The following is a 72,089-nucleotide window of genomic DNA, read 5'->3' as shown; positions in this document are numbered from 1 at the left end:
AAACAGAGCCGCTCCGCGTGTCGGTCTATACCTTGCCCCAAATGAATCTGAATTCCGCATTTTATGAGACGAGTGACGACGCACTGATGCAACCGTCATCCTCCTTTACACTGATTTTGAACGCCAAGAAAACTTTCCTCTCCGTTTTCGCTTCCCAGATGCCCGGAATTTGTGTTTTATACGGCAAAGAATCACACAAACATTTATCACAGTGGATTCCAAAGTTCCCCGAACAATACCGCTTTACAGAAAGTTGGTGTCTTATGTATGATCGGGTCGTGCACGAAAGTACCCGATGTCAAAAGCCCCGTGTAAAATGCTCCACGACTGACACCCCACCCTGTTGCCATGCCTTCAAAAGGCGAGTTTTATGAGAAGCCTATGACGCGAATCCCTAGATCAGGTGGCCGGGGCCTCACCATGACGGTTTCGTCCTCTTGCTGTAGATTTATCATATCTAAGCAATCTCTACCACATTGGTGTTTGGAAACCCGGATAGCAAATACCAGCAGAAACAAACGAAAGAATTTGAGAGAGGGAAGTGTACAGGCGAGGGTCGCGCCGACGGCCTCGGAACGGGTTTGGAAGGGCGAGTAGAGCGATAAGAGAACAGTTCCCATCCCGTTTTCCCCACGCCGTCACTAATCTCGCCAAATCTCCCCTTTGTGAGCGAAGAGGACTCGGCGTCCTTGAGGGAGGAGGACACTGTTCGTTCCTAAGCTGACAGTGCCGGGGGAGCTACGCGCCGGCCGGACCAGTCATCACCTGCACCGCTCTCTGTGCGTGGTTACGAGAGAGAGCGTGATCACCTGATTAAAGATAGATCTGTGATTGGCTCACCAAGCTTCTCAGCTTCCTCTACACTTTCAGCTTAGGGGTGATGGAGTCCAGCCTGCGAAACACACGCACACACACGCACACAGAAAGTGGGATTGCGTGTACCAAGGCCAGAGGATAAGGTAGTGACTGGAAGACGGCAGGGACGGTGTCCTCAATTTCCAACATGTGCATCCGCGAACTGCAAATGGCCAGATGCGCTTCCCGATTTGTGCAAGTTTTTTTGTTTTTTTTTTTTGGCAGAAAGAGTTTTTTTTTCAAGGAACAAGAACGGTACGATATTAATGCACATACAAGGACAGCCTGGTGTCAGTTTCTAGGTTGTCTGGGTGCATTCGATTGCTTAGCGGACTGTTTTTATCAGGCGAAGCGGCTCGGCATGTCCGCCATCCACGCTACCCCATGCTGGAACCGGCAAGAACGGTGGTTCTAGAGTTCCGATAACCACCAGCGCATTTCGTCTTAGTGACAAGTGCAATCTTCAGACTTCAACATGCGGATTGTCAAGGCCATGGATATTCTGTCGGCAGTGCCTATACACTGGTGATCTTCCTTTGTTGTGGGCATACATGTGACGACTAGCTTCGACGGACCGCCTTCTCTTCCATGTGAGTGACACGGAGAGGTTCTCTTGACCATTGGGGACAGGTGTTATTGCTACGCAATGTACGTTTTTTCACTATCCAATGCGTTTAAACCGTGTCGAACTATGTGCCAGGATTCTGTGACGAGTTCACTGTGTATTCCTCAGCGATTGGCCAGAAAGGCTCTGAACAACACTATTTGTAGCTGCTTTTTATTCTAATAGACCGGGAGAGATGTTCTGATTGGTTATTCCCCACTGAAAAAATTACATAAATTTATTTCTGATATGTTTATTAGACACCTTTTTATATCAGAACTTATTATTTTATATCAGTTTCATATGCCGCATGGCAGTTACACTAGGCCAGGTGGCGCTAGGTACCGCCCAATTCACGTGCTATAAAAATATCATTATTTACTCACGCCACCATGTAGATACATTACGCATACTACTAGAATCAACTGAACATATACATTGAGCGCATACACATACACGGCACAACAAACATGAATACCACAGCACACCGAATAAATACCGAGCTCTGCGTTTCCGCTTTGTATACAAGCCGTTTTGTAAGTACGGAGTTTTGGGGTGACCACCTAAGCAATAAATAATATTCTCAGCATGTTGGATTTTTTCAGTAATTTGATACCTATGAGAGTATTTTAAACGGCTCAGGGGATGAATCTCTAATTAAAAAGTAAACGCTCATGCCGCAATATTTGAAAACCAGTAAATCAAGCCGCTCCACTGCGGTTCCAAGCCACGTGTTTGCTTTCCCGCGCGGCACGTCGTATACTGCAAAGAAAAATATATGAATTTATTTCTGATATGTTTATTGGACACATTCATATCAGTTGGCAAATGTTGCATATCAGTTCTTGAATGTCGTATATCAGTTTTTGGATATTTCATATCAGTTCTTATAGAGATTCATTTATTATTTTTCAGTAGGGTTTTTGTGTTCGAAGTCATTTTATTTCATTTTTTCTTGTTAAAATATGGCTGTCTTCTTGGCTGTAGATGTGTGCTGTAGTAAAAACTCCTCCCGGTATGTCTAAAGCCAAATACCACAGAGCGTTGAGTAGTCCTTATTTGGAAAGGTTCGGCTTGTTGGGTGCGAGTGGAGTGTCAGTTATGTCACCGCGCTCTTTGAGTGTACTTGCCAGTAATTGTATTTACACGACAAGCTATTTTATGTGCGTGAGTCATTTTAAATTCTTGATTTATTCAAGCTTCAAGTTTTGTTCAACTCTTATGTTCCTACGTATAACGAAGTACTTATTGAACTGTTAGTTTAGTTGTGCGTTTGCCACTGGTGAGCTTAAGAGGGAGGCCAGCGGTTGGATTTATAAATTGTAAATATTATGGAGGCCATATGGGTACATTTATAACTACATATTTCCATGCCGCGAACACCGTAAGTCTTAAAACCGTTTTTTTTTTTTTCAAATCAACGTATAAATATTGGTGTGAACTTAAATGCCGAGATTGTAATTCTTAAGACTTCTTAAGGCTAGATAAAGGGTTGAGGGATGCTATGATGTTGCAAGAGTAGAGCTAAGCAATTTATGAATTAACCTTCCTACTATTTGATTAATTTTTGAAATCACTATAAATATTTCAATCTAGATCGATCGAGCTCTGAGTAAGGACAAGTCCGACGAAATAAACAATAGTAAACGCCTGGGCCGTCTTGCTAGAAGCAGCGTTTCAGCTGAGACGGGGGAAAGAAAGCACTGTCAAAGCCAGCGTACGAGCTGAACGGGACTCAAACCTCGACTCAAGACGATCGCGCGCCCCAGCCTTTACAGCGCTCTCTTTCACCCAGTCTCAGTTGAGACAATGATTCCAGCAAGCCGGCCCAGGTGTCTTACCTGCGCATTTAATTATTTTAGAAGGCAGTACTAAATTTATTATATACAAAATAACGAAAAATAATTCATTGGAAACAATAGTTTATAATATGGAAAACGAAACATAAAAAAGTTGGTAGGCCTTTCCGAGATTTTATACTTGAAGAGCAACTGAGCCGATTAATCGAATAGTTAATTAAAGGGCGGCAATCGATGAAGCTATGTTTTATTTTGATATCCATTTTTGACAAGCGTAAGAGAACTGAAACCCTTCACCTGAATCCAAACCCCCGCTTCTGTCTCTTTAAGAATCCTGTGACCAGGCCCCTACGTGGAATCCCATCAAGTTCCTGCCCTGTTCACAGCTTGCAGTGATGGACCCCGACACTCATTGTTGTTTTAATTTTCCTTCATACGAAAGTTTTAATAAATATATTGACGGTACACTTTGCATTGCAGACATTTATTGCATGTAATATTGACTTAATATTTTTCACAGTGAATGTGGCTTGTCTACACCAACTTTTTTTTTAGATATATATATATACTGTTCTACTGAACACTATAAATATATCTGGAAAGAAAGCTGCAAGCCCGCTAAAATGGCTGCCGAAAATAGTGCAGCCCGAACCTAAATCGGATGCCGAAATTGAAATATCCAGAGCATAAGGTTGGGAGCAAATAATAGATAAGCCAATACTTAAACTTGGATGCCAATATTGGTGGTAAGACCCACAACCAATAATGGTCCAATGATGGCTTAGGTGTTGGTTAAATTGTGGCCCAACGTTGGCTTAAATGTTGGTTAAAAGGCGATCCTATGATGGCACGAATGACGGTCCAATATTTGTTCAAATATTGGTCGAATCTTGGTCCGACATTGGCATTAGTGAATGGTCCATGACCGGATTATGGACCATTCACTAATGCCAAGCGCTTTCGAGAGAAACCAACGTTAGGCCAATATTGGAGCCAAGTTTTGCCAGTGGCGGGCCCATGTTGGCCCAACAGTGGTGTGCTGCTTGGGTACATTTGGTTTCAGCTAACATCTCAGTCCAAAAGTCGGCATTTTAGGTCGCCCACCCTCACCCTCACAGCCACACTCACCTAAGCCCCTCACTCACCCTCACAGCTATACTCACCTTCAGCCCCTCACTCACCCTCATCCTCACAGTCCCACTCACCCTCAACCCTTCACTGAACCTCACGGCACTCACGCCCGTCACGCACTCATGGCCCTCACGCCCCTCACGCACTCACCGCCCTCACGCCCTTCACGCACTCCATGGCCCTCACGCCCCTCACTCACTCATGGCCCTCACGACCCTCACGCAGACACCGCCCTCACGGCCCCCACGCACTCCACTCACCGCCCTCACGCCCCTCACGCACTCACCGCCCTCACGCCACTCACCGTTCTCACGGCACTCACGCCCTTCACGCACTCATGGCCCTCACGCCACTTAGGCAAGCTTCGGATGGCGCAATTTCGCCAAGAAACTTGACGTCGCAACACCAGCAACACGGGCCGCCCGCGTTCACACGCAGCAACCCATTGCTGCAATTTGCCATCATCATAATCAATTTTTTTTGCACTATTTAGACACAATCACGCGCTGTGAACGTGTTTTTATGCATTTAAATCTCGTTAAGAATACTAATGCACGTTTCTGAAACAGTTTATTTTCAAAAACGATCAATTTCAAACCAGTACCAAGTCTTTCATTGTCATCATCACCGGCATGAGGTATCACGCGAAAATATCGCGTCCCTGATTGGATGCAGCCGCTTCAAACGCCTTCGAATTGCTCCGAGTTGCTCGCGTATTTCGAGCCGGACCCGATCTCAGCAATTCGTGTCGATCTAGGAAAAGCTAAAGAACAATCCGCCATCAACACCAAAATTGCTGAGAAAGTTGCTCCGTCTGAATGGGGCCTCACGCACTCACTGCCCTCACGCACTCATGGCCCTCACACTACTTATGCACTCACCGCCCCCTCGGTCCTCACACCCCTCACGCACTCATGCCACTCACCGCCCTAACGCATTCATGGCCCTCACACCCCTCAGGCACTCATGACCCTCATACCCCTCACGCACTCATGGCCCTCACGCCACTCACCCCTCACTCACTCATGGCCCTCACACCCCTCACACCCCTCACGCCCCTTACGCACTCACCGCCCTCATGCACTCACGGTCCTCACAGCCCTCACGGCCCTCACTCACCCTCACACTAATGAATTTTCCTGGTTCAGAAACTCACTCACCCTCACCTCACCCGTGAAGATGAGGGTGAGAGATGGCCGTATTCTTAAACGGGCCTCGACTCGACACTCCACCTCGACTCACTGGAGTGGAGGAAAGTAGCTCGCCTCCACTCGAAGAGCCATCGGGCTTCACACACGCGCCTCGGCGTTTCCTCGGCTGAGGAGCTCCTCGAGAAGACTCCGTCCACTCGAGGAAACTCGAGGAGACGTAAAAGGCGTCTGGTTACGAGGTTGTAGTAAAAAACGAAGTTGAAAACAATATTGTGGTGTGAATTATGAACATATTAGTTCATTTTATTTGAAGGGACACATTTTACTAACATTGAATTGGGAGTCTGCAAGATTTCTGCTTCGCAGCGCGCATGTTTTATGCGTTGCGGCCGGTTTTCGGACAAACAGTCACAAGCGTTCTACAGTCTGGCAACGGTGGCGGCCGCTGTCCAGCTTTTCCGTCGTAGAGGCAGCTGTAGCTCGCTACCGTCGTTCGTCTCTGCGTCTCGCCCGTTCTTCGCCGTCTCACCTCGTCTCACCGCTTATCTGCCTCGCTGTCACCGTATAGAACGAGCATTTTCACCCTTCCTCTTTCTTCAGAGTCCTACTAGAGTGCCTTGCCCTACAACGATGTCGTTCAACGAAGGTGACAAGAAGGGGCGAGTGGTTCCACGAAGAAGGGGAGCTTCTTCGTCGTTCTACTAACAACTCCCCGAAAGAAGCTAAAATTGACGCGTAGAAGAGTCTGCACACAGTATAAGCGCCAGCCGCATGTCCGCCCACGATTGTTGGGACAACGGTAAACCCAAGTGGAAGAAAACAGACTCCGAGAAAAATCAGGGCATCCACGCAACAGGTGTGTAAGCAATTTCTATATTCGAGCAGAATGACGCAACGGGTTCGCAAAATCACATGACAGGACGTGTGTACTAAATAACTCTGCAAGGGACTTTGCTGTGGCCACCTGCAGCTAATCAAGCACGTTACTGTCGAGGCCGTAGGTGGGCAGTGACGGTGAATTGTCGCTATCTTTGGGAATTCTTGTGCTGACATCGACAACTTACTTTGCGTGTTGTGCTATATCCAAACGAAAATTACGCTGCGAACATTCTGGTTGCGCAACACTACCTTAGGCTCCGGCCCCTTCCTTGAGATTAGAGAGGCAACCTGGACGTATAAAGAAAAACTCGACGCACGAAACTGACACTAGTGCAAGTAAAAGTTACGCTAAGTAGGAGTTCCGACTATGTCAATTAGACCTAGCACCTCATCTCCTTGTGTGCTAATCTTTTGAAGAAAAAAAAATCTTGTGCAGGTTTAATTGACTACCAGCTCTCATTTCTTAATTGTAACCTTTTAAGGAATGCCATTATGTGAACGTGAGGCGTGCTGGAGTCCAGTTGTTGACAGGTGCCTTTTTTCAGGTGTCCATGATAGTGTAAAACCATTGTCATTTGTTCGCGAGGTTAACCAGCGCATTGTACTGGCATGATTAAGCTGGCACAAATTTAATATGGGTAGAAGTATACATTATTGATTTGAAACGTTGTGTGTCTACAATATGACTGTTGTCGATGATCACATTAAGCTACTCCAGTATTTTCCATGCATATCAAGAAACAGCACAGGTATGACATCACTTGTTTCGCATTTATTTCTTGCAGTTAAGTGTCGAACAACAAATTGTACCGCATAAGTTGTAGTATCATTTGTTTTTCTTTCTGCGTTGTGCTCAGTACATCTCAACTCATGGATGCTGTCACAGAATATTCTTCGGCCTTACATTGCAGGAGGGGGCACTGGTGTCGCACCCGCTGAACAATGAGCCCGACCCTCCATCTTGTGGGGGCACTGGTGTCCCACATGGCAATGTGGCTGCCAAGCCCGTACAACAGTGGCAGCGCCCGCGCTGGTTGGCCGGTGCTCTCAATGCTGCCAGCCGCCATTCCCGAAGCCACAGTGAACGAGCATGACGACTGGCATGATGCCTGGTAAAAGTTTTCGATTGCATTTGCTACGTACCCATGATGGCTAGTTGCTACTTGATCACACAGCTTCCAATGTTTATTTATAAAAAAATCTGTCTACGCTCTTCCGTTTATTATTTTGGTTTTGGCATACTGTCTCGTAGGAACGCTACAAACTGTGACAATGAGCCACATTTTCATGAATGCGACTTGTTAGGGGTGCCACGTAGGAACACATTAAATTCCTTGGGTCTGGATAATGACATGTTTATTGACGAATACACCACACGTGGGCCCAATGACATGTTTATGGACGAATACACCACACGTGGGCCCGAGGGCCAACAAGGTCCGAGATAACAGCGCTGTTTCTTTTGACGGTATCTACTACTGCTACTGACAGTATCACGGAAAGGAAAGGGTCAGAACAAGGAAGGAAATCTTTCATGTTTACCAACAGTTGGCGATTAACATTTCTGTAATGAGGTCGTTGTGAGAGTTTCTACAAGTTCTCCGGTGTCTTTACCGTGCCTGTAACACTCGGCGTCAATGCGTTGCGCTTGCCTAGATTCACCTGCCTCACCGCTGCTGGACTGGGTGGCATCATGGAGGTTGCGGTTGCTGCGCCACCAACCAAGCCCCCCCCTCCTCTACCTCCTCAGCCGCCACGTGTGGTTGTCCGAGTGAAGACAACTAAAGGCCGCACCAACTGGAGGAGCTGCACCTGCTGCAGGTGGAGCTACGTCAGTGTCAGGTTGCCTATTAACAGACGCAGGCCTAGGTTCTCAATCAGCAGCAGCGTAACAAGCTGGTTCGAGCTTGAGCTGCTTCAGCTCAACAAACTAATCGCGCTGCAACAACTGCTTGTTCTCGGGGCCCAGCCACAACAGTAGGCTGATTTATTCGATTTGTTTCATCTTTATCTTTAGTAATTACAATGTTTTACATTCTCTTTTGTGTTTAAGAATGCTTTATTAAAGTCTGTAACTTGCTTCATTTCATCCCTGACATGAAGTTGTTACAAGTATTGACCGTATCTCGTTCGTTAAAGCCTAGCATTTTTTTTAACTTGTTTCTCGATTTGCTATTTGTAGTGAACATTTTATGCAAAAGAGCAGTTACGTCAGCTTTAAATCTATTCTTTTAAAACTTAAAAAGTAACCGAGTATCTTTTTCCTTCCTAATTACATTGTTTGTATGTTTAGACAACGGGAAGTTAGTCAGCCAAAGTGAGCAACGTATCTCCACTGTAGACGAGATATTCAGTCAGTGTCGTAACACAGCTATCCTGGGGTCTTTAACTTAAATCACAGTAGTGATACACAACCGCATGCTGTTACAATGTTCATCCACATCGATACAGGCAGAGGCAGAGACTGAACTTAAGATTACTATGTTCAGCTGCGCGGGCTTTCACTCCACGTGCTCCAAGCTGTGATCCGTTAATGCAGTCGACCACCGATCCCCTTGAAGGAAATTAGGAATCTGTTTGAATGTACAGCCAGGTGTTTCCTAAACATTGCCACTGTTATTTATGTAATGTCTCTTTTATTATTGTGTAGTCCATGTGCAGCCTCGCTCATTAAATGCTGTTGTCACAGAGTTTTGCCATAGTTTTCATTGAGTTAAGACGTCTCATTTCCTGTCCAGGGGTTTGTGCCTCGCAATCCTCTATGAACTTGCACCGCCTACCAGAGTAAAGTCGACACCACATTGACGAGGCTTGCCCGCTGCCTTTTCATTGCGGAGGTGGCGCCGTGTCACAGAGCTTCTGGTTGCTTGTCCAAAGATCCCCAGGTGGTCAAAATTAATCCTCAGTTCTCTGCTGGGGCGTGCCAGATGCCTGTCGTTGGTTCGGCACGTAAACCCCCCAAATTTGACTTCACTGTCTTTTCACTGCACACTACTACAGTGCCGACGTAGCAATTGGGCCCAAGTTTGCAGCTGACCACACAGTGATACAGTAATTGAGCAGCGGTTCCAGCTAAACCCTGGTACGGTGCTCACCTCATTCATGCTCGCATTCAGTAATGCGTAGTGTGATGCCATCAGTTTGAGTGCATGGGTCCTGCATGCTTGTGTAAGTAACTGTTAGGTAGGACACCCTTGACTGCCTAACATCCGAAGGTGTCCTCACAAGGAATTTCTGCGCTATTGTAATATTTATTCTAACCGAAAACTCTTCATGTGGGGTCACAGCTGCAAGACATCATTTCAGACATTCTCATGTATAAGTTTATTTCGAACAAATGTGCACTGAACAACTCGCTGAAAAGTTTCGAGTCTGAACACGGCAAAATTTTGAGTTATTTTAATGTAATTACCTGAAGCTTCTCACTTTCTTTGTATCCTGCTACCCCCTGCTTTGTGTGATGACAAATATTGAATTGTTGTCGAGCAAAATGTTTCCACAACAAAGAGGGCAAGTTGGTCTTGCTTCTTTTGGAAGATTGATAAAACAGCAACCACCAGCATAGTTTCAAACACTGTCGTCCAGCGGGAACCTGAGTATAACAAAGACATTGCAACAATCTTCGGTGACCAACTAGCTGAGAAACCGGCGGATTTGTTTCGGTTCAAATTACAAAGTGTGTGGCCATAGTATAAGGTTGATTTGCTTCTGGCCCGATTGCATTTTGAGCTTTATCATGGCCAGTGACTTGATTTTTCGGTGACCTAAGCTAAAAAGGACATGCTCTGCATTCAGTTCCTACTGGAAACACCACACAACGAGTTGAGCCCGCACCCATGCCCCGTTGAATGTGTCCACGGGGTCTGGAGTCGATGGGAGATGAGACTGCCTTCAGCATCGTCAGTGGGGTGTGGGACTGGTAGAGCGGGAAGTGACTCGTTCTGCAGATGGGCCAAGTTTTGCAGTGCAAGTCCACCAGTGATCATCACAGCTGACCATTCAGGCTTGTGCTGCTAGCACATGTCGAGGCACGGAAAGTGCCTAGGCCCGCTGCACTGAGTTCCTAGTCCAGAAGTGGGCCTTTTGGTACCTACATAACACAAAAATGAAGAACAATACAGCACAATTATTGCTTGACTAGAAAATGTGGGACTAGTTTGTGGAGTAGTGTATGTCCGATTAATGCTCAGACTACTGTTTTCGATAGAAAGTGCTGTGTATGATAACACTCTTCTTTAGATGTACACACACAGCTTTTTGTCGTGAGTGAATAATGTTCCTTCGCACACATCTTAAGCTTCAGAAACCCTCTTTTAGATGGCTGCAGGCATCAGTCCGGTTCGGGTGGCATGCTATATGGACTTTGGTACTAGTTGTATTTTCAGTACACTCTGCTGCTTTCCGAAGGATGTCAACCTGCGAATGCTGTGGTATCGGCGTATAGTTCCTACATTATTGTATATTTCTGTGGACTCGTAAGCCGCGGTCTCATTTAAGGAACAAATGCCAAGAACCAACAAACAACCAACCTCAATGAACAACAAATGTTATTGAGCAGTGGGTGTTCGCCGTGCAGTTTGGTTTACACGACACAAGCACACGCAGACACAAAAACTGTTTACATATGGGACTGTTGTAGTTAACAATTGCACAGACAGCTTAGTGAATGCCACCAAATGAATGCTTTCATGTGTATGTAGAAAGTAAACATTCCCTCATCATTTTCAATTTTAATTTAATTTTCGCAGTGTCTAGCGTTACGTCCGACGGAACTCCAAATTAAAATTAAAGTTACGTCCGACGGAACTCCAAATAAAAATTAAAGTTACGTCCAACGTAACTTTACCCTAGAAACCACTTCTTCCTATCCTCCGTTTCACCTTATGTTGTACCGCAGCGAAAGCTCGAAGCGCGAGCTCATAGCGTTGGCAGCGGCGCTTGGTGCACGAGAGCTTGGGCCGCCGAGATGTGCCCTAGAGCAAGGAGCTCGCGCTTGTAGCCTTTCTTGCGGTACAACACAAGGTGAAACAGAGTATAGACGCGACATTAAACATGGAAACCGCAGCACGCGTGCTGCGAGCCTGAAGGCCGGTTCAGACACTTGCGTTCGGGTGCGTTTGATCCAGTTTGATCTGCGTTGCGTCGAGAACCGAAAGCGAGTCACCGGCACATCTGTGCTTCGTATGAAGCGTGGAATCCAATTCACAGAATCATCTTGGCACGCGATATAAGCAGCAGAGATGTCCCGGTGTCTAGCAGCCGCAACGCAGTCAAACGCAGTGAAACGCAACTGTCTGAACCAAGATTTAGGAGCTGTAGATGAGAAAGTTAGCCAGTGCAGTACAACCGCTAACCAGTGGTAATTACACGAGCGCGTGCCGGTACCACGACCTACGCCAGTACGAAACTCATCCAGGTCGAAACGGGGAGAGGGTGGGGGTAACTTTATTTTTTATTTCGAGTTCCATCGAACGTAATTTTAATTTTCACATTGAGACGTCGGACGTAACTCGAAACCTTGGGGCAAAATTACGTCGGACGTAACTTTAATATTTATTTGGAGTTCCGTCGGACGTAACTTTAATTTATATATTAGGTTACGTCGGACGTAACTCGAATCATTACGTGAAGTTAAGTCGGACGTAAATTTAATTTTTATTTCGGGTTCCGTCGGACGTAACCCTAGACACTGCGTTTAATAATAATAATAATAATAATAATATTTATTTTGGTTCAGGAGAACCGCGGTGCCGCAGAAAGGCCAGTAGCCCATACCAGGAAGGCCTGCGGCGCCGCATCTAAGGACGATGGGATGAGATTGTGTACTGTACAGATGACAGAGATGTGCTGACGATGTTGAAATGGAGCTTGTCGGCGAGGGTGGCGGGATGATGTTACGGGTGATGTGGGTCGTACCCTCTCATCGAATTTCTGCGGCTCTGGTCCTCCTGCCTCGCCGAAAGTTGGTCTTGTGAAGTCACCGGTGCGGCGGGTGGACTTATCATCGTCAGGCCGAGCAGACGGCCGCCTCCGGGATGGAACCGGCTCGCGGCGCGCCGGGCTTCTGTTAGGCTTAACGCGGCTGCAACGAAAAATATTCGTAAGTCCAGTGAACTTGCACTCACCAACGCGAAACCGGTACCGTTGAGCTCTAAATCATCTAAGGGGAGGCCATGCTGTCGGTGACCGCCGGCAGTGGAGACCTAGGGTCACCAGAGCCGGTGGAAAAAACCGTACCCAACGGAGCCGATAGAAATTGCGTCCGCTCCGTTTAATTTTATTTTAAGGTTTCTGAGAATCTGACGATCAAAAAGGTTCACCTGGGATGAGACTGTGTTGCAACATACATTGCCTCATCCCAGATTCACTGGAAATGTGCTTTGGTCATGATCATTCTTGCAAGGAGAGGAGTTCGTTTTATCTTAACGTATTTCTGTGCTCTCACAAGAGTCGACAACCATTTAATGACATTTTTTTTTCTTCATAAGAACGGGAGCACGTTCACGCTCGGTCGTGCAAACTGTCGCCGAATACAGATTTGTTTTAAAGTTTTGATTAATATCTTTACGTCAGAGTTTAGACCTACGATATCGCATCTCAGCGTACAGTTTGATTAATTAAGTTTGGCACTCCTAACGCAAACAACAGGGGTGAAGTTACCTGCACGTTGATGGAGAAGTATCCATTTCTGTTTCGAGAACACTTCCACATCGGGACCGCCGGGTCCTCTTATCAATGCACCCAGTCGCCCCTGGGAACTTCATTTCGCAGCAGCCCCGCAAGAACGCATTAAAGTTTGCTGCGCCCTGCGGCAGCTTCACCGAGCGGGTGAAAATGGTCCGTGCGAGGAGCCGCGAAACTCGCTCCGCAATCCGGCACACAGTCGGCTGCGGCATGTTCACATTGTTCCCGTAACAACTTGGAACGTCCTGGCACCATAAAAGCTCAAAACAACGAGGAGCTGCAGCATCGTTGAGGGTGGCAGGCCCTGAGTACTCGCGCTCCTGGCAGAGACAGCAAAGTGCTCGCCGGTCGCCTTCGTGAAGCGGCACCGCACAGGAAATCCGCGGTCACTGAAGTGTTCCAGCGGGTTCAGGCGTTCTCTGAAACTTCGTCTCGTCACATGTCTCGATTCGCTGTCACCTACGTCATCGTAGAGGATTTTATTCCTAATAAAAGTAAATATGTACGCCGCAAAAACGCCTGGATGACACGCGAAATAATTAATCTAGTACGGAAAGTAAAAAGAAACCGTAGAAGTCGAGTTCACAGTTCCTCCCTCCCCTGCCTTAAGCGAGCACTAGCAGCTAAAATTAGCACAAGTAAACAGTTCTATCATTCCAATACACTCACACGTTTCCTTAAGACAGATCCAGCGAAGTTCTGGCGACACCTCAGCTCAAATCAACAAAAAAACTGTCGATTATGTCAAAATTGGGGAAATGTTGGTTCACGACAAACAACAAATAGCTACGGAGTTTAATCTTTTCTTTCAGTCAGTGTTCTCGAAGTCTTGCACTAGACATTCCTCCTTTAACGAAGAAACTGAAATAAGCTCAGAGTTCATCACGTTTGAAGGTATCTTTTCTATGCTACTTAACCTCAAACCTAAATCGTCAAATCGTCCTGATGATATACCAAATGCTTTTCTTTGTCGTTACGCTGAGTGGATTTCTAGATTCCTTGTTGTTATATTACAGATGTCATTTTCATGTGGCGTTGTTCCCTCAGATTGGCGAATTGCTCGGGTTGTACCCGTTTTTAAAAAAAAGGAGACCGTACAATGTTAACGAATTATCGCCCAATTTCACTCACCAGCTCTTCGTGTAAACTACTGGAACATATAATTTCTAATTACATCAATGATTTCCTTGATAAACATGAAATAACCTCGCCTTTTCAGCATGGTTTCCGAAAGGGACTTTCTACTACTACTCAGCTCATTTCAACTATTCATTCCTTTGCTTCTATAGTAGATAGGCCTGGTCAAGTCGACGTCATCTTCCTTGATTTTAGCAAAGCCTTCGACAAAGTTCCTCATTCCGGTCTTATATACAAACTAAATGAGATTGGCTTTCCCATCACAGTTGTTCAATGGATTTCAGCTTATCTTCAAATGCGAAAACAATTCGGCGATGTAGACGGTCACCATTTTGATACTCTTCCTGTAATTTCGGGTGCTCCGCAAGAGAGTGTCCTCGGCCCTTTTCTTTTTTCAATTTTTATTAATGACCTCACTTTTTGTATAGGTGAAAGCGTGAGTATTCGTTTATTTGCGGACGACTGTCTATTGTTCAAGGATATTAAATCTACTAAGGACCAAGTTGTTCTGAACGAAAGTCTTAATGCAGTTTCTAGCTGGTGCGATCGTTGGGAGATGAAGCTTAGCCAAGAAAAGTCCTTGCACATGCGCATCACTAACAAAAAGTCCTCTCATCAGTATGAATACTTTATTGGGATAACTACATCTCTCGGACGATGAGCTTTAAATATCTTGGTATAACAATTTCTAGCAACTTATCTTGGTCCTCACACATTGAACACGTTTGTGCAGCTGCCCGTCGAAAACTAGGTATGATAAGGCACAAGCTTAAGCACGTGCCTTCTCATGTGAAACTTTTAGCCTATAACACATTGATAAAAACGAAGTTAGAATACGCCTGTACAGTCTGGGATCCATTCACAAAAAAAGATATCAAGATACTGGAAGATGTTCAAAAGCAAGCAGCTCGTTTTATATTTAATCGCTACCACCTGCATGACTCACCTGCTGCCTTAATTCAAAGTAACAACATCATCTCTCTTGAATCACGAAGGAAGCTAGGTAGACTAAAATTTCTTTATCAACTCTGGTTTAAAAAACTCCAGCTTGAATCGTCGTCCTTTCTTCACCCATCCTCGACTAGGCGCACAAGGCATGACAATCCGCATAAAATAACTCCAGTATTCGCTCGAACAAATGCATTTAAATACTCCTTCTTTCCCAGAACCATAACTGAATGGAACAACCTACCTCATCACATATTTATATCTGACAATGTTTTGGAGTCGATTGAGCGTTTGTTTGATGTGTAACTCTTTGCATTGTGTTTTATTTTCCTGTTCCCCACTACCGCCACCCCTCCCAACTTAGTTGTGAGCTATTACATTTTTTTACGCACTTGTTTTTGTGCTTTATTACAATTTTTGCATAATTTTCCCCTGTTCCCCTCTTCCATTTTACGGATTACCTGGTGTTGTGCTTTTTTGACTCCACTTTTGTAACCCCCAATCCTGCTTGGGCCGCAATTGGCATGCAGTATTCCTAAATAAATAAATAAATAAATAAATAAATAAAATAAATAAATAAAAGGTTCATGCGGTTGAGGTGACTCTTTGAGCAAAGCTCGCGTTTACAGCCTAGTAAAAGGGTAAAAAAGGGTTTGAGAAAATGCAAGTCGTTTCCAAATCTCTGTAATGCGAAATTGGCTTGAGGAAGAGGAGGGGAGGATACAGAGGGGAGGATATGCATCTCCTGCTCCTCCGTACCCTCCCCTCGTCCTTTCCTCATTCTCTTACCGTCTTCCTCTTCGCCTTCTCTCTCACTCCTGTCGTCCTCCCCTCGTTCTCTGCTCCTCCTCCTCCCCTCCTTTTCTTCTCATCCTTTCCCCGTTTCCTTTCCTCTTCCTCCTTCTTTTCCTCCACCTCTCCCCTAATCCTCCCCCTTCTCCTCCCCTCCTCCTCCTCCTACCTCCTCTTTCTACCCTCCTCCTCACTCACTCAAGGCTCTATTTAGCCATAAGTGCAAGTGAAGCCGAAGGCACGAGCCCGGTGGTTTCATGGCCTGCACTGACGTCACACCAGCCGCCATTGTGGTGGCCATGGCATATTTTGCAGCGGAAACAGTATACTATCGCTTTCTAGAGGTCCTTATTTGTCAATCCCACGCCGGGATCCAGCATCGGGAGTCAAAGTCGAGCTGGTCGGATTTCGATCACATTATCCGGTCGAGGCGGGCAAGCTTTCCTTACGGGTCTTCGCCGCCAGCACCTTCTCTTGCACACCCGACCTCAAAATCTTCGCGTCATCGCAAATGTGCGAATCTTGCTAACGTTGTCGTGATCCTCGGTTATGCGTGTTGCCATTGTGGAGGGCGGCGTCGGCGTGAAGCGCGTGTCATCTGAGGATCTGCCGCGGTGCAAAGCGAGTCGGTTGCGAAGCGGTGAAATCGGTGTCGACCCCTGGTTGTTCGTGAAAAAACTTGAGATGTGCGGCAACTTCGCAGCAATTCGGTGTGCCTTACAGGGTAGACCCGGAAATGTCGGAAGTTTTCTTGTCTACGTTGCTGATGACTAAAATGACAACGTATGGTCTGTGAGAAAGCGGGCCAAGTTTCTATGTACGAATACCGTTCGTGTACCGTACGCTTTCCCCGACGCTGTATGAAGCTGGTCGACATTTTCGATTGTAGAAACGCTTCATGCCGTGAAGGTAGTCAGCGAGGTTCGCGTTTGCAGTGTCGCGGTTCGCGTGTACGTCGCCGACCTGGTCGGAAAGCGGGTAAAATGCATTGCCCACTGGTCGACGTGGGGCAGAGTTGAAGGGGAGTTCTAACGGTCATATTGAGGTCCGGCGAACGGCTGCTAATTCACCTGAAAGATGATTGCCATGAGATAGTCGGTCCAATGGTCGATGTCGCCGTTGACGTTCTTTCGCTGACATGGAAAAAGTTTTCCGCTGGCGCGTTCGACAAAGCCGTTAGTTTCGGGAGCGTAAGGTACTGTAAGGATGTTCTGAATTGGCCTGTCCACGGAGTACCGTGTAGGCAAACGTCAGGTTGGGACCCTGTCGTCGATGATGACGGCTTGCGGTGTACCGAATAAGAGTACGAGTTCTTTTAGAAATCGAAGGACGTGCTCGGTCGACTTGCCAGGCACGGTGCGCACGACAAGAGCATGGTGGGGTCGAAGGCGGTGATGAAGTACTTGTTGTCGTCAGTTCTCCTCTTGCAGAGGATTTGCGCGGGGGCTGCGGCCGGCGGCATATTGTCTACAAAAGAGAATGAACAAGACGCCGGAGTATCTGATTTTTCCAACGGACGCACTCTTCACAGCAAAAGCAATGTAACTCCCCAGAAAAAAAAAATCGTACTGTTCATATGGTATTTGTATTTTGTTTTATAAATTCAAACGACTCCTCTCTCCCGTTCGCTCTCTAATTTACCCCCCCCCCCCCCCTCTCTTTCTTCCAGACCACGCCGCCGCCGATCCGTTGACCCCCGCGCCGTCAACAGGCCGCCACCGGCGATTTCTGACCGGAGCCCAGGTCTAGCCTTAAGTAAAATCGGCGGCGATGCTAATGGGAAGCGCGAGTTGCGATGCAAAAAACAAAACAGTAGGCGCGCTCTCAAGGTTCGCGAGTCGTAACACTTTCTGCTCGAGTCGGGCTTGGGGCACTAAACTCGTCGAACACCAAACTGGAGCAGAAAGTTCGCAGAGCGCGCCGATTGGACGTCGGCGGAAAAAGCACGAAGTCATCGTCGTGATATGCCAAATGGTGCGTTCTGTCAACTTTGGCCCCAACTTTGTGATTGACGAGATTAGAGGCCCTGGTGGTGCATATCTGACCTACCATCTGTTTGTTCATTCTGGATGTATGTCATGTGACAGGACGTTCACGCCTCGTAGCAATCGATACCGATCCCCATCCCTTTCTCTCCCGTTTTTCTGAACGTAATGAACGTGTCCTACTACTGGTTGTGTAGTGGGGAAATTGACTTCATATGGGGGCACGTCGTGTTACCTCACGTCACTTGACGTCAATTTCTGCGAGGTGGTAGTTTACCTAACCAGTCTTGTATGCGTTAGTGAAAAATAGTAACCGACTACAATTACTAATACTTCACTGAAAAATGCCTCTGATTGCACAAATCAATTATTGAATCTCAGAAGTAATTGAAAAATTAGCAGGAAATAATTTATTACTTTTCACGTTACGTTTCACATCACCAGATAAGGTCAGTGCAGAAAACCGCCTATGCCGCGGGAAGCCAGGATCGTGACAACCCGTATAGAGGAACCGAGGCACTCTCGACAGCTCGACAGTAAAAACATTGCTGAGCGCGTTGACATTCGAATCCTTCTGGTACCTTGTATCTTTTTTTAGTTTCTCAGTGGTCCAAGAAGAGTCCAACGTTGGTGCAGCCTAGACGAGTGACGCGCTGGCTGACAGGGTGATTTCTTTACGTAAAACAAAAATCAACTCAATAGTTGTAGCTGTTTTGTAAACATCGAATTCATTACTCGCAATTGATTACAAAAAATAGTGATTTAGTTACCGCAAACGTTACCGCAGAAAACAAATTGGGTTGTTGAAAAGGTACAATAAGATGTATCTGATTGCAATTAATTAGCTACAGGGAAGTCGTTACGTACAAGTCTGCTTTGAACACATTTTGTGCTCCCTGGTTTTACTCAGCATAATCGAATTCGCGTCTTTTCTTATTTTTAGTTTGCATTTTGTCGGGTCGTTTGGGCGCTCAGTTATTACTCTAGGGGTGGAGGCGTTATGAAGGGCTTTGGTCGTCTTGTAGTTGTGGGCTTCGCTCGTTCGAACCTCCTTAACTCGTATACGAAGACCCTGGAGTCGTGGGTGGCGATCTGCCTGAAGACGCCTGAGGCCTCAAAGGTGACTGTGAGACTATCAACGACGGTCAGGTTGTTATCTATCAAGGCCAAGGCGGATACACGGGCGAACCAGAGATGGTGACCATCTACTCGGCGATCGAGCCAGAAGGCAAACCATCCTCTTACAGTCACTGTGGCAGTCCAAGGAAAATCCTGCAAGAAGAATCGATGTGGAGGTTAGGCTGACTAGGGTTTTCTGTTTTTAGAGTATGTACAGTTATGTCTATACCTCAACAAGGCCGTAGTCGACTTACGGCACAGTTAGGGGGGCAGTCCGCAACACGGATACCCTCCTGACAAAGAGCCTTTTGAAGACCCTGAACCAAGGCTTTCAAAAAGCTGCCATAGCTACCAGCATCAACGGGACATTCTTACCATCCTTTTTTAACTTCACAATAGGGGGCTGCTACGAGACCATAAGCCTTCGGGCCACAAAAAGAAGCTGCTGGACCTCATCGTCATCCAAGCCTTCCGCCACCGCCAGTCACAAAAATTATGTCACTGACAAAAATGTCATATCTCCGCGGCTACATAAAGGCTGAACCGCGGACGCAGGACGAGACTTCCAACGATACCATAAAATTTCTAGTCTGATCAAACATAGTCATCTTTATAGCCCGGACCCGTTCTCCAACTTTAGCAGTACCGGTAAGTCTTAGAACACAACGCTCAGACTGGTTTCATCACAGTCGAAGAAATCCTTAAAGATCCCGCTTTGATTGTGACTGCATAAAAAAAAAAAAAAAAAAAAAAAGCTTTACGGGGTAAAAATTTGTAGCTACAACTTTATATTGTTTTGACGGCAACACAGCCTGAACCGAACTGACGGTGAGGCTGCTTGCTTGTTCAGGAACCACACAACTTTTCTCGGTTCCTTCTCATGTCGATACTCTGCGGATAGAAATTCGTTTGCTTCTTGCGCAGGCGTTGCGGTGACCTCAGAACAAAGCCGAGCTCAGATTGGCTCTGATTGAAGGATGGTTACTAGGCTTCAAGTCAGCTTGCTTCGAGATCTACCCACTATCATTCAATCAGAGTTCGCCGTTCTGGCGTCGCCACAACCCCTGCAAAAGAAGCAGACGAACTAGCGCTCCCCATAATCGGTCTCTTAGCTGTAGATGAGAAATTTAGCCAGTGCAGTACAACCGCTAACCTGGGGTTTTTAACGTGCATCACGCATAGTGATCACACGAACGCGTGCCGGTACAAAACTCAGCCAGATCGAAACGGGCGGGGGCGGCGGGGACCGAACCCAGGAGGTTCCCAGCGCAAGCTTTCGCTCCACGCTCCGAGCTGAGACGCGTTAGCCCACTCGGCCCCTTCCTCCCCCTTTTTTTTTACTTCAATATACAGGCGTGTAGCACATACACTGGCCCGTGGTGTAAAAAGGCAACACCCAAGTCTTCTGGGCGTCCCCTACAGCCACTTTGCTGCAAGAAGCTGATCAAAAACACTTGCCCATTCGGGCATCTATGGAAGTGTCTCGATGACGGATTTCAGAGTAGAAATACACTCTAAAAATACAATGTGCGTATGCAGGAGTGTGACGTCTGCGTGCCATACACTGAATTAGATAGCCAGAGGCTATAAAGACCAAGAACTACAAACGTATCAATGGGCATAGTTTCATTTTTCTTAAGAGGGAGATAGCGGATAGTATGTGGGTTCATGTATAATTCTTTTTTTATTGTTCTTTTGAGGACGGTCCCAAAAGAAAATGGCGCCCCAACAGTCGATGAAAATATGATTAATGGTTTCGGGGGCCTTACATAAGTTGCAGTATATAGTTGAGGGTACATATATTTCTTTATCTTGAAGCCAGGGCTTAACTGGCAGCGTTGCAGTATGTAGTTTGAAAAAGAAAGTTTTTACTCGTGGCGCTATTGTCCTTTTTTTACCCTCTGTAGACAGTCCTGCCCAGGTCCGGCAGCAAATAAAGACCGATAGAGCGGAATGGGGAAAAGCACGTTCCTCAAGTCCCGCACAAGCCTCATCCGGGAAACGGAACTCAAATACTCGATCGAGAACCTTGCATTCAAAAATAAAAAGGAATCAGCCACCTCCTTAAAGGAGCGATGCAACAATTTTTGTACTGTGCACAAATACCGCTTAAAACGGATCCCTAACGTTAATGACCCATGAAACACGCGTTCGTTTTTCACCCCACGCAATAGAAGTCCCAGAAAAAAATTTAAGAAAAACGAGCAGCGTTCACCCCCTCAACTCGCAGCCAGAACAAGCGGCCACGTGATCTGGAGCCGATTATATGCCGCCAGTGTTGATCACTGGCGCTGGGGTTGGCAAAGCGCAGGAGACGCGCTGAGTTCCAGACATTGTTATGGCTCGGCTGTTGTCGTCGTTGCAGCGATTGGACACGGGTCACAACCCGAATGCTTCTCGAGCTAGCAATTGTCACGAGCCCAAGTCGAGTGCCCACGCAATGCTCGGGTCCAATCTATGAACCGCATTCAAATATCGTCACTTGGGTGTACTGCGATCCCCGAGTTACGTCATGAAATTTTGCAAAGGAGAGATTGAATGAAAATGATCGCTTTTGTCCTTGAAATTACACCGCAACAAAGGAGTTTCTTGGCCAATGGCGTTGCGTGTGAGTATCCTTGAGTCCCAGGTGTGCCAGTAAGCTCGTGCAGAGAGAAAAACATTCCAATTGAATATCGTTGCACAGCTCCTTTAAGAAAGCCAACTAAACGTGGTGACTCCGGAGAACAAGATGACACGACGAACGTTGGCACAAAAAAAGGCCAGCTTACACTGAAGAACTGTTTTCATGAAAAGGGTTCTCCTGGTCCCGTAAAAACAAAAAAAAAAACGCGAAGCAATTTGTGAAATAAACAAGTGTGTTAACCCTACTCCGCCTAACTTGACACTTCTAAAAAGGTTGTCCCGCCTCATAGGCTCTGAACATGAGCTCCAAATAAATAAAGAAAAAATGCAAAGAAACGCTTGAATATTCACACGCGTACACTGCAACACTTGCAATACGTAACACAGTTTCGACACCAGGAACACATTACAAACTGTCGCTCGCGCAAACACGGACAGTTCGCTCCTGGCCCACTTCGTTGTGCTATCTTTGAGCCGGACTGCACAGTCTTCCCAATACGTTTTACTGTTTTTGTGGTGCTGCAGGGGCACCCCGAGGTATTCACAGGGCTCCCTGCTCCACTCCACACTCTCGAAAAAAGTAGGTACCATGTCCCAGCAACCGTAAAACAAACCACAGCTCTTAGACCAGTTTACAGCGGCCCCGGTCGAATCACAGGAACGCTTGGTCAAACTGACCACCTGCGACACACTTTGCAGGTCTGAACAAAAAACAGCAACGTCATCGGCATACGCCAGAAATTTAACTTCAACTGACGTAAGCGTGAAACCACACACACTGTCACAGCGCAGTACGCTGATAGACAAAGGCTCTAAGTACAGAGAAAAAAGCAATGGAGACATGGGACACCCCTGGCGTACCGATGAGAGAACCGGAATGACATCATACACTTTCTTGTTTAACACCAGTCTTGTTGCGCAATCTCTGTAGGCCATTTTTACTCATTTTAAAATAATGTTTCCTACACCGGCATGTTCTAAGATCCTGAAGAGAACGTCGTGACGCACACGGTCAAAAGCTTTTGCTAACTCTATCTCTAACATGGCTACTCAACGTCCTTCACTTTGAATAAATTTGTTACTACTACTACTACGCAGTCGAATACGCTGCGCGCCACGTGAGTGTTAGTATGTATGGTCCTCCCTCGGATGCCACAAGTCTGATGCTCCCAAACGAGGTCGGATACAACACTCTGGAGGCGGTTAGCCAGAACTTTCCCAAATATTTTGTTGTCTATATTACAAAGAGTTATGGGGCGATAGCCTGTTACAAACTGCAATTTATCAACATCATCGGTCTTTGGTATCAAAACAGTATGTGTTCTGGTGAAGCTGGGTGGTAGGCTACCTACCTTGTACGTGTGAATGAAGAGTTGCAAAAAAAATGGGCATAATATGCTTTTAAATTGCTTGAAAAACTCGGCGCTGAGGCCGTCAGGACCCGGAGACTTACTGGGCGGCAACGAGTTGATGGCGTCCTCAATTTCTGGCAGCTTAATGCATGACTCTAACTCGATCATATTCTGCTCGGGAAGAGTGGGCAGGCCAGAAAGCATATCAGTCAAATTATTCAGACAAAATGGCGCGTTATTGCAACCAAAACATATTTATAATGTCTAACAAAGACGTCCTGTATTACGTCTTTGTCAAAAGTGAGAATGGGGCCTGAATGTATGGAATTAATTTGTTTGGTTTGAGCATATTTATGCTCTCCCGATAGAGCGCGCCTCGTCGGTTGCTCACCGAGTAGAAACTTCTCGGCCCGCGAGCGGACTATCGCACCCTGATACCGATCTTGGGACAGCTCATTCAGCTGCGCCTTTATAAAGAAAATATCGTTAATTAAGCCACCGGGACTTTCACACTCCAACTGACACAGCTGTTTTAAATTATTTTCCAGCGTTGTCTCACGCTGCCGCGATTCAAAACATAAAATACTAGACCGTTCAATAGCTATCATTTTTACAGTGTCCTTCCGAAATTCCCACTTTTCAAACAGTGAAATACGCCTATTGTTTATTTCAAACCACGATGACTGCACAAATTTAAGAAATAATTCGTCATTCAACGATTTAGCGTTGAGCTTCCAAAGGCCCCAAACAAAGGAATTCTTTCCTGCACCTTTCCCGACCACCACCGCCACGAGGCAATGGTCAGTGAAGGCCACCGGTGTTACTTTGTAACTACTTATAGGCCACTTCCTCTCCTTGGCCCATTGTTATGCTCAACGGTCATTTTATACAGGGCGTCTCTCGAAGCTAAAGCCGATTCCCTAATACAGATAGTACACATCACCAAGAAAAAAACATGTTACCCATTACATTCTGCAAAGGGGCCTATTTAGGAAAATTAATGACGTTTATTATCATTAGGCTCTTTATACAGTTTGTGTAGCTAAAGTGTGAAATGCACGATTTTTTAGTAAACTTATGAGCATGAGTATATCCTCTTCTCTGGCTTGCTTCCCACTGTCGCCATTTTCGGAGTGCACCGTCCCGTAAGACCAACATATATATAGTCAGCTCCTACATTTTTGCGTATTTCGTCTATTTTCGCGATTACTTGTTGGGTATCGGTAGTATGACGCATCGAAAGCGGTGCGAGCCGACTCTTTGGCACGGTGCCAATTACTCAGAGTGCCGGAGGCATGTTGAGTTGCCCTTCATTTGTAGTTCGCAGACAACTTCCGAGACGACACTCGTTGCTCTTAAAGAAATTGGTGGGTAAGGACTGAGAAATGGGGTCACGTGAACCCCACAAGCTAGGTCACAGACCATATGGGACCGCCCGACTTAAAGAGAAGCGCGCTGCAAATCGTCATCATCATCATCATCGTCGAGGTACATCACAGTGTTTGATCACTCTGAACGCCACGCGTCTCATTGCTAAACGTTTCACTTACCATGACCTTATTGGTGACGTACCACGTGACTTGCACCGTCTTTTGGCTCGGCACGGCAACCTGGAGTTCGATGCTCAAAGTTTCAGTCTTGCTCTTGGTGTCCAATGTAGTCCTATTGAGGGTGTAATCGAAGCTGAATCCACCACCTGCACTAACAATGCCAGGTACTCCGACATGAACGCTCGTCTTGTACTTCGACTCGAATCCCCTCTCCAACTTAATAGAGGAAGACTCCGTGTTTAGATAGGTATGCGTTACAGTGTGTATTGCATCCGTCTTCTGTTCGTTTGTATGTGTGGTGGTGAAGACCTCCGTGGGCAAGGTGTGTTCCCCAATGGCTTCTCCAAACTCAAAGTTACTCGCCGTCACTCGCACCTTGTACCTGGAACAAAACCCGTATAAATGATGCGGTTGCGCTACCTATATTTTTAGATGGACAGCTAGACGCTTAGTTTGTATCGCACTTGAGATAATGTGTGAGAATTATACTATCAGAACTCTCTTGAACTGTTTATACGCCAAATTGCACTCTTGCTATTGGTTCTTCGCAAATAGGAGTAACGACCGCCAATCTGCAATATAAACAGACATTTCGCAATCAACAATCCACGGCGAGGGGTAGCAGCCGTATGTATAAGTCAAAAGTGCTCGAATTAATAACAACCTTGAGAGGAGCTTATAGGAGGCATTCACTGGACGCCATATTTGAGGGCGATGTTTAGAGCGCATGCTCAGAACGAGCTCACATTAATAGCCTGCTAAGACCGGCAACCTTGACGGTGCTAAATCCACGCTCCAAAATTACTGCGGAAGCTCGCCGTCAGCACGCGCTCAGCAGCAGCCAGCGCACACGGATATGGCCGCCAGTGAATACTCCCTATACTCCGTCGAAACGTCGACGAGCGCAAGCACCCAAAGTCTATTTTCCATCGTCATGCGCAGTACGGCGAAGCACAGCGTAGCACAACGTGTGTCCGCGTAGCTCACGACAAAATAGAGCATGCTGTATTCGCGTCGTCGACGAGCGCACATCAACGGCGGTGGCTTCCCCAGAAGCAAACGCGCGAGCGCCCCACCCGCGAATCTGGATGTGCTGAAGTGCGCGAGGTGTTTGTTTCTGCGACCTGAACCTGCCGTTCTTGCCGGGTGTCGTGTGCTGTTCTCACGTTCCTGTGTTGCTCTGCACATTTAACGTTGGCGCACTCGACTGGGCGAGTGTGTGCGTTGACGTGGACTGCTAAGAGGATGCCCTAGTCTCGAGAAGCTTCGTAGGCCAAACGATCCTGACTCACTTGCATGTTGTGCCGATAAACGCCGGAAGCTCGATGACGCGCCAAAGCTAGAGTTAAATAGAATTAAGGGTGACATAATGTTAGCTATATATGATCATATGCTAGTCGTACGCGCCGGCAGCCGTTCCCGATCGAAACAACAAGTGGCGTCGAATCTACTGAAGCGGTGATCCCTGCGAAACATCTGAACTATTTTGCCGGCCAGAAATTTTCAACTGGGTGTCTCAGCTTGAAAACGGTAGTAGCACTACGCAATGAAAATGGGACTGAATCCTGTATTGTTTGTATGGTCTCCATACAGTGCGCTACAATTTCGAACGCATACATGCGTAATTTAGGCATCGTACGCTGTCCTTGGTTTTAGTTTCTTCAGTCAACGTGAAAGGTTAGATATGAAGATAGCGCACTGGCCATCTGTCAGGAAGAGGTCGCTCTGGAATAACGAGTGCGTCGCTTCCTTCAGAGCACCACGAAGGATCGACCGGAGTCACTTTGCACGACTCCGGCGAACCTGCCAAGCGGCTGGCTTGGACGGACGTGGTATTCTAATTATTTTTTTTTTGTTTCCGTTGACATTTATGAGACATGACGCAGAAAATAAATGCTGCTTTACACAGGTTAAACCCATCATTCGCTTGTTTTTCAACTGCTAACCATTGCCGCATACTGCTGCCTGAAGCATGACCACACAGGATTCACACGACACGCTGCCTGAAACATGCCCACACGACACGGAGAGGTCCCACCCACCGATCGCATGATTGGTACCAATCAGGGGCCCCAGTCTGGACACTTGGCGAAAAAGTAGGGGAGGAATCTGGCGGCCGTGATTAACCGGCGCCACGCTTGACGTCGGCGCCGTCCAATCACGGTGGTCAAATTCCTCGCCTACGTCCGAAGCTCAATCGCTACCACACGAACTGTTGTCTCTGAGGCGAATGTTTAAGCACCGCCTCCGAGAGCACCGCATCTCCTTTAAAGGCACCGCTTATTCACATCTACCAGTACATTGCCGAGATTGCGGGTGAGAACCAGGCTTAGAAGACACCGGTATACTACAGGGTGTCACAAAAGAAAATTTACACGGTCTTTTTTACGGCAAAAACAAAATAGGCATCACCGGACGCTCATCCTCCGCCCAAAGGATAGCTCTAGAGGTCACAACTAGATGCCAAAGTTTCAACTTGATCCGATAACTTAATCAAAAGTTATAAGTGATTTTCTGAAAATTTCAATGGGAAAATGGCGGTTTTCGAACACATGGGGCTCTGAGTGTATGGCACCAGAAACCGAAAACAGGCAAAAATGGGTTCCATTTTCCGATTGAACTTTTCAGAAAATCACTTATAACTTTTTATTAAGTTGTCGGATCGAGCTGAAACTTTGGCACCTGGTTGTGACCTCTAGCTTTACCTTTTGGCGGAGAATGAGCGTTCGGCGATGCCTAGTTCATTTTTGCGGTAAAAAGACCGTGTAAATTTTCTTTTGTGACACCCTGTATATAAACACCGCGACCAAACATCTCGAGAGATGATTAAAGCGTACAACATAAGAACAACAGTTCGTTTGGGAGCCTACCTTCGGTGGCTCTGTCCCCCAGCGGGATGAACTTTCTAGATTTAGAGTGACAAGAGCTACTGAGCAAAGAAAGAAGAAAACAAGTTCTGTAATCAGATGAAAAAAAAAAGAAAGAAGGGGACATACTCCACGAGGGGCCCGGCAAGTGCACTAGCATTTGACGTCATGTTTTTCATTCCATTGTCTTTCTTCCTTATGTTCTACAAACCAGTTCATAGTCGGCGCTTGTCTTGTGTTCTCTTCGTCTTTTTGTCCTCATTCCAGACGCGCTGTTTTAGAGCGCTGCACTTAGGCGCACGTTTCCGGCTTGAGCGGCGTCGGCGTAATCGCGCGGTGCATTATGAGAAACGTCCCATAATACGCGCGCGTTGCATTCTGGGACGTTTCCATAACGCATCGCGCGGAAGGGAGGAGGAAGAGGAAGAGCAGGAGGATGGAGGAGGAGGAGGAAGGAGGAGGGGAGGAGATGGGGAGGAGGAGGAGAAACAAGAGGGGGAGGAGGCGAGGAGCACTGGAGGAGAGGGTACAGATGAGGAGGAAAACGACAAAAAGGCCAGGGTCGCAGGCGTCGATGTCGGCGGAACAGCAGGATCGAGCGCTGGGGCGTGACTCACTCCGGCTCGCCACACGGAGCCCCTTCTGCACACGCGTGGGCTTCTGGAATAATCGGCATAGAAGATTCGGCGGATAGAACATACTGTCCTCGAACAAGCAACACAGTTCTGGAATATACCAGAACACGACAATTAGAAGAATAACAAAAAGGTGTCTCCGCTGCTACGCATCCAACCTTGGAGCCAGACACGATAACCGTTCGGCCCCAGTCGCGCCGCCTACTTGGCAAGCTGCGCGCGCGGTAATATTCTACCATCTTCGAAACCACACCAGCCTGCTGCTTAAGAAGCATTCGTCAGCATCAAAGCACACAAAGCGCGTGAAACTTCACTTCGTCGCGCGAAAGCTGAGTTCCCGACATGGTTGCTTGAGATGCTTCAGATCTCGCAGTGGGCGCTGTGTTCCAGCGGTTCGACTACGACGAATGGCAACCGATATCATTCTTCTGGAGCAACCTCACCAACACCGAACGTCGCTATAGCACTTTCAGCCGAAAACTCTTCGCTGTCTATTCAGATATCCGTCACTTCCGATAGTTTTTGGTTAGCACGGTCATTCCACATTCTTACGGACCACAAACCCTTGGTGGGCGCAATACAGTCGCTGAGATCTGACAACGGACATCACTCTCCAGGAGAACTTCGCCAAATGTCCCGTATCTCTGAATTAATTTTTGACATATTACACATAAAGGGCACACAAAATGTAGTTGCAGACGCGCTATCTCGGCTGAACGTAGCCCATATTGCTGGGGGTGATGCCCAACCTCTCACTCCAACCGCCCTCGTGGAGGCACAGCACGTGGATTCGGAACGTCCCAGATTCCGGGGGCACCAGGGGCATTGCGCCTCAACGACACAACTCTCCCTGGACTGAATAAACCATTCACTTACGACATATCTGCCAGTTCTCCTCACCAATTTGTTTCCTTCTCGTTAAGCCGGTAACTCTGACTTTTTACTTGAGTTGCCGCATCCAGGGATCATCTCAAAACCTCCTAACCTCTTGATACGTTTTGCTAAACATCAATATCAATGCAAGAAGCTGGGCGAATAATTGCCTCGCATGTCAACGAGCGAAAGTTCGTCGCCGCACGCACAGCCCGGCAGGCACTTTTCAACTTCCTGAAACTCGTTTTGAAAATGTGCATCTAGATATAGTCGGGCCTTTGCCGGAATTACAAGGCCAGAAATACATCCTCACGGCTATTGATCGTTTCACCCGATGGCCCGAAGCTCTTCCTATTCCAGGGATCACGGCTCACACAGTCACACAAGCATTTCTACAAATGTGGATTTCGCGATTCGGATCGCCAGCAAACTTCACCACGGATAGAGGTAGGCAACTTGAGTATGCACTCTTCAGTCAATTCGCATCTCTCTTTAGTATCAGCAGAATGAGAACCTCATCGTATCACTCATAAGAAAAAATATTAGTTGAAAGGTTTCATCGTCATCTGAAGACCTCACTCATTTCCCGACAGGCTCAATCCCACTGGACCGAATCGTTGCCTATGGTTCTTTTGGGTCTTCGAACAGTTTTCAGAGATCAACTTCCATGCTGGACCGCCGAAATGGTTTATAAAACGATACTTGGCCTACCGCGGAAATAATGCATCCCTCCTGAGAGGGTGATCACCGCCGACCAATCCAACGATAGTCACTGTCTGAAAGCTGCTCTGTCGCAATTACGCCCCACGCCTAAAAGACACTCAACACGCACAGTTTTTGTTAGCAGCGGCCTTTTCGTAACCGCCCAGGAACGCCTGAATCACATTGGATGTGGGCAGCGATATATCAAAGGAACAATGGCAGGGTATTTATGCTCGTCAAGGTTTTTATTTGTACATAACATAGGAGAGCCCAACTAACCAAAACAAAAGTTGCGACCCAAAATTCGGTTTCTTTCCGCACGAAAACCGGCGATCGATCACTGACCGGTTTGAGTCGCGCTCACTCTCTTCTCCGAGGTCACGTGCCGTTTTCTATGATTTAGACACAACCACCAAATGTAATAAAAGTCATGGGTCATCAAAAGCGCACAGTCAATATTAAAAATAGAAACAAAATATCACACTTATTGGTGTTCCTTCAAAAAAGCTGCAAATACTTTGACTGGAGAAAAATGAAGCACAGCCACGTGACTTCCAGCCACACTCTCCTCCCCTATATTTTTTTATTCTTCCCTGGTCCAGTTTCGGTTTCTAGCAGTTGCGTTTTTTGACTGACTAATAAAATGTACATGCGGTGCTGTAGAAAGATATTGATTGGGTATTCTTCTGACACCATAATGGATCGCCTACCAAAAAAGTGAAAAAAGAACGATTTTGGGGGGTATCAGTGTTCCTTTAAGGTGCTTTGAAACTCATCACGTCCTACGTCTCTCTCGAGTTGTCCGCGACTATACGGCGAGCAAACGTCCCCATATCCGTCTTCGGTGCGCCGGAATGCAAGGAGAATCGCGCCAATCAGAGGGCATCATAGAAAATGCTCAAGGAACGCGCGATGACGAGGCAGCCAAGCGGGTGACATCATTAATTGAGTTCCAGGGGAAACAAAAGCACGTGGGCGTTTTGGGGTGGGGGGGGGGGGGGGGGTAAACAAATACTTGAGGTGCGGAAAGAACGGACGAATTACAACAATAATCTCTGGAGAGGGGGAACGAGGGGTACAAAGGAAAACACAAATCTCCAAACACAACTAGGTTGACGAAAAAAATCCCTGGAGAGGGGGAACAAGAGGGACGAAGGACAAACACAAAACTCCAAACACAGCTAGGTGACTGGTGCGCGACCGAAAAAATCCGCCTGGTCCGGGTATCGAACCAGGGGTTCGATGGAGCACTCCATTACAGGTGGAGTGCTCTACCAATTGAGCTAACCAGGGGTTAGACATCAGTAGAGAAAACGGGTTTTATCAGCCGCCACCAGTCTAACACCAACAAGGGTGAAGCTTGCAATTTCAAGGTAATGATTATAATGCAATTAAATGCAATTATTTTCGTCATTCTTGTTTAGCTCGCTTGCACCTTTGCATTTAATTGCATTATAAACAACTAGGTTAATGGTGCGCGAGTGAAAAAAAAAATAACACCTGGTTCTGGTATTGAACCAGGAACCTCCCTAATTCCAGTGGAGCGCTCTATACCAACTGAGCTAACCAGGGGTTAGCTCAGTGGAGCAAACGGGTTTTAGAGATTTGCGTTTGGCCCTTGTCCCCTTTATTTCCCTCTCCAGAGATTATTATTGTTATTCTTGTCCAGCTTGTGGCACAATTTCACTATACTCGTTTTCACCTCAAGAAAAAAGGACGTTTTGCGCATTGTTCATACGCCGGGCGAAGTAGTTCTTACAAGATTTGGTTGTCGGAGGAAGAAGCGATCCTTTTGGCGTTTGAAACGTATATGTCTTGATCAGATAACATATATCTAATCTAAAATGCACCTACATATATATTAATTCTCCTCGTAAAAGGGAAATTAGTAATGCTCCGCGAGAAGCCGGACTTTTTTTACTTCGGTTCTTTAGGTGAAAACGGGTATAGTTGCATTAACATCGGAACAGACGAACGTGCACACCGTACAGCGGTGTGGCGAGTGCTCATTTGAGGCACTAACCTAAACGGTAAAATTTGATGTCCTCCAATGTTTTTCAAAGAGGTCCAAAAAGTTCGCCGATGTCACGTTTCCGATTGCAGAGTGCATTGCGCGTCACGTACGATGAGTTCTTATATGAAGGTAGAACGCGGGTCGCTTAAAACCCACACGGGTTGGATATATGCGGAGAGCAAGTCGTCTGCTTCTTGCTCAGGAGTTGCGGTGGCGTCAGAACGACGCAGAGCTCTGATTGGCTGATTGAAAAAAACAGTGGGTAGACCTTAGTGCTGGATGCCTTGAGGTTGACCCACTATTTTTAGAGCGCAGCTCTAAGGGGCCCGTTTCCGGCTTGAGCGGCATCGCCGTCCCCGCCGGTGTAACCACGAGGTCACGTGACCTCCCAGGTCACGTGACCTCGGGAGCCCTGAGGTCACGTGAGCCCCTGAGGTCACGTGACCCTCCTCCCCGAGGTCACGTGAGCCCCCTGACGTCACGTGATCCCCTCCCCCGAGGTCACGTGACCCCTTACGTCACGCGACCTCTCCCCCCGTTAGGTCACGTGACCTCAAGGAGTCACCTGTCCCTCAGCACGCTTACATCCCCCTCCTGAAGAGCTGCGCTCTAACCGGCGTTACAGAATTGTAAACGGCTTTCATTTTTTCAATCAGCCGATAAGAGCTCGGCGTCATTCTGACGTCACCGGCACCCTTGCGCAAGAAGCAGGCGACTTGCTCTACGCTAGGTGGCTACAGTGATTATTACTCTGTAAAACGAGGCGAAAAATTGGCGCCTTTACATAGAGAGTTCACACTTTCGCCAAATGTGCCTTGAGGTCGTAGGTTTTAGCTCGTGAAATTTCAAGGCGTAGTTTGCATTTCTGTACGAAATAAAACCAATAAACTTCCCAAAGACCACGGCACACCTGTGTGTAGTCGACCTATAGTTAGCGATGAATGTAACTTGAGGCGCCATCTGCCGAAAGTCACAGCAAGCAGACGACGCACTTCGTTGTGTGGACACCGCATCTATCACGAGTTGACTTGACTAGTTATAATAATAGCTAACTCGGTCGTCTGCCAACACGTCCGCCGCATACGTTGTCAAGTTTGCTGGTCTTTTGTTTTTACGGGAAGAGAACTACGGTTTCAACGATCGCAAGGCAAAAGTGACGATATCAGTGCGGGTACGGTGAAAGTGCAAGCTTTTCGACTTGCAGGCGTCAATATTTCCGGCTCTTTTTACGGCGCGAAATCTACGACAGCCACCCTATAGTTCTTATTCCCAGCAAAATGTGGGGAAACTTGGAGAGTCAGCGCACTGGTTTCCGATGCGTACACGGCTCGGAAAGTTTCATATTCATGAGGCATTGGGGGCCGAATGTGATGGAAGCTTAGACCAGGTGGAGCGAAAGCTGCTCTGCAGAAGAAGCCTGGTAACCTGGGTTCAATCTCCAACCCCTTTTCTTTCGACCTGGATGAGCGCCTAGGGCAGGGTGTAAGATAGACAGGTGGAGAAACGAGAGCCAAACGAGCGACCGGATTGTGTCCCCCTCGGGTTTCTCTTTTTCTGTGGCGCCATCTATGTGGAGCTCCGCGAACCCTCACTCTAGGTGGGCGACCGGTGGCGACCGGCTAAACTGACGGAGATGGTTTCTCGTGGATTTTCAATGGAGGACTGTCGTGCTCTCGGTTTATTTTGTGCACTCTCCCAAAGAGTTCCACGCAAATCCGATTCCGACTTTTTTTCCTCTCGCCGCAGCGCCATCTGTCGCAAATCGGGGGTACCCGCAAGCAGACGAGTACACAATCCGGTCACGGCGCTGCGGTAGCTTCTATGGGCCGTTTCCCCACCTGTCTATCTTACACCGTGGTGTAGGGTCTCTCTGCAACCACCAGCATCTCTCTTTGAGTAGCAAACAAATAATATCATTAACAGTATCGTGAGCATAGTACCGGTGTGCGGTCGTGCATCGCTACAGTGTGATACAGGTTAACATTCCCCGGCTAGCGGTCGTACTGCACGCTAAATTTCTTGTCTGGAGCATAAACTTGTGTCGCCAAACCTCAGATGCATACCGACCTTACGCTGTCTAGACATGAACGTAATTTGTTTTAGTACAAGCAGAGTATTTGTTTGAGCTGCATGCATTGAAACGTGGTTCATCGTACCTTTTGTACACCCCGCGCTCCTGCATTAGGGGGTGTTTCGCCCACATGTCATAGAAAGAAATGGTGGTATCATGTCGAGCTGCGTAGTCCTCCACATATTTCTTTACAACGCTCTCCAGATTGAACACAAACGGTGACTCTTCTGGAGAAAATGGAAACTTTTTAATCATTTTTTTTCTGTTAGAGATCTTATTAACAATATAGTTTTAGAAACAATATCCTCGTCGACAGCTCAAGAAACGCAAGTCGTGGCTAATGTGAGATTACACTTCTTGCTTTCCAGTTCGTTTTTGAGCTACTTCATGAACTCATGCCGCAAACTCTTCAATTTATAGCGCGAGAAGACACTCAGAATTTGCCACACCTTGCACTTCCAAAGATGTCAGTGATTTTAGCTGAAGTAAAAAGAATCGTAAAAAGAAGACAAATTTGTCCAGTTTTTATTTTCCTCGGCTCTATAGCTACTACACTCCAAGAAATGCCTGCGCGCCTACTTACCCGCAAAACACTCAAAGAGCCGATAATTGCGATCTAGGAAATCAGCTAAGCGAATGATGTGGTGGAACATCCGTTTAGACCTAGAAAGGAAGTCTGCGCTGTTGCATTACGCAATGCAAAGCGTCATGATTACATTGCGTAATGCCTCAGCGTAGACTTAATTTTAAGATCTAACCATATGTTCCGACTCGTCAATCGCTGAGCTGATTTCCTAGATCGCAATGTTTGGCTCTTTGAGCGTTTTGCGGGTAAGTAGACGCACAGGTATTTCTTAGAGTGTAGGTAGGATATTTTTGAAGTATTTAAAAAGAAGCTGCGTCAGTAGTTTACAATAAAAGAAACGTGGTTCTGAACTACATGGGAGCCGAGTGGTCGCTGTAAGGCCTAGTCAACTCGCAACACGTTCATAAATTCCAAGACCACGCGTAACCACACATCCTGTTTTTAGGTGAATAACTATAAACAACATCATTATTTCGTTAAACCACTCATCTCTTTGTATCAAGGCGGATTGTATGAACAGTCGCGATTTAAAGTAACTTCAAACCAATCCAGCATTGTTTTCAATTCGTCTGCAAATAAGCACAACTGAGTTGTTTAGGGCCGGTTGCACCAATGTCGCTTAGCGCAAAGCGGAGCTTAGCCGGGAACTTAAGCTTAGTTTCGGTTTCGTTCGGTTGCACCAAACTCGCTTATCGCTAAACCTAGCATTAAACTACGCTTAACTTAAGCGCTCAACATTGGGCGCTTTGCTTCTGGTTATTTCTTAATCCTGGATTAAAAACATGGCGGCTGGTTTGTCACGGTCGACGCGGTGGACGAACTTGGTTGTGCAAAGTGTTTTAGGCTACATCAGCGTGAAAGTCTCGACAAAATGACTTTCGATTGTGACAAGGATGCAAAATATTGTCGCGTGAAGTGTTTATCGACCCCTGTTTTCAAGTTGGCTCTCCACTTTCAGGGGGTGTTAGCCCTAACCGAGAAACGTACGGAGCTGTGGGGCTCACGTCTGTATTCCCGTTGGTTCTTCTGTCAACGAGCTTATTCGTATGTACTTACTAATTTTCCCATAGCTGTAACGTATTGTTATTTACCACCTTGTTTATTTACACTTGCAGCGCGTATCCTTCAATCTGATCAGCGCGTTGAATAGTGGCTGTACATGATCTCGGCGATCAGCTGATTCTCGACACCTCTGCCGTTTGCATTAGATTGCGGCGCTTTTAAGTAATAAAACAGCGAAAATTCAATTTCTTTCGTTTTCTGAGTTTTGAGACAATCTTCAGTGAATTTTCCTTACCTCGCGAGTAGAATCTTGGCGTCAGAAAACTGTATCGTTCCATAACTGTAACTTTTTTGGTGATCGCATTTTTTTTATATACTTTGCTTTATATCTTTCATTCGTTTCCCGAGAACGAGATACTGTTGTTTCCGAGTTGTGCTCTGTGATGGTGTTTTTCCTTTACTTTTGTCGTTTGTTGTCATTGTGACGATGGTTGAGACTATATACCGGAACACGTTTTCAATAAAATTCAGTTGAAAGTTGCGCCTTGTTGTGTCCTCCGTAACTTTTTTGGTGATCGCGATTTTTTAGGAATATTTTGGTTTATATCTTTCATTCGTGGCGACGACAAATCGTAACGACTTCTATGTTAGATTCGTTCATTGCTGTATCGGGGTAGGCTGGGGCAGGTGATGCGAAGAGACGACCGTTCTTATCGGCGCGATGTGATGTACTAGTGGGAGTTTTTTTTTTTTTTTTTCTGAACTCGACAGTGTGAAACTGAAGTCCGTTTCAGGCTGCAGCGGATGTTCAACGACGGTACAGTGCAGTTCTGTCACCTTGCTGATAGCAACGAGTACCGTCGATGCAAGGTCTCGTGACCTGACCTCTCGACGACTTCTATTCGACGATTTCCGGGCATTTTCGCAGCTGCCGTGGCGAGTTCGTCACTGTTTTGAACTTCATCGGTCTCAGGCTTGACTTGGTTTTAGTAGTCATCTTACCTGCCTACTTATATCCATGATGTTTTGTCTTCAGCGATGTAGTGAGTAGAGTGTCCTTCTCGCGTTCGGTGAGTTTTGGGGCCCCCGATGGCTCCTTCGCCTCAAAATGTGAGCACGAAAACTACTACCACTGTCAAAATATCCTGTTATCAACCGATATTAAACACACAATCACAGATGTAAAGAGCATTCGTGTTTATTTGAAGCTTTGACTTCTGTTATTGAAAGTTAAACGAAAAAATGATTGAATTTGGAGACCTTTAATTTGTTACTCACCGAAGAAATACAGCGAAAAGCAGACGCCGACGACGACTACTACGGCAGTTTTTCTCTCTTTTTTTTTTGTTGTTTTGTTTACATCACGTGATTCCTCTCCGCCAATCGTATGCGTCGCTCTGAGCGTTCCCTAGTTTGCTCTGTTTGTCCCTAGATTCCCTACGCAAATCCAGCGTTTAGCTAGGGGCGCGTCTGTAAAGCCGGCTTAACTTTGGTGCAACCGGAATTTAAACCCGTGCTTACCTAAGCTCGGTTTAGGGCGCTAAGCCGGCTTAGGAAAGTGCCGCTTTGGGTTAAGGTAAGCGGCGTTGGTGCAACCGGCCCTTAGTCCGTCAAAGAAAAAATTATCCGGGAACCTTACCTATTTTTTTTTTTTTTTTTGGGGGGGGGGGGGGGGGATACGGCATAACAGTTTCTAACTCGTAAATGTTACCATTCAAATAAAAAAGCTTGCTTTTCTAGTTAAAATCGTTGTAGTTCGCGGTGAAGACCCTTCATGAATAATTCCCCCATTGCCTGCATCACGCCGGATACCCGAGGTCAAGGAAGACGGACGTAGGACACCCCTCGTAAATAAAAAAGCCGTGGAGCTCTATTTTCCACACACCAAAAAGTTTACACACTGAACAAAAAAAAAAAGAAAACAAAAAGGAAAGCACTGCAATGAAAAAAAAAGTTTTTAAGTGTTTTGAAAGGGACACGTACATCTACCAAAAACGCTTACCAAGGAAAACAATTTTTGAGCAATATTCACGCCGGTAGACGCAATTTAGTGTCGCTGGAGGTTAATGTCGCCGCCCGCTAAGCCTTGCCTCCTGCTTACAAAGTGCTTACATCTCTGACTGGCCGGAGTGACGATTGACGAGTAAAAATTTGGTTGTAAATTTGTATCTCCGTGCCGTAATAGTATTCCAATCGAATATTTTATTGCGTTTGAGAAGAAAATACATTGTTTTCAAGTGTATTCTGAGATTACTCCTCCCGCTTTGGTTTGAAACGTTAACAAACATGGCTGCCGGCGTCTGCGGAGTTCTGAACGTGCGGGGCTCGGTCATGCTCCTCAATTTGTACGAGTGCTAGTGGTTTTGAGTTTAGAGAGGTGTTTAGATGAAGATCTCCTCAACCGACGTAGTTTGCAGCAAAAAAAAAAATGAAAGCCGTTTACAACTTCCTGTAACGCCAAATGAGAGCGCAGCTCTTGAGGGGGAGGAGGGAAGGGTAATGAGGGTCACGTGTTCTCGGAGGGGGAGGGGGAAGAGGAGGGGTCACGTGACCTCGTGGGGTGGGAGTCATGTGACCTTCGAGGATCACGTGACCTCGGGGAAGGTCACGTGACCTCGGGGGGGGGGGGGGGGGGGGGTCACGTAACCGCGTCTTGATATTGCAGGCGATACACGGTGGTGGAATAGCAGACTATGCAGGAAGTTGCTGCTCGTCTTCTCGCACGACTAGCTGGAAGTGTCAGACGCCAGACTAGACGTACCGGATGTCACAAAAGGGAGACACTAGGCTTGTTAGCGTGTTCGGTCGAGCAGTCAAGTCAGTTCAGTAGCAATGGGCAAAACCACTGATTTCTTGTGGGCGGGGCTTAAAGCGTGCCATACCCTCCCCCTAGATTGCATCTAACGGCGTAAACATTGCACGCAAGAAAAAAACACATTACGTGGCAAAAGTATAAAAAAGATACGCATACCAAATAACCTTTAAAAATGTTTGTTTTCAATGCTGTGTCCCTTGAAGGGTTTAAAAGAATATCGCAAAATTGAGATTTTACTCGACGCCCTCGTTCAGTCTATGTGAAGCATTTCGTTCGACTCTTTCAACCGTCATTCAAGACTCTTGGTGAAAACCAATGAAGAACAGAATTGTGCCGTGAACCTGTATTTGTTGGGGTACCGGCGTCCTCTAAGTTCTCAGAACGTAGTACCTTTTGCACGTGATGCCACGTTTTGAAATCAAATCCACCTTTGTAGCACAAATACCACGATGTCCAATGGACAAGAGAAAAAAAAAAAAGAGGTTCTGCAGGTCCGGGGTCCCTATTAATTTGAATAATTATATTATACGTGCAATATACAATGTGTAGAAATATAGAAAAAAGACAAGACTAAACGGTTTCAGTTACGTAATTCCGCTAAATTGGATTTCCCCCGAATTTTATTTTTTAGAGAGCACCGAAATTTGACTTTATTTTGAACTTCACCTATGTACCAGTTGCCGCCGGGGAGTTCTCAACTAACCTCTGCTGCATCAATAAAAGCGCCATTGGCCAACCACGCGCCGCAACTCTACTGTGTTCATGCGTTTGCTTTGTTATTTTTGTGCGTGATTTGTTTAGCCTATGACTGAAAACGGTCAAACATGACCAGGGCCATGAGGATGGACTCTTAGCGCAGCTTCATTGCCTCGAGGGGATCAAGGTATCGTGTGCGCATCGGACTTGGAGTGAATTGAACTAGCTTGGAAGCAAATCTTCTTTGTGTCTCGGTTCAGCGGTGACGCGAGTCGAATTTTGCTTTAATAAAAGGGTGTAGTGTTGCCTACTCTAATAAACTATTTTACTGATTATTAAATACCCACCTCTTCGAGATATATTGGTACCGCAAGCAGACCGTGTTAGCAGAAAGCTAGAGAGGTCAAAAGGACACCATTGGTAAGTACCAAGGACGCTTCTGAAAATGCGTAATTAATACTGCTCGAGTGCAAGCGAAGACAAAGAGGACGGCGGGCTTGTGCTCGCCCAAGGAGGGCGTGGGGCTCACTCTCTTTTCTCTGTAGCTTTTTTTGATCTTGAGCGAAACGGGCGTTGGTAATAGATATCGAGTGTTCGTCAAGCTGCTACTCTCCCGGGTCTTCAGTTCAACAATGTGGTGCCGATACCCGAGGATCAATGTACGGGGCAAGAGACGACGAGATTCGGCAAATCATTGAATACGTGGATATACCCAAGGTAAAAAGAAAACTCGTAGGGGAGCAAAAGACGCGGTACATCCACGAAGCAAGTGCAGTTTTACAAAATCAAGACTCAACGATTAGCTAGATTACCACTGTAGCCGAACGAGTGCCCGCCATCAACGAGGGGCTCAGAGATATAAGTAAATGTTTTACTGTCTATATACCAGACGATTCCTTCGAAACCGAATTTAAGACAGTCGTCCAGTACGAAGACCAAGCGATTCGCACCCTCAGCGATCTCAAATTCATAAAAACAATGTTCTAGACGAGATCTCGCGAGGGGAAGGTAGAGGACCTGTTCTGGACCAAACCGACGTCCAAGTCACAAGACATGCGAAAACCAGGCTGCCAAAGCTAATCGTTACGCCGTCCAAGGGTGAAATTTCCCAATGGTCGCCATCGTGGGAGCGGTGTGACCAAATCATTCACAAAAACTCGACTTTGTGTACCAGCGAAACGTTTGGCTACCCTCGAATGTACCTAGCCGAAGTAGTGGCAGCGGTAGTCGCGGGATTGCCAAGAACAAAGACTTGCTGCACGCATACATGAGAGATTCTTGGGTACCACTATGGAGCCAGAAAAATATTACAGCTACAGTATTTCTACAGACTGAGGTTAATACCATAAGTCAAGTCTTCCAACGACATCTTAGCTACACGATATTGCGTCAATCGCAGAACAACGTGCTAGGTCTCTAAGCATTGCGTGTAAACACCGCCATTTTCGCTTTAATAATCTACGAAATTCTGATGAGAGTTCTTCCACGCTACAATCGTCGCTAACTTACACAGGACCACATATTTATTTGCGACGAAGACTATGGCTGGTCCAAGCAGTCAACTAGACCGATCATAACTGCATCAGATATTTTCATTCTTACTCGGGGAGGTCGAAATTCGAAAGAGGAGCGAGTTTGAGACCACAGAGGCGAACGACAGAACAACCACGAAGTAGGGTGGCGATGTGGGCGAGCTGGTTCATGTTTAAGCAATGTGAGAAACAGCGCGCAAAACAACGAAGATGAAAAAGAAGTACACAAGACGAGCGCTGAGCTGACGACTAAATATTTATTGAAAAACACTCTACCCCGGCAAGGCAGCACTTGTTTGTATCATCATCTCTTTGACAACATTACGATCATTGGAAGAGGAGCTGACAATACAACCGGGAAATTATTAGAGGCATATGAAATAAATAGGCACGGGTATAACAACAGCGTAAGCCAAACTTCTGCTTATTTGCACTAACAAGGTGACAACCTGCTTCGATACGTGTTGACATGATGGTGATTTGGTTGTTTACTTAGTGCTCGTCCTCTGCATTTCCTCTCCGGTTTTCGTTGTTTCGTACGCTGCTTTACATATTGCTTAAACCACGAAGTATAAGGACAAATTCAATTAATGAGAACCGTCTAGACTGACCTCCTCAGTATTATATGACGTCTCTGCACCGAAGGAAGAATGTGGTTTCTGAGAAGAGACAAGCCGCAGTACCGCAGATTGTTCCTCTGCTCTACCTTTGGACCAAAAGAAACAATTGTCGAAGGAGATGTGCTGTTTCAGATGCAATGTCATTGGCCATCGAGCAAGAGACTGCGGACGCAGGATCACCTGTGCTGCTTGCAGTTGAAGACACGCTACGTCTATTTGTGACCCGTCACGAATAAAGGAAAAAGAAAAGCACTCCTCCACAAGCACCAGCATAGCGGTTTGCTCGTCGGCAATCTCCCAAGGCAACCGAGGGTTCGGAGATGTACTATTGCAAACATTTTCTAGCATGAGCTGTCACCGGCCCTGCCTGAAGATACGTCAGAGGAGTGATTGAGGGAGGCAGTCGGCGGACGTTTCTCACTAAAGAAGTATAGAGAAGTCTACAGTTTAAGGGCGCTGGCCATACAAATAGATGTTCAATACCTTCGCCAGTACCCTCAAGGAGTCAAGAAACAGCAAGTAATGGAGCTGCAACCCAGAATTCATTTCAGCATTAACGGATGCAAGATTGATGTGTTCCAGATCCCTCTGCTTTAACAAGACTTAACTACTTTAACAACAAATTGAGTCTTCGTGGCAGATATGGAAAAATAGGGACATTTAACCGCCGATAATGCGATGTTTCCAGGAGCGTCTGCGCAACTGGAGATCAGCATATTTATTGGCTCTGACTAGATGTAGAGTTGCATGACTGATGAAATCACTCGGTGTAAGGACTGCATCTCACTTGTTGCATTAAATAGAAAAGGGATTTCGAATTGTCAAGGACGGACACAGTTCTTGACGCCACGAGGATCCCAGCCGAGCTTAGTCATTTGTTTCTTAACGACCCACACCCCAGACCAAACTGAAGAAGTTCTTCGACCCGTTTCGGTGTCAGAGAGTTTGGAATTCACGCACGCGTGTGCCGAACAAATAACGAGTCCGGTTATCCCGCTTTCAAGTTGCAATATTCGCCAGTCTGACAGAACATGACGTCTTACACCTGTGGGAAGAAAATACAGGTGACCTTACGAACAGCAAGCAAAAAGGAGAGACGTGACATCTGAAACTAGTAAGCCAACTGTCAAGGACTTAATCTTTAATAGATCGTGTATGACGAAGCTTTCAGAGAGTAGGTGACAGCGAGTACGGATGATCTGGAAACTAACGAGACTGCTGTTAATGGAAGCAGGTTAGTTTGGTTAGTTCACGTACAAGACAGGGATGTCATTAGAGAAGAAGCGCTGTCGAAGCGACTCCAAGTCGTTTTTTATGTACCCTCGCTTTTAGCTGGTTGCAAGAGTCAGAACAATTTTCTAGAGAAGGCAGATAATTATGACACATTTAAGGCAACAAATAGTAGCTTTAAGGGTACCAAGGTAGCAGAATGCGTGTGTAATTTCTGGACAGTGCTTGATCAGAAGAACGCGACGGGCAAGGATTTAAAACGAAAGCTCAGCACTAAGGTCTCCTGCGGCAATGCTTCTGTATAGAACGTGGGTGAAAGACCTTCAGACCTTCTGAGACGTTCAACAAAACGCAGAATATGTTGGTGCGCACGAACAGATGAGGGTTGTTACATTTCCCGTATTTGAACTTGGAGTCTACTGATAATAAAGAAAATAATATATCAGGACAAAAATGAAAGGCGTTTACAATTCCCTGTAATGCCGAATTAGAGCGCAGCCCTTGAGGAGGAGGGGAGGGTACAAAGAGGAGGATATCCTCTCCTCCCCCTCCTTCTCCTTCCATCCTCCTCCTCTCCTCCTCCTCCCTCTCCCTCCGTCCTCCCTCGTAACGTCACTCGTGACCCTAGTGACCCTCGTGACGTCACTGGTCAAGACCTCGTGAAAGTTGCTGTGAAGGTCATGACCTTCGTCGTGACCTTCACGAGTGAACTTCGCGACGTGACTCGTGACCTTCGTGACGTGACTCGTGACCCTAGTGACACTCGTGACGTGCGCAGTTACGCCTACGGCGACGCCGATGCCGACGCCACTCAAGCCGGAAACGGGCTCCTAGGAGCTGCGCTCTAAAATGAGACACCTGATGAATGGTCGAGCAAGATTACCTGCTCTTTCAAGACCCTTTATGGCGAAGAGGTCTTTTCAAAGTATGTCATCGTTTTATCACAAATGTTTAGAAAATCCTGAATACGCAACCAATGTGTCGTAGTGGAACATTAGATGGTCAGAGAATTCAGAAGGAAAGAAATGTACGGTCACGCAAGATTTAGTTCCGAAATCGACTGAATGCTCACCCACCGATTTCACAGCTTAGAAGTAGCATTGGATTTTGTTTGCGGCTAGAATGTGTCGAAAATGCCTCATCAAAACTGCTCAAGTGCAAGCGAAGACATAGAGGATGATGGGCCCGTGCTCGCTTAAAGGGGCATAGAACTCGACCTTTTTTATATAGATTTTATTTTTATATCCTGAGCGAAACGGACGCTTGGAATAAACCCCTTGAGTTGTTTCTGATCTCCAATTTAACAACACTTGCTCGTCGCTAAGCTGGCTCGGGGGTGCCGACCTTGACTTCAGCTTGTTTTGTAGAGATAAAAGGCGGAAGGGTTGCCCTGCAGCAATAGCTATATGCATTTTTCCAAATACATGCTGTTTACATATATTTCTGCCCAGGCTAATCATATTTGCTAAATTCTCGGTAAAAGAAAACAAGGTGTAGAAGTGCACTCCTTACTGAGATGCCTTTAAAAGTGCTTCAGCTTTCCTTCAAACACGGGTTCTATAGATAATAGACGACTTATTGAAAAACCTACCAGGTAAGTAAAACAACGCTCACCTGCTCCAACGAGCAACTGAAAAAGGAAACATCGTGAAGCAGGTTATTAACGTTGTATCTGGATGAACAAAATCGAATATTTTTTAATATTTTCCATATTTCTTGTTCAGTAAAAACACATTCTTAAAAGAATAACGAGGCTTTAAAAAGTGATACATATTACTCCGGCTGCATAAGAATATTCTCACAACTTTTGACATTACTGCAAATAAAAAAAACTAAAAAAAGTAAATTGATGACGCCACCAGCCGCGCGTTTTCACGCACTGCGGCGCCACCGGACATTGACCTGTTTTTGAGTGATCGAAATAAAATATGATGTACTAATACCCCATGGCTACTACTTGTTCCCCGAGTAGCCCGAACCACTAAAGGAGCTATAATATAAAAAGGGCAGAAGCTCAAACCATCGTTGGAGGGCCCCTTTAAAACCCAACCTGCAAAATAGTATCTGCCGGGACGGAAACCGGTTCCCAGTTTCCTTCACTCTATTTCCTCTTACAGATTTATAAAGTTAGCTAAATGGTTTGTGTTGATTAGCTTGTTTGGCACATGCACTCGATCAACGGGACTGGAACAATACTGCGTTCGTTCTACTTGCGTTGCGTGGATTAGCTTTTCGCTCAGGTTTTGGCACGCATTAGATGAAACATCTTTTATGATATATATAGTGAAATAATAGTTGTTTGGTCTATTTTTGTCATTGGGTTTAGACATACTTTACAAAATTGTTTTGTATTGCTTGTTCTTCCGACGGACAACAAAAAATGCTCACCACGAACGAAGAAAGCAGGATCGCTTGTGACAAGAACTCTCCCATCTTGGTGATCCAGGAAACAAATATAATTGCAGCGATCCGACCGATAGAACACTTCCCCAGACGCGTTTCTGAACATTTCGCCACCTATGGGAAGATGCAGTTCAAATACATAATTCTGAGGGGGCGAGATTCTATTGGAAGCTCCGAATGACCTTGCACTGCCCCATGAAGACCAGATTTTTTTTCAGCATGCTTTGTTCGTGACATTTAGAATGATCTTTATATCGCTGTATGCACTGAGAAAGTAAGGTAGAGGGTGAAGTGAGAGCGTTCAAATGTCAGAACGCCGAGCTCTGGCTGAAAGGATCAGGAGATAGATCTAAAGTTAGCTGTCTTTGTGTCCCGGTGCACCTGTCGAACGTGTACGAAAGAGAAAGCCAAACGCCAGACGCCTGCGTTCCGCGTACTAAAGCGCCGTTTACACTCTTGCGACCGAGTAAGACCGAGAGAGACCACTCTGTCTACGCTAGAAAAAGCGATGAAGAAACTTCATCGTGACGTCGCCAGTGGGAGGAGGAGCCTAATCTCCATCGGCGGCGAACTCAACTGGCAAAGAACTTCATCGCGGCGCGTTGATGACGTTGACGGAGAGTGGCGATTAAGTTGAAACTTTATCGGGATTTGTCCTCAAAATATGTCCCTAGAGGGAAATGCGCAACGCCGCATCGAAGGGTCTTGTAAAAGCAACATTTTTAACTTATAAAAATGTAGAGTGCGGTACAATTCAAATACAATTACCAGTTTTAAGTCTAGCTTGCATCAATTATGTCTTTTTACATAAGTGAAACAAATTAGATGATCGCAATGCGTGAGCTGCCTCGCGATCGTAATGAATCGTGATGGCCGACGGCGGATGTCGCGCGTAAAGTGCTCGTGTGTCTGTACGAAGATTTGCCTCACTTTTGGAATTTTTGCTCTCAAGTCAGGCTTTTTCAAAGGTTATCACGTAGCGATTACAACTCGGCAGTCTGGTGGGGGAAGTGAACAAAGTGTCCTCGCTGAACTCGAGGAGTAGGAGAGAATCTTGGCCCATATGAGAAAGGTTCCTCGCAAAGACACGGAAGAAGGCCCATGATTTCGAGGGCGGACGCGCCTCGCCCGTCGCCACACGGCATCTCGACTGCAGTGTCGGTAAGTGCATGGCATCTCAAGGGGCGGGTTTAGCGTACCGTTGCCGTCCGCAGCGAAATTGCTACTGGGAGCGCGCGCTGTAACTTTGAAGCATGCTTTTCAGTGCGCTTAAAGCCTTACCAGCCGTACCGTGGCCACCGCAGAACACGGTAACGGTCTCCTAAAACTTGCTACTTGTAGTAAACAGATACCGTGTTGTTTTTGGTCTTATTGACTTTGCACGAGTGTGCTGCCTCGTGATGTTTCTTTGAAAGCTCGGATCGTAGCGCTCAAGCTAACGAGTTACTTTCTCTAGAGCTGTGCATGAGGCAATCCGATACCTGAATTCTAAAGTGTAGGCAATGGGCATTACATCAACGCGGAACCAGAAAGGCTGCCAATTTGTTGTGTGTTAACTTGTGTTTGATTAGATGATGCAGGACTCATCTGCTGTGGCCAAAGGTGCTAGTGAGGACCCAGCACAGATGGCAGCTCCATCACTACCAAATGGTAGGTATAAAAACAAGTCTGGATTCATCTCTATAATACGTGGTTTGCGCCTGTGTCAGGACATGTATTATGCATGAGTACCGTCGGTAGCCTCATGCTGGTGGCCATTGATGTTGTGGGGTTGCAGCTTTGCTACATTTTGATCATGGTGAACTGTGCTGGCTTTAGTGGCCCAAAGTGACGGCTTTTGTACACATCTGAGCAATTGCACAAAAATGTGAACATGACCTGCACTGTGCATAACTGTGAGGAAGGTAGAAGATGCTGTCAGTAACACATTGCGCCTGGTCGGTAGCTCCCAAGGTGGCTGTAGGTCCAACCGTGTTGATGTTTCTAGCAAGGTGACGCAGAGACAATCCACACATGGTTACTCGAGTTTTGTGTCGGACAAGACACAGATCCAATTAATGAAACTGTGTCAGTTAGTAAAAAGACGGTGCCTCCGGTCCTGTTTCCCAACAGCAACCTGCTTCCACCAAACATTCCCGGCAGCACCACATCTAGCCACCGCCCTGAAATTGACAAGGGAATGACACTAAAACAAAACTGGCTCACCAATTCCAAAACCGGTGTCTGCTATTTATATAAAAGGTCCACTTCTAAAAATATTTGCTGCAAAGGGCTGTGGAAGCAGGACACACCTGGCTGGGCATTGCCTGTCGAGCTCGGCAAAATTATTGGCGTGCAGTTTTGTATACTTCTCTTAATCTTTTGCACTCAGGTATTCACGTCCTCCACCTTTGGCTAGATATCACTATCTGTCACAGTTGAGAGTAAGTAGCAGATGGTTCTCGCCAGCACACAGAGCAATATTTTCTGCGTACTGAATTGGACAAACACGGAAAAATTTTGTCATCATCACTTGACGGTTTAAACTTTTGCCTAGGCTTAGCCCAAGTGCTTGCACAAGCACATATTTTCCCGCACGTCTCTGAGCAAGCGCGCCCGTGGCCGAATAGTTCTCGTGCTTGGTTCCCACACAAAGGGCCAAGGTTCGATTTCTGGCCGCGCATGCACCTTTTTGTTAATGTCCCACACCTCCACCAAAATTTCACGAATGACAGATGATCAGGTGACGAATGAACAGAAACTAAACGTTTATTAAACGTTTAGTTTCTGTCGAACTAAACTAAACGTTTAAACGTCTAATTTGGCAAACTTGTGCCGAAAACAAAAATACAAAGAGGTAGCATCACAGGTATCGAAGGTCGGTGAAGTTGCAAGATCGAGCGCAAGAGCGAGGCTCTCTCTGTATCGCCACGCAGAGCCCCTCATGTACATGCGTGGACTTCTGGAACAATCGGCATAAAACGTTCGGTGCGTAGAATATTGTGACTTTGAAGAAGCAACGGGATTCTTCAATTAAACCTGAATGCAACATTTACAGACATAGCAAAAAGGTGCATGTGCGGCCAGGCATCATACCTCAGCCCTTTGTGTGCAAGCTAAGCACGATAACCATTCGGCCATGGGCAAGCTTGCTCGGAGACGTGCATGGCAATATGAGCAGCCTCTGCCATTAACCACATCTGACATGTACCAACTGCTGGTCACCAACACGGTGCCCTTGGAAGTACTCAAAAGTCTTGTCTTTTATAGTGACATGACATTACCTGCAAACCATGTATGCGTACTACTGAAACTGTGTCATGTCAGCTGTGCACCAGTCATCAGGTAGAGCTGCAGCGGAAAAAGATAAGCACAAGCGACCAACGACCTGAGCAGCAAAATCGCGACACACGGTGGTGGCCGGCACAACGCAGCTCATCCTAAAGCTCGCATTTCGAAAGCTATCTTATCCCTCAATTTTCTGGCAGCCACCCACACGTTGAGACATGGAACATGCCTGGCACTTGCTATCGGCGCGCTCGGGAATAATAGCACTGCCTATCGCGATTTTGCTACTCCGGTCATCGGTCACTTGTGCTAATCTTTTGTAGTTGCAGCTGCACACTGCCAACCTGGATGGTGAGGGCCTGAACTGCCCCAAGCTGCACTGTTTAGGACCTCTCGCCCACTCAGCAGGAGCAGCTGGTTACATTGCACATACTGCTGGGCACCCAACATTGCAGCATGAGTGCCCTAGTTCTAGAGAGGTGCAGTCAAGGTCTAAAATTGGCTGGCAAGCATTGTTTAGAGAACCGTGGAAAGAAAACCTGTGTCATATGGCACTAATGAATTATTCCAGGCCGAGTTTCTTCGTCCTTGCTTTATTCACTTACATCCAGAGCACCTTGTGCTCACGGTCTTTGTTGTTTGTTCAACGCAATGGGCAAGAGCTGGACTTCCACAGCACCAAAAACATTGACGAGAACAGTTAACTTGTCATTGGAAATCAGTTATGACAGACAGTTATAGCACAAAGGAAAGTGAATGCAGGACTCTTCTGTTTTCGCTCCTTTTCATTTTCGGACCTTGTGTTGTGTTTCGAAGTGAGTGATTTCCAACTTTTCGCTTTCCATTTTTCATGTGATTGAAGAGCAGGCCTGTCTGCTGCAAAGTAATTAGATCATGCCAGGTGCACATTGCTCAAGGCTGCTTGGTTCATAGGTTGTGTGTTGTACTGGAAGACCCACAGCATGAGTGTGCTGGTGTGAGCAGTTCCTTGGTTAGGAAGGTGCACGCATAAAGAAAATGTCTTTCAGGAGTCTCGCATTCTTGATATTTCCAGCACTACATGAGAGTTCTAAAAGAAGGTAAAAGCAGTAGTATGCCATACACTACTGCTCACCACACTCCTGGGATTCTCTTGTTCTATGTAATTTCTGTAACATACCCTATTGAAAATCGCTCTGATGGGACTTCAGGACTTTTTTAAAGGGTGTGAAGGGGACTTCAGGAATTTTTAAGATGTTTGAAGGGGGCACCGATATTTGCTGGTGGGTTCACTGGCCCCGTCGAAGGCTCTCCTGAAATGTCTAAAGTGCCCTTTACAATGCCTTGAAATGTCTGAAAGCCTGTCAAGAACTTTTCTAATGGGGTCGGGAAAACCTTCAGGCTTCTTGAGATGTCTGTGGGCAACGGCCTAGGTGAAGAAAACACATTTCAAAGAATTAATGAACATAACTGCTTACTGTACGCTACGGGGAAAAATAAGTATTTGGAGAATGCCGATCGTGTGTGTGTACGGTCAGATTTTTATTACAGATATTCTATCAAATACGAGTGGGCTGCTGGACCCGTCTGTCACTGCCCGGGTGTTCGGTCGCCAAAGAGGCCACTGAGGGCGACCGCCCTATGTGGAGAATTGACGAGCCGCGGGCCGAGTGGTGTTGGCCGAGCGGCGTTTTGAGGCGAACGCAGTCCTGTCCGCTTGAGGCGAAATCCGTGCAACCGTGAAAAAAAAAACAAGAAAAAAAAACAAGCCGAGAGCAGTGCGCGCTTTCCAGGAACAGGGACGCACGCAGGAACGACTCGTTCCGGGAACCGGTCCCTCCACGGGGGACTGTCCCCAAAAACCAATCCACACTGCGCCTCTCTACGCCCGGCGATGGGGAGGGGGTGCAGGGCAGGGCCGCCAGGCCAGTGGTCGGGGGGGGGGGGGGGAGGGTGGTGTGTGCAAGCGGGGGAGGCCAGCCGCCAGTATAGCCATTTTCTCTCTGCTCGTGTGCGGTTCCGGTTATCCCACAAGCCGGGATGTTTGGAGCAGACCAATTTCTTCCAGGAAGGTGAGCATGCATGGTTTTGAGGGCTCGCCCCTTGGTCTGTTTTGATCCCTGCAGTTTCTTTCCTGGTACCGCAGGTGAACCATAGTTCGGCGCAGGCCGCCTTCAGCACCGCTCAAGCACCATTGTGTTCAGCGCATTCAAGGAGATGGTGGCCGGTGTCGGCTTACTCGCTGCAAAGCCTGGCAGTCGGGGTCAGCGTCCCACCGCATGTTTTGCCTGCGCACCGCGATAATGGCACTGTGGGTGTTGAGACGGTGGATGACGGCCGCTGTCCGGACTTGTTCCTTGCGCCTCTTCGTCCGTCCGGCTTCAGACCAGCGAGCGAAAAATATGCCGAAGAGGCCGGCGCGATGTCATCATGGACGAAACCGTGTCTGTGCTCGGGATTTCTCAACGGCGGCGGGTGCTGCTTACGAGTTGGTGGTTTTCGCTAAACGTGCTTACTGAGACTGTTTATGTGTCCGTGAGGTGCACCTGCTCGGTTTTATTAGTTGAACTGCCGTACATCAGGAATATACCCAGCGGCATTGTGAGTCCTTTGAAAGGTATTTTTCTTTTGTGATGAAGAAGTCAGTTGTCCCTGTTTGATGTGATCTCTTTCGTCTACAGCTCCTTGCGCCGGGTTTGAACAAGCGTTGCTTTGTATCACCTTTTTGAGTTATAATATGCATGTAAAACTAAATGTCGGCAATAAATTTTCAATAATGTTTCGAACTGCATTTTTGTCTATTGTTCACAGTCATTTGGGCGTCTAAAGGGTTGATGGGCTAAAGGGTCTGACGGGTTGAAGGGCTGTGGGGCTAAAGAGTTTTTCTATGGGGTATCCTTGAAGGGTTTTTCTGTAGGGTATTTTTGAAGGGTTTTGAAGGCCTGTGAGGTCCCATAATCCTTAAAGGCTGACGGGCCCTTTAGAAATATTTTCAATAGGGTAGTCTTTAATAATGCTTGTTTTTATAAACATTCCCCCTTTTCGTGTACTTTGTTTGCAGGCTGTGGAGGGACGAGCAGCTGCACATACCCAGCAGTCATCTTCACTGACCACACTCCTGCTGCCCCTCATGGGGGTGCAGAATTTCCATCCACAATAAAACATGCTCCCTAGGCACCATTTTGCGTCTGTCACGATTTCAGTATAGCATGGAAAAAAGATTGGCAGCACTACCTTGGTCATACCCGACAAAATTGTCATACCTCGAATACAAATTTTGGGTCAGGAAATCTCGGTGCAATTGTTTATGTGCCGGGACTCATATCTCGACTTCAGATGTCGATGTATATTTCATATACAGGCAACCAGAAATTTCACAATTAACGGTGACACGGCGGTGCAAGTTCAATCGTCCAGATACAAGCAACCACAGTTTATTCTTCACCTTTTCTTCCTCGATGCTTGGAACAATATACTGTTAGAGCCAGAATGCTTATGCAATCAATGGAAAACAAGATGCCACTCATAAGGAGGCCCTCTTTTATTCTCTGTTGTAATGCCTCGAGGTTTCGCTTATGGTTTGCATTTTTTCCAGGTTACCCTGCCAAAAACATTGTGTTAAAAAGCTTTTTCAGAAACATCAACTTATTACAAACTTCTATTTTTAGGGTCCATACCAAAACTGCAACAGCACACGCTTGATGCGGTGGTTCTTAAGCCCAGGCACCACAGCAATAAAAAAAAAGTACTTGTCATGTCTATCTGGTTCTGTCTGATATAAAACACCATTTTCTGAAATACCAAACTTGTCTCCCATAGGCTTAGGGTAAGTTGTTTTGATGCGTAAGCAATTGCTTCACACCAAAAAAGTGCCCTTGTATCAAACTACTCTCAAAGTCTATAAAAAAACCCGAGAGAATTGAATGCCGCTTGAACTGTCTCCTAGGTAGACCACTCTGCAGCCAAAGGGACACACCGTGTCTACTTGATTTGGCAAGTTACAAAGTATGACAAAACATTGCAAGCGGATACACACAAGTATATATCGCAGATGTGACGAGAGACAAAGCTCGTAGTAGCCTCAACAGCTGCCAGGCTTCAAGTTTGAGCAGGGAGACCCTGGTAGGCAGCACATACTTGCAGAGGCGGCCACCTCTCAGATGTTTAGCACTGCACAGCGTGTCCTCTGCTGCCAAAGCTTACAACGTCCTCGGGGTCGGACTCTTGGGGTTCAAGGGGAGGCCCCAAAATAGAGCTATACAAGCCCGCATTGTGCAGAAAGTCAATTGATGTTGCTGTGCCTAGCACCTTTGCAACCACCGGAACCTGCTTTTCAGCATCCTATTCACTGCTCTCCGACAGAATCTTAAGCAACGCTTTTTGTTAAGCTTGGCCTCAGGACACCACAGCATCCATTAAGGTTGCGAGGAATTGGTGTGCACGCATGGCTTCATGGTTCTGTCGCTCTCAGCTGCACACAACAGTGATGCGATATCTGACATGAATGTTTCATAACCGTTTCACTTGTCCAAAAGCACATCAAGTCTAGATAGAAATTCTATATGCTAGTGCAGCCTCTACTTGGAGCTAGTAGTTGCATAGCATCCCAAAAAGGCTGAAAATGTGATAATAAAAAAGTTGAAAAAAAAAGTGTAGGTATTCCACTTGTATTGCACAATACCCAAAATTATGTCTTCAGAGCAAAAAGGTGTCAATTGAGTTTATAATCTCTTTATTTTCCTTTATATACAAAGGTGGGAGATGGGGCATAAAATGTGAAACGTCAAGCTGCATGGCTTGCAGCTTGACGAGGCACCCTACCCGGTGTGGCAGAAAAGCAGCAGAAACGTTTCAGACAACACAAGCAAAGAACAAGATACTGTACCAGTTTGAACCTGCAATCGTAAAATAAAAACGTACACAGCGTGCTGCAGCAGAACAATTTCCAGATGTTGAGGCCCGAGACATTTGGATGTTACACATGCAATCACGAGTAAGGTTGAATCCGTGCGACTATCTCGCACGACACTCATCACGGTGAATGAGGCACCCATTTTCTACCAAGAGCTCTCGTGCAAGCGCATTGAGAAAATGTTCTATTCAGACTGTATGTGCTCAAGACATAGCGTATTGAGCACTTACCGACAACACCGCTGAATTCGCATCGCTGAACTTCTTGGTCGTCGTCTTTCGGTCTCCCCTTTCCACGCGAAACCCACCCACATTCAGCCCCGGGTTATCGATTATCGCCTCTGTAGCATCCAAAGAATCCGACTCGCAGCACACCGACGCACGGTGACGTCTTCGTCGCAGCAAAATGTGCCGCCAGCAACGCACAAGGAGAGCACTTGCTGCTCGTCGGTCACCATATGGGGCCCCTGGCGACGCCGCCAAAGCTTCCACGGCAAATGTCAGCACCAACGAGTGTCGGGCAGTATACCCCGATTACGTCCCTGACGAACCTTGAACGGCGAACACATAAAAAACGTAGCGATAGTCCGTGAAAGCTCGCTTAGGCCCGCCCCGTCCCCGAGCTTGAACGTCGACATCTTCATTGACTTTGGCAACTTTGGCTGCCCGACTACTACAAAGTTATCTCCATCGCCAAACTCAATCGTGACGACATTTTGACGTCAGCGCGAACTTTATTATTTCACCAGCGTAGCTCGAACTCCATCGGAATCCGTATGGAAGAACTCAATCGCAACGTCACATCACGTGACCAAAAGGGCAGCCAATCAGCGACCAATTGAGTTAACTTCATCGTTGAGTTTGCGATCTAGCATAGACAGACAGACCGGTTTTTAAGCCTTTTGCGACTTCTTAGGACAGGATGCGATGGAGCGGTGCTGGTTCTAAGAGATCGCAAGAGGCTTAAAAACCAGTCTGGTTTCTTTCGGTCTCACTCGGTCGCCTTAACGCGTTCGACGAGTGCAGTGGAGACAAAGTCAACAATTCACGGTTTGCCAAGACTGTACCGCAAACATTACGGCTGCATGTTATTTAGCTTCCGGTGATTTTTAGCGGCGACCGTTACTCCAAAATTTAAAGGGCAGTTAACTTTACGGCCCTCTTGAGAAAAGCGTACCGTAAAATTTACGGTGCATGTTTCTGTACCATTCCGCGAAATGTACTGTAAAAATTACGGCGCACTTTATTCCCTTTATGGTACCTTTTTATAGTGCGGTCACGTCTTGTAAACTGCAATAAATCTGACAGTCACATACATCCAAAATTTCATACGGCTATGTCTTCAGTTTTAACACAATGGATTTTGAGAAGTGCGGTCCTCGGTTTTTGATATACCGGACATTCTGGGTCCTTTCTGTTGCATTTGTTCCCCGTTCACTGTAGTTAAGGCCGATATGTTCTGTTTTGCAAAACTGATTACAATTTGACTTTAGGTATGCATAATAAGATTGATTGATTGATTGAAATCGTCTCTTTATTGATGAGAAAGGTTCGCCTGCCTATGATCTGGTGAACCTGAGGCAGGAGGGAGGGGATTGTGAGGGTAGTAGGGAGAGGGGATTGTGAGGATGATTAGGTTAGATGGATTGATGGACCCCGGATGTCCTGATAAAACGTATCAGTGAATCCATGATTTGCTTTCTGTGTTGTGCCTGTCCTATTGGGTGGGTCCTCCAGGCTTCTAAATTCTTTGATTTCACCTCACTCGTTAGTGAGGCCCATGCGTCTTGTCTGAATTTCTCCATACACTTGCAGACTCATAGCATGTGTGTTGTTGTCAGCAACCCTCCTGCGATGCACTTCTTGCACACATGTCGATGTCTTCATTTCCTTCTTCCTTTTTTTGTAAATGTTGCTTTTCTTGCCGGTGTTAAGGCTGTACCGGTCTTGATTCTTCGTAATCGTACATTCTCCCACCTCGTGTACCCTTGCGTGATTGGGTCTTCTACTCTCAGTAGAAGGCCTTTCAGGTAGAGTTTGCGTTCTTCTTTTGCCAATTCGGCTCTTTTTTCAGGGTCAATGGCTGTTTCCTCAGTTGCTTCTTCCCAAGAGGTTAGGCCAGTTGCAGAGCTGGTGCTGCTAGCTGCCTCCGCGGCAGCCTGGTGTCCCCTCCCGTTGCCCGGGATGCTAGTGTGCCCGGGTAGCCATTCAATTATCAGTGTAGAGCCTTGTTTTTTTAGCTCCTTTGCGATTATTTTAACGTTTTTAACTAACCTGTTTCTTGTTCTGCTGCTTCTGCACGCTTTAAGCGAAATCTGCGAGTCTGTGATTATTCGGGTCGTGTAGCCCAACTGAAAAGTTCCTTTAATGTCTTCAGCAGCTGCCAGTACAGCTTTCAGTTTGGCCTCTCTGACGGACGTCTGTTCTGAGAGTTTTGCTGTTTCAATTGTGTTCCCAGTTTCATCTGTCCAGGCTATAGAAACGGCAGTGGTGTTCTTCGCGGCATTCGTGTATCTTATTTCTCCATTTCTTTTTCCTGTACGTTGTTCGAGCCAATTGTTGTGTTTCTTGTCTGCGAAGGCTCTTCTGTACGTCCCTTTCTTGGGTATCGGTTTGTGGTCCGTTCGTTCAATGCCTTTCCAAGGCGGCAGGGCGTCCTCTAGTGGGTACCTTCCTTCTGCTGCAAAGCCCAAAATTTCAAGAAGGCGCCGGCCGTGTGGGGTTCTTTCTAGGCGTGGAAAGTGCGCGATTTTTTGCGCCTCCGCCGGTTCTTCTATCGTGTTCATCCCCGCGTATTTGCAGAGATCTTCGAGGGGTTAGATTTTGGAAGTCCTGTAAGTATCCTCATGGTCTGATGGTTACATATTTCAATCTTCTTTCACTGGGTCCTGTTCAGGTTCATCCAATTGCAACTATACAGTGCTTTAGAGGTGAGAACTGCTTCGGCCATGATTTTGATAGCCTTTTCATCGGCCCCCCATGATTTGCCGGTTGTCTTTCAAATGAGTTTAAGTGTCTGGTTCCATGTCCTTTCTAGCTCGGGTAGCCATTTAGTGCTTCGTGCCGTCTCTTCAAACGTGACTCCGAGGATCTTAATACTTGGTTGCCTGCCTATGGTCTGTCCTTTCAGCTGAAGTTGCACTAGGTGAGCGATGCCCTTCCCGTGATCCCTTGGTCTTGTGACAACCATGTATTGCGTCTTCTCTGGAGATGATTCAATCCCCACTTCACCTTGGTAGTTAGTAACCTCGTCGATGCCTCTTTGCATTATTTGCTCCTGTTCGCCAAGGGAGCCTCCTTTGGTCTATAGCGTGACATCGTCAGCATAAATTATGAATCCAAGGTCTTGAATACGTTTGAGTCGTGTGGGTAGGTCAGCCATCGCCATATTAAAAAGTGTGGGTGATATGGCTGCTCATTGTGGTACTCCTCGGTTCTCAGGGGTCTCAGGGCTCATCGTGTTCTCGATTTTTACTTTGAATCATCTTTTGTCGAGGAAATCATCGATGGATTTCAGCGTTCTCCCTTCTAATCCGCATCTCGCCGGCCCGTCCTTGACCGCCCAATGTGGTACGGCGTCGAAGACTTTTCTATGTCGAGTGCAACTACAAGCATTGGGTCTCCGCGGTCCTTGTCTGCCATTACATCCTCATATAGGAGCTTGATGCTGTTTTGAGTTCCCATGTATTTACTGAACCCGGTTTGTCTTGGGTCTTATCTATCCTAAGTGTCCACCTACCAGTCTAACCGCCGCGCTATCATCTTCTCGAAGATTTTACACACATTTGATGTTAGCGACACCGGTCTGAAGTTCTTGATCTTGTCCTGGGATTTCCCCGGTTTGGGTATCGGGGATACCCAGGAGACATTCCATGAATCTGGTATCTTGCCTTTGGCCCAGACGTCGTTGTACTTATCGAGCAGCTTCTCTTTGGAATCTGTAGAAAGGTTTCCTAGAGCAGTGTATGTAATCCCGTCAAGGCCGGGGGCGCTCTCTTGTTTGGAAGTGTGAATTGCTTCCAGCAGTTCCCCCGTGCTAAAGAATTCTTGCATTCCCGGTTCTTGGGGCGGTTTCGCAGACAAGCGTTTCTTGCGTTTGTAATCTCTTCGGTTGCTAATCGTAGTCAGCGGGAAAAAGAGTAGTCCCGCTTTCGCAGCCACCTCTTTTTCCGTGATGTTTATTCGCAGCCCGAGGTTCTATGCAGCGTTTCTAGTCTTTCTCTTTCTTTTGTTCATTCTCTTGTATGTAGCCAAGCTTTTCTAAATCCAGATCGTGCGTTGAAGGATTCGCAGTGGTTGCTCCACTTCTGTCTGCTTAGTTCCTTGGAGTAGTTTGTTGCCTTGGCAGTTGCCATGTTAAATTTAATTTTTAGTTTTGCTGTCTTCTTTTTGCAGAACCTTTGAAGGGCTTGTAGTCTGCTAGCCCATAGGCTGAGGAGATGCGTGTCTCGTGTGGAGTCCCCTTTTTTACCTTATACTTGAGTCTTGGCATTCTTCATAGCCTCGCGGATGACGTCATCTATGTCCTCATTCAGCTTGAGGCTCTCTTCAAGTATCTGACGAAATTTGTCCCATTTTATGAATGTTCTTGATTCCTCGCCATTATTTCCTCCTGTATGCTTGATTTTTATCTCAATAGGGTAGTGGTCGCTGCGCTGCGTGTCTCTCCATGGAGCCCACTGAAGATCGAGGTTTGCCGTGGCCCAAGTTAGGTCTGGTGTGGCGTCTTTGTGATTTCTTTGTTTAGCCAGCCTTGTTTTAACGCCCGGTTTGTTGCAGAGCTCGAAGTTGTTGGTTTGCATGGCTTCTAAGATGACTCTGCCTCTCTTGGCGCTAATCCCCTATCCCATATTCGCGGTGTTGCGCATTCAAGTCTCCTCCGATGATCGTTATGTCTCCCTCCGCTAGCTCTGATATCTTACGGATCCACTCCGTCGTTTCTCCGTCGTTAGGGGTAGCTCTTGTTCGGATGTAGACCGAGACTACAACGAGCTTGATATTACCCCTCTTCAGTCGGACTGCAGCCACCTCCCGTTCATCCGAACATAGCTGGGAGGTGTCGAGGTAAGCATGCGGTATGTGTCTTCGTACGCCAATGGCCGCCTATCCTTTTTTCTCTATGGCGTTTTTCTCTGTGTAGCTGGGGTTTGACTTTATTGTAGGCGTCACATGGAATTCAAACCCGGGTAGTGTCATAGTAAGCATTTTTGTTTTCTGTAAAAGCAGGATGTCTTGTGGTTCCTCTCTATCTAAACGAAGCCTCATATCCGCCACTCTTGCCGAGAACGTGTTGCAGTTCCATTGAACGATTCGGGTCGTTGCCGTGTTTGTTGGTCCGGGTCTTTTACCTTTATTTACCATGCTTGAGGATGGCAGTGCCTTTCTTGAGATCTGCAATAGCTCTGAAGACGGCATCAAACCCTATTGTAATCTCTGTGCTCATCTTGGCTACCTTTGTTTCCAGTTTAGTTATTCTGGATTCTAGGTCTTCCTGCTTTTTGGGCTGCTCTGTCATTCCTTTCGTTGTGCTTCGAATCCACTCAGGTGGAATCTATTTCGGGATTGTTCCTTCGTTGTCGCCCTTTATTGCCAAAACTTTCACATGATTCGCGATGAACCGGAAGACTTCCTGAAGATTTTCTTTTATGTCGGTTTGGTTTATTGGAAGGGTTGGTACTAGCTTGGCCGCCGCCGCGTAGCTCGCCCTTCCTTGTTGCAATCGTTACCGCTGACTGGTCTTGTTCTTGGGTATCTGTCTCTTGGGGCATTCATTGCCGAGTGCCACATGGGGTCCGCCGCGGTTTCTACACTGCGGTTCTCGTTCGCATTCCTCCCTGTCTTCAATAAGATGAACTTTAAGCAGGCATGTACTTTCAATTTAGTGGTGTGGAGGTGTGAGCGGTGAGGGCTGCTGGCCATGCTGAATTTGATACTTTTTTCGCATAAAAATTATTTAAGACGGAGAAAGCCGGGCAACAGTGAAAATGTATTACAGATTGTTAAAGTGGAATGATTTTTTTAGCTTTATTTCCAAATCCACTAAAACTCCACCATGTCTGCGATGAGCTCGAGCTCTTTCTTGTGTACACATGTTTTCATCTTATTCTCTCTACGATTTCGCCTATCAGGGTTTACAACCACGAAACACCTGGAAGAGCAAAGTGCGAAATTGCATGTTTGAGCTTTCTATACCACGACAGGTGAGAGAAATAAATAAATCCTGAAAAGTGTCCCTACTGGCTAGTGCATGTCGTCGTTTAGACAAGCCCGAATTCACTCTTTCAGGAACGGCATAGCCACAAAGTTAATAAATAAAGAGCAACTGTAAGAACCTAATATTTGGTATTTATGGCACAAGAAAGTAAACCATACCTGAATAAAATATTTCGTCAAGAAGTTATGATTAGTACAAGCATTATTTAATTCTAGATTGAGACCAACTTCGCAGAAAGTCTCCTAAAGCCAGTAGATAATTTTGGATCAAAATTGCAGCAGTGATAAGGGGTTGAATAACGAATTTTCAAATAAAAACTAAAATAATAAATACGACACCTGTCAGCAGCACTAACATTGAAAATTAAGTAAAAGTAATGAGAGTTATTTTAGAAGGGACGTCCATAATACGGTGGCATCACTTTATCTTTACTTTCGTCGTGCTATAGTAAACCAGTCTGGAATGTGTAACTGGCCAATTTTAGCTGCTTGCCAGAGCGCTATATTTTCACAACAACCGCAAATCTCTCCCGGAGTGCACCGCCAATAGGGTTGTAATTTTTAGTGCTCGATTTGTCTCTGGGAAGGTGCAAATTATGCACAAAGTCGATTGAACAACTATAAAACAGGACCATGGCCAAAATATTAAAGCTTTCTTTGACTGCATTTATTATGTAAATTCTGTACTGCTTTGCTGAAAAAACGTTCGCTGAAATATTCAATATAGTAGAAAATTATCAATTATGAGTGCACACAATGACTGTCTAGCTAGCTTGTCGAGGTTTCCAGCTTTACGCTAAAACATTTCGATTTCAAAATTTGGCCAATGCTAAGCACCTGCAGACTTCCTCTGTAGGCGCTTTTGCCATATGCGGGCGTTAATGCTACATATCAAATTGAACATGCGGCCGTTAATGCTACATATCAGATTACAAAGGGATTAGCCTGTGCCTAGGGCCTTCGCTGCATTTTGTGCTAATCAGAGACTGCAGAAAGAAATGTAGTTTAATATTAATGCAGCCATGTAGTTCCAATTATTTGAATATACGTTTCAATGAACTGTAGATCTCTTCCGGGTAGGCGATGTTGAAGACGTCGTAGGCGCTGAACAGTGAGGCCAGGGATCTTTCAAAGAGGTGAACGCCCTTCATGACGATGGTTCCGTCAATTGTCAGTGAGTAAGTCCTTGTTTTCTAAATGCTATCTCATTCAAATATATAAATAGTTGTCAACTAGAACGGCACATCTATTACATGCCTGAAGCTCCCAGAAGTAAATCGGAAGACTAATAAAGCGCAAAATATTCAAAGGCTATTGCAACAAGACGGTTTTGAAATGCAACTGATGGAGTATCACCATGAGCAATGATGCATGGCGAGATAGATATTGCACCTCGCGTTATGTCGGTCGCTGCCTCGTCTTTCCATAAAATACGAAGATGCAATGAACAACAGCCATCCTATCGCAATATACTCGGGATAATTTCACCTCACCGTGAAGAAGTAGCAGTTTCAATTTTTAACCAAAGTATATTACTAGAAGCTAGATTGTGCATATCATGTCTGCTTCCGGATTTCCTGAATGGCCCGCACGCCCTTGAAGCACAGTAGGTAGTTTCTTCTCCACTTTCTTTTCCTGCATAAACTCCATTATCGTCTGAGCTTCGCCTGGCAGTGGATCGTTGAGAGCGCTTTCAATATCAACGGACACGAGTCGTCTGAAGTTCTGAAATAAACCAAAAAGCGGGAGAAGGAAAGACCAAGCCTCCTTAAGGTCCTTGACGTTTATTCCACAGAATCAATGTCCGCCCTTTGCATTATGTGCTCTCCACAAGATTCAGTATATGGTATTTTTGGTTTTATATATTATGATAGAGTTCCTTCAGCTTAGTTTGTTTTTCAATCAAAACATCCTCGGCCTCGTAAGGACTGAAAGGGTGCAGGCATCCATGCTACTTTGTCTTTCTATTTTCTTCCCTTTGAGAACAACATGATTGTTTTTCTGGACGAACGCTGTTTTCCACACTTAAAACGTGGTTATTTCGCAAGGACTCGTGTCCAGTTCCGACGATTCGCCCATTAATAACGTCGTTGAATCATGGGTGGTGATTGAGGTGATTGAGGTTTTTTGGCGCAGCAACATCCAACGCCATAATGCGGCAAAAACTATGACTATTGCAGGAAACCAGGGTTATAGAGAAGAAAGAGCTGTAGTAGCTTGTGGGTTATAAAAACTGTGAACATAAAAGAATACACACATGACCATGATTCCAGGAAACATGTTAAATTATAGCAAGTCTAGTAGTCGAATATCTCTAAGAAAATTAAAAAACGCACTTGTGTGGTATTAGCGGTTCGTCGCCGAGTAAAATAACCAAATGTAACGGGGTATGCTCTTGGTAAATTCGTGCAAAATGCCTGTGACGTTCACAGTCATACATAGGGCATACAAGTAAAATGTGCAGGATGCCTAATGGTATGTGACAGTGTTCACACTCTGGAGCATCCTCCCCTCGCAAAAGGTGCCCATGGGTAAGACGTGTGTGACCGATTCGGAGTCGACAAAATACCACCTCATAAAATAGCTCACGATGACGTGCACTCTCCCATTCTTAAAATAAAGGTTTTACGGCATGCAACTTATTGTTCATTTCTTGGTTCCACTCCTCTTGCCACTTGCACTTTGTAGATTTTTTCAGGGCATGTCTATAATCTCTGTAGGGTATCTTGTGCAGATCCACTTGTCGATCCTTAGCAGTTCTCGCTGCACGGTCAGCATCCTCATTTCCAGGAATTCCTACATGGGAAGGTACCCAGCATAATGTTATTTCTTTCTTCCTTTTTGATGCTGAAAGTAACCGGTTCCTTATTTCTAAAACAAGTGGATTTTGAACATCCCCCGTTGTGTCCAGAGCTCGTAAAGCACTAAGTGAGTCAGTGTAAACAATTGACTTACGGATCTTCTTTTTAAGAATGGTGTTCTATGGCAAGGAGTAAGCCATAAAGCTCTGCGGAAAGAATGCAGGCGTTATTGTTAATCCTCTGGACATACTTCACCGAAGGCGCTACCACTGAGTAGCCTACATAGGAATCAGTTTTGCTCCCATCAGTGTAAAAACTTGTGAAGTCTCAGTACTGGTCCTGGAGTTCGAAAAATTCTTGTCTCAGAACTTCATTAGGGGTCTCTTTCTTATTGTATTTTGCTAGTTTCAACTCCCAGTGGATGGGCATGAGGTCCCAAGGAGCTACTGAGTTCAAGCGTTGCATAACTGAGGGTAGCACATTCAGCCCTACGGACTCGGCAGAAGAACGAATTCTCATGGCGAGAGGTGGAACAAATGAAGGCTTATTTATGAACGTCTGCTCATAGTGTACTTGTTCTATGCAGTCCAGGGTCGGGTGACCAGGAACAGACCTAATTCGCAGAGAGTACATGAAGCCTAATTCAAACCTCCTTTTCTCCAGTGAGGGCTCATTTGCCTCTACATATAGGCTGAGCATTGGAGATGTGCGAAAAGCATCAGTGGAAAGTCGGAGCCCCTGATGATGAATGGGGTCCAGCATCTTGAGAACCGATGCCCGCGCGGAGCCGTACACAATACAGCCATAATCAAGTCGGGACCGTACGACTGAGCGGTAGATGCGCAATAAACAACACCGATCAGCCCACCAGGATACGTGCGACAAGATCCTCTAGTATATTAAGTGATTTTACACATGTCATTTTGAGACTCTTAACATGTGGAATGAATGTCATTTTAGAGTCAAACATATGACCTAAAAACTTGTGTTCATTCTCTACTCCAATAGGGACTTCATACATACTTAAGGAAGGCTCAAGTAAAATTCCGCGGCGCCGAGAGAAACACACACAAACCGTTTTCTCAGGAGAAAACCTAAAACCATTTACATCCCCCCATTTGACCAAATTGTTGATCGCAAGTTGAAGTCGAAGTTCACAGATGGACGGATTAGAAGATGAGACTGAAATTTGTACATCATCAATATAGAGCGAGTGCTAAACAAACGGGGGTATAATACGAGAAATTGAATTCATTTTTACGATAAAAAGTGTGACACTAAGCACGCCGCCTTGTGGGACTCTATTTTCTTGCGAGAATTCTTTAAAAAGACTTGCCCCAAGCTTCACACGAAAAGTGCGATCCCGGAGGTAACTATGGATGGCACCTAGCATTCTGCCCCGAAGACCAATGTTGAACAAATCCTGCAATATGCCGTAGCACCAAGTTGTATCAAATGCCTTTTCTAAGTCAAAAAAGACAGAGAAGCAATGCTGTCTATTTACAAAAGCCTCTCGCACAGCAGTCTCAAAGCGGACCAGATGGTCAACCGTCGATCGAGCTGAGCGAAAACCACACTGGTAACTGTCAAGTAGCTTGTTTCTTTCTAAATAAAATATAAGCCTTTCATTTATCATCCTTTCTAGTGTCTTTGAAAAACAACTCGTGAGGACTATCGGCCTAAAGCTAGATGTACAGGTAGGATCCTTTCCGGGCTTTAGCAAGGGAATTATGATAGCCACCTTCCAAGATGAGGGGAAGCAACCTTCAAGCCAAATGCGGTTGAACACATATATAGAACAAGCTCAAGAGTTGATCGATGGAGGTGCTGAAGCGTTTTGTAATGAATGCCGTCTGGCCCAGGAGCCGTTTGCTTGGGCGAACAAAGTACCAGCTGTAGTTCAAAAAGTGTAAATAGTGAATTATAGGGCTCCTGCAAGCCACCTGACAAAGGAAGTGCCTTTTTCTCTGCCTGTAGCTTGTGTCGCTGAAATGACCGAGTATAATGCTGAGAACTTGAAACAAATTCGAAATGCTCACCAAGGGCATTCGCCTGTTCTTCTAGGCTAGCAGGGCATACTCCATTTTGGTTCAGGAGTGGGGCAGAAAATACCCGGTAAGAGCCTTCAGTTTTATGCACACGGTCCCAAACTTTCTTCGAGGACGCACTGCTATTAATTGAGGAAGCGTACCCTCTAAAGCTTTGCCGCTTGGCTCGTCGTCGGATATACCTTGCTTGCGCTCTTTTTTCCTTAAAACCGATCAGGTTATTTGCCGTGGGAAAACGCCTGAGAATGCCCCATGCACGATTCTGTTCTTTCTTTGCCTGGCGGCAGTCTTCGTTCCACCACGGCTTTGGCCTTTTTTGGAAGATGTGAGGATGTCATGGGGAATGGCAAGCATAGCAGCCTGCAATATGTGCTGAGTAATGTGCTCCGTGACATCGTCGATGGAAAGATCATCAAGGGATGAATATGCCATAAGTGAGGCTTCTGGTAAGATTGACCAGTCAGCCTTTTCAAGCTTCCAACGAGGGGTACGTGTTAAAAGACCAGCAGGAGGATGGTTAAACTCTAAAATGAGTGGAAAGTGGTCACTCCCATATGGATTTTGTATGACCTTCCATAAAAGCAGGGGGTACAACGAAGGATGACAAAACGAAAGATCAATGGAAGTAAAACTACAAGTTGCTGAACTAAAATAAGTGGCTTCTTTTGTGTTGAGCAGACACAATCCTGTCGAAAGAAGAAACCGTTCAACGAGTGCCCCTCGAGAATCTCTTCTAGAGCTTCCCCACAAAGGATTGTTTGCATTGAAATCACTTAAAATTATGTAAGGCACCGGAAGCTGGCTAATTAGATTATCTAGCTCCTCGTACTGCAGCTGATACCCCGGGGAGATGTACACTGAACAGGCGGTAATCACGCGGTCAAGCAGCAAACGGACAGCCACAGCCTCGAGAGAGGTTTGCAAAGCCACTTCAGTGGACGGGACCATGCGTTGGACAACCACTGCAACACAACCGGAAGCCACACATGCGTTTAAGCTATCTTTTCTGAACACTTTGAAGTGTCTGAGAACATTTGAGTGACTTTCTTTAAGGTGCGTCTCCTGCAAACAAAAGGCAGCAGGGTGGTGTTCATTTATTAAAAAGGTGATGTTGTCATAATTGGAAAAAAGCCCACGACAGTTCCATTGTAAAAAAACAGACATGATTAATGTTAGGCAGTTAGCTTTTCACCATAAAGTCACAAGCTTCGTGTAATGCTAGCTAGAGTAAAACTAAGCCAGTCACAGGAAGTAAATTTAGTAAAATGTGAAAATGGACATGAATGATGATTTAATGAGTCTGCAAGAAGGCAGCTCCAACCGAACCTTTGGGGAAAACAATTAAAAATAAAGCCCCAGGCGAGGGAGTCGCCAGTGGTCCTCTGGTTGGTCTATATTGAACTGCCCCCTCCGACCTCCAAGGGCGTCGAGACTTCGGGCCGAGGCCACTGGCGAGGGAGTCGCCGTTACTCCTCTGTCTCGGCTGGTCCCTAGGAGTAGGTGGAGCAATGGGAATGAGCAAGATAACTTGGTGTCGTGAGGTTACTGTAGTGACTGAAGATGCAGGATGATATTCCTGTTGAGAGAACATACCAGCCTTGCAAAGTATAATTGTCACTTTGGTGGTACAATTGGTTTTTTGCTCTTGTGCTTGCCCTTGGGGACCTGCCACTCCATGTCGTCTGGGTCAGACGCATGAGTGGATGGTTCGGCACCCTCCTCCATTAGTTCTGCCTCCTGGGCGAAGGGCTGTTCTAGCCGGTTTAGGGAGGCTCTGGGCACGAGCTGGAAAACCCCGGCCCCGACCTCCACCAACCGGAGGAGCAGAGGTACTGGGCAGGCAGTCGCCCAAGCCCACCTGCTCCTGCCCCTTGGGTGCTGGAGCAGTGGCACAAGAATCGTGCCGCTCCTTGGATGAGGACGCTCCCTCCGAAGAATTCGGTCGGGAGTGTGGTCCCCTCTCCTTGGAAGGAGACCGGGAAGCACTGACAGGTGCGGAAACAGCCGACCCATCTTGGGTAGGAGAAACAGCCTGTGAGCCCTCTATATGAGAGGGGACAGGCTGCTGCCCCGTGGAAGGGGAACAACTCTCGCTGAAGGAGTATGTAGGCCTACCAGCCGAGAGTGAACGCCCGGGAAGCTGAAGCTTCAGTTGGGGAGTTGGGGACTGCGGTGGCTTACTAGCATCCGCGAAGGATGTCTGAGTTGCCACCGCAACCTTCAGTGGTGCAGGTCCCCGCTGCACCACCTGTGCAAAGCCACCCTTGCGCAAAAACGCGAAGCGGCGACGCGCCTCTGGGTATGAGAGGTTTTCTTTCACTTTAAGGGTAAGAATTTCCTTCTCATCTTTCCACGTCTTACACGATCTGGAGTAAGCGGGGTGGGGTTCTTTGCAATTTACACAGACTGCGTCGTTGGAGCAAGAGTCTGCTGCATGGTCAGTTTAGCCACACTTAGCACATGTGGCTTTGCCGCGGCAGTTCTGTGAGCCATGTCCAAATCTTTGGCAGTTGAAACACCTTCTGGGGTTTGGAACGAACTCTGCAGTAAAGGTATCCAGCTCTCAAAGACTCGGGAAGTGTGGTAGCCTCAAAGGTAAGCACAATGTGCCTCGTCTTCAGCTCTTGGCCGTCACGACGCAAAGAGATACGCCTTGCAGCTACAACCCTCTGGTCAGAAAGGCCCTCCACTACTTCGCTCTCAGACGCGTCCAGAAGGTTATCCTCCGAGATAACTCCTTGGATGGTGTTCAATGTCTTGTGGAGTGTCACGGTAACCTTGTAGTCCGACACAGAGTTGAGTGCAAGGAGCACAGAACTCTGGTGGCTGGTCTCAATTTCAACAAGTAAATCGCCTGATGCCAGCTTTTTAGCCTTGAAATTCTTCCCAACCACACTCTCCAGAACTTTTGCAACAAGAAATGGTGACAATTTCGAGAGCGGTTTGTCACTTTCAGAGTGGAGTACCAAGAATTTCGGGAATCTAGGTGGAGTAGAATGTGTCTCGTGCGAGGTAGAAGCTTCGGTGCGCCCCCTTTTCGGGGGCTGATCAAGGAAGGATTTTTTGTGCAGACCCTTAGAGATGGGGAAAAAAACTTCAGTGCCCGGGTGCACCGCCCATCACGGAGCCCAACAAGGGGGTAGGTAATGTGCCATAGCAAGAAAGGCTTGGCTGACACAATTACACAACCAGTGCTGCCCGGGCGCTATACCCTAGTGTGGTTGCAGGGACCGGTCCTGTTTCCACTCAAAATTGGCCCTTGCCGCCTAAGAAAGAGAAAAAGGAAGGAAGAGAGTGCAGAAGAAAAGAGAAAGAGGTGGGAGGAAAAGTGAAAGAAGGAAGAAGAGGGTAGAAGAGGCGACTGACTGAATCATCCTGGTCGGGCCAAGCCAGGACACCCGTCTACGAGAAGCAGGGGCCGAAGCGGTGTATTGACTTGCCCGGGGGGCCCCGAAGGGTCCAAACATACCCCGGTCTCAGCTCAACCACCAGAGTCCCCTTTTCCCCGGACACGGGTTAAGCCACGTACAGCAAGACGTGGGTGGGCGAACCCACATGGCTCGGGGTTCGTAGTGACGCCACTCACCGAGCACGTACTAAAGTAGGTGCCCCCTGCGTGCGGGTATGGTGGCCCACGTGGCTGGTGTCCGTGGTGACGCAACTCACCAAGCACCTAGCACCTAAGGTGCAGGCGCCCCCTGCGGGGCTCGGGGTACGTGGAGACGCCACTCTCCAAGCACCTGCTTTCACAGGTGCCCCCTGCGGGGTTTGAATCATGGGTGGTCCTTGGCTATCTTGAGTGCGATTATATACAGGTGTTTCTACAAGGGTCGATGGCATTTCTTCATAGCAGCCTTGACTATGATTCGGAGTGTTTCTCTGCAATGTTAAGGTTCTGGTCATTTGTTGGACTTCAGAGCAGAGCTCATGGCTGGATGCGTCTCTTTCCACGGCACAACGAAGTTTTTCGCCCATTCCGGAACCAGGTCGGTGACTCAGTGCTTGAACTGGGTAACGGCGTAAATACGCCGGATTGCGGTTCTTGTTTCGTGGGAACGAGTACTATCAGAATGTCTCCCTGTAAAAAGAATCTCAATTTTGTACCAATGGTTTAAAGATGCGGGCGTACGGGAGAGCTTTATTTCGTGGTTAAAATAACAAAGCATAGGACAATGCTAACTACATTGTTAAAAAAACCAAGAAAAAATTACTGCTACCTTTGCTATGTTCACGGCAATTCATAAATATTCTGTTGCACGCCTAGAATTTTTACATGGAGTTAAGCTTCTGCATGACACATTTAACGTTCTCAAATCATTAATCACTAATATTTTGCAATAAACTCCGAGTGTTAATATATTAATACAAACCGATTATGGTAATAGCTGGACAACCAAAACCAATGGTTTTGGTTGTCCAGCTATTATAATGGTTGTCCCATTATAATTATATATAATTATGTAAAAAGAACATCTAGTAAAATTTACATAATTATTTTGCCATAAAAATATACCAGACAGAAAACAGCTTACACTCAATACTGAAGCTCGACCGCGAGCCGTTTTTGAACGTAATTGGCTTCAGACAGCGCTTTAAGTCTTCTTCACTGACAGAGCTCAATTCACTGCTCATCTCCACGCCAAGGTTTTACAGGTTTCGCATCGCACCAAATATTTCCGCTTCTATGAGGCTGCCTGATGCACAAATCACTTCCTCCTCTACTGAATCGATTCTAGAATATATATATATATATATGTTTTTTAGTTAATCAAGATATGTACCTTCCGTTAACATTGTAAAGGGGAAAAGGAAGGTAATTCCCTGGAGGTCCCACACTTATGCAGAAGTACTCAGACGTTTTACTAACTTCGTAATAGTGTAACTATTGATGAACCTTCATGAATACTTTCGTAGCAAAAGAAGCAGACTTCTTATTTACTGCTAAACCCTGAAGTATTTCGCCAAACATCTGATCATGTTAATGAAGTGCCACAAACATTCTATGGGCGTGACCTGTTCCCATGTACACCACTTCGTCGGTCCCAAGGGCTCCTAGCAATGTTATTCCCAAGCTCCTGATGCACTGTTGCAACTCAATATAATAGGTCCAGATTACTAAAGGCGTGCTGTTGTTAAAGTTCACCGTGGGGCTGAAAAATGACTCAGAATGCAAGTCAGCTTGTAGCATCTCGCACCTTTGCGCTAAAGTCTTGCAGAGGAATTTGAAGTTCTTTAATTGTCACACAATGTTCTTGAAATAAGATTGCTTCGATTCGAACCTCATCGTCCACATATTCATTAGTGGATCAAACTCCAGCACCAAGAATTTATAATGTAACATATAATGGTGCTTGGGAACAAAAGTTTCAAGAGGAAAGAGCTGAAGCGTGTCGGATATGTACTCTTATATTAGCACTCGAAGGTATGCAGCACTTCCCTCAGTGAAACTTGCTGCAGTGACAATATCTGCAATCTTCCGAAGAGTTAGGAAAAAAATCCAAACCGGGTCATTTTCATACCGAACTTCGTGATCAATGTACATGAAAACGCGCAGCAAATTCTATGTTGACCGCTTTTTCGTTCACCTGTGAGGGCCTACTGTAAGTTTCAACATATTTGGAAGGAAAAAGGAGCAAATTTACTCTTTAAACACGCGTAGAAAAACCACTTGCGCGAACAGACGAAGTACATTATGCCCAGCAAGAGGTCTTTTTCAACAATTTCCTCAATTAGATCATATGCCAAACAAGCAGATAACGCCGGCAAGCAGACATGAAAAAACTGCAGCTCATTGAAAAATTTGTAGTTTTCAACACCTCGGACTGGAATCCCAAGGACAGCAATATCTTGGATAGCGGCAGTGTAGTCGTCAATTCTGTGTAGCTCTCGGACTTAAAGAGGACTACGTAGAAAGTCAGGTCTCGTTGTCAGACACTATTGACAAAAATAGAGTAACCTGCTGAAGTTTTCCATAAACCCACCTATGAACATGGCAGCGGAAGCGGCAGACAGTACAGTGCGTTCGACCTCTTGCTTTTGATTTTCTAGAGATCTGACATCGCAAGTTGCCCTGACCACCGGCGAACGCTATCTACACCAAGTGCAAAGTTCCCATCTGGAACCGTCATCCTTGCCGTGATTAATACGGGCCGGCGTCGGAGCGATGCCTACCTTGACGCCTCGACTACAAAAAACGGCAGCAAGTTCTAGTTTATTCACTCGGTAGTGGCAGCTGCATACAGTACAGTGTGTTTGACCATTTGCCTGTGATTTTCTGCAGATTAGTGACTCTAATATTGAAAGCCTTTCGATTAATAACTGTAGCGTGGTGCTGCTGCTCTTGCTGCCGTTGCCTTTTTCTTTTCCTTGTATTGTTCTCGCGTCATGATGAGTGATGAACATGACAATCTTTGTCTAAAGTGCCATGAAGTATCATCAGATGACAAACCTAATATAACGTGTCCAGAATGTCCATTCTCATATCACTTCAGAACTTGCTCTGGAATCGTAAAATCCACTTTTAAACAAGAAATACGAAGTTTCACAAAGCTTGCCGGAGGGAAACATGTAGTGCTGAAAAAAAAGCCTAACCACAAAGGGCTAAGAAAGACGGCGAAATCATTGAAACCAGCTTGATTACAAGCATGAACCTTAAACTGTACAGCTTTTCGTGTACGAATAAAACGGTATCCGCTATAGAAACTTCCGTTCAAAACATGTCAGAACAATATGATGACCTACTGAAGAGTGTTGGCCAGCATGACAAAGACATAAAAAGTTTAACGAAACGTGTGGAAAAAAATCGAGTACGCCAGGACGGAAGGACAACTTGCAGAAACAAAAGGAGGCTGAATCTACTAGAACGGCACAATAGAAAACATAACCTCAAAATCCACGGGGTCCCACAAACTGCAAATGAAAACTTGTTGTCCCCGGCTAAGTTAAACGTTCCGATTTTTGTCCCATGGGAGATTGTTTCATTGCACAAGCCCTATTTTAAACAAGATAAGATTCCTGTGATGATTCCGCACTGCGAGCAACAACAGACTCACGATCGCTGGCTTGACAAAAACGGAACCTTAAACTCCCCAAAGATAACGAGTATATTCTAGAAAATATGACCCGTCAAGATAAGGCACTCTTGTGGGCTACGAAACAATTGGCAAGTGAACAAAATTTTCAGTTTGTTTGGCACCGAAATGGTAATAACTTTGTCAGAAGGAAAACCGGTGACCCTGCCAAAACAGTAAAGAACGAACAAAACTTGAAAAACATGAGCTGAGCAACTGGCCGTGTGCAGCCTTTCTCTGCTTTTATTTCTGTTTATACTTTCTTTTGATATGGCAGCCTCGAAATATATATTGCCTTCTCAATTTGAAGCAATGTTACTAGAACATTCCGTAGGGAAACTCCCCTTTGAAACCTGGGCCTCTGGTGTCCACCGATTCCGAGCTAAATACGACAACAGCACCCGTCTTAATCTGTTGTCTCTACTGTGGTCACCTTGAGCTTTTAGAAGCATGTTTTTGCGTAAAAACAAACGAAAAAAACTCTTTTTGTATGAAATTTATTGGAGTTTAGAACAAAATGACGGGCGCGTGATGTTTAATAAAGTCTTTAGTTTGCAAGTTTTTGCGGAACCGTTAAAATTGTTTTAATACAACCATTTCTCAGCGCTGATTTCAGGTAGCGCGTCCCGACCTGGGCGCATTCTAACTTCGGTTGTAACACGCGGCGCGTCCGCTTGGGACATGAGGGTGGCCCCTTCTACCGTATATCATATTCGGTAGAAGGGGTTTCGGGAATGCCATGCTCGTCTCCCAAGCCCCAGGCATTATCGCCGAGAGCCAAAATGGCTGCTGGTTTGTCGGCGAGCGTTATTACAAAGAGCGGCTTCACCCTAGCTAGGGAGCCTTCATGTGCGCTTTGCAAGGGTGATGCCACCCTTTGAAATACCACTCGCCGACAAACCAGCAGCCATTTTGGTTCTCGCCGATAATCCGTGGGGCTTATAACACTGCCGGAAACAATCACCTTATCTCACAAGTTCCGAGCAGCGTTGTGGAACCCACGGAGGGAGGATTAGCATTTTCCCCCTTGGATGGGAGGACCGATGGACACAAAGGACACTTTCCGGCGCACGGGGAAACAATGAGAGGAAAAAAATGGCGGTAGAAGAGGGTGTGGGAAAAGGAAACAGGCAGTTGGCATCA

General features: G+C 46.3%; 1 protein-coding gene and 1 long non-coding RNA gene across 2 annotated transcripts; one reads left to right on the top strand and one right to left on the bottom strand.

Annotated features, from left to right (window-relative positions):
* Positions 1 to 6,336: 6,336 nt before the first annotated feature.
* On the top strand, positions 6,337 to 8,105 carry LOC121834057. The gene is made up of 3 exons (XR_006077037.1): positions 6,337 to 6,396; positions 7,331 to 7,531; positions 8,076 to 8,105. It is a non-coding gene; the product is annotated as an uncharacterized LOC121834057 (long non-coding RNA).
* Positions 8,106 to 18,943: 10,838 nt separating this feature from the next.
* On the bottom strand, positions 18,944 to 44,878 carry LOC115325932. Its single transcript, XM_042288531.1, has 5 exons — positions 44,840 to 44,878; positions 44,643 to 44,771; positions 33,859 to 34,016; positions 24,612 to 24,993; positions 18,944 to 19,237 (listed from the first exon to the last, which is right to left on the bottom strand). The coding sequence occupies exons 1-5, from the start codon at positions 44,876 to 44,878 to the stop codon at positions 18,944 to 18,946; spliced, it is 1,002 nt and encodes a 333-aa protein (XP_042144465.1).
* Positions 44,879 to 72,089: the final 27,211 nt, after the last annotated feature.

This window comes from Ixodes scapularis, unplaced genomic scaffold (genome assembly GCF_016920785.2).
Source record: "Ixodes scapularis isolate PalLabHiFi unplaced genomic scaffold, ASM1692078v2 PGA_scaffold10__122_contigs__length_95168666, whole genome shotgun sequence".
NCBI lineage: Eukaryota > Metazoa > Arthropoda > Arachnida > Ixodida > Ixodidae > Ixodes > Ixodes scapularis.
Note: the sequence above shows the minus strand (reverse complement) of the source record. Positions and strands in the feature narration are given on the sequence as shown.

Excerpts from the sequence above, each read along its gene's own strand:
- LOC115325932 (XM_042288531.1), bottom strand. The coding sequence starts at position 44,878 with ATGCTGAAAAAAAATCTGGTCTTCATGGGGCAGTGCAAG. Across the intron at positions 44,772-44,839 it reads TCTTCATGGGGCAGTGCAAG|GTGGCGAAATGTTCAGAAAC; the intron begins GTCATTCGGAGC and ends ATCTTCCCATAG. Across the intron at positions 34,017-44,642 it reads TCCTGCTTTCTTCGTTCGTG|TTTCCATTTTCTCCAGAAGA; the intron begins GTGAGCATTTTT and ends ATGATTAAAAAG.